This window comes from Apium graveolens, chromosome 5 (assembly GCF_009905375.1).
Source record: "Apium graveolens cultivar Ventura chromosome 5, ASM990537v1, whole genome shotgun sequence".
In the NCBI taxonomy this organism is placed as follows: Eukaryota; Viridiplantae; Streptophyta; class Magnoliopsida; order Apiales; family Apiaceae; genus Apium; species Apium graveolens.
The window spans coordinates 305989273-306061361 of NC_133651.1; the positions used below are offsets into that span (position 1 = coordinate 305989273).

At 33.8% G+C, this 72089-nt stretch overlaps 4 protein-coding genes across 4 annotated transcripts; 2 read left to right on the plus strand and 2 right to left on the minus strand.

Moving 5' to 3' along the window:
- The first annotated feature begins 26800 nt into the window (after positions 1–26800).
- Positions 26801–30796, plus strand: LOC141659327 (serine/threonine-protein phosphatase PP1 isozyme 2-like). Its single transcript, XM_074466134.1, has 4 exons — positions 26801–27263; positions 29078–29637; positions 29722–29943; positions 30393–30796. Exons 1-4 carry the CDS (start codon positions 27089–27091, stop codon positions 30396–30398), a joined length of 963 nt encoding a protein of 320 aa, XP_074322235.1. The 5' UTR covers positions 26801–27088; the 3' UTR covers positions 30399–30796.
- A 1180-nt stretch (positions 30797–31976) lies between these two features.
- LOC141659326 (cryptochrome-1-like) lies at positions 31977–36197 on the minus strand. The gene is made up of 4 exons (XM_074466133.1): positions 35463–36197; positions 33896–34117; positions 32989–33695; positions 31977–32874 (listed from the first exon to the last, which is right to left on the minus strand). The coding sequence occupies exons 1-4, from the start codon at positions 35776–35778 to the stop codon at positions 32227–32229; spliced, it is 1893 nt and encodes a 630-aa protein (XP_074322234.1). The 5' UTR covers positions 35779–36197; the 3' UTR covers positions 31977–32226.
- A 15457-nt stretch (positions 36198–51654) lies between these two features.
- LOC141659329 (transcription factor MYB15-like) lies at positions 51655–54303 on the plus strand. Its single transcript, XM_074466136.1, has 3 exons — positions 51655–51884; positions 52472–52601; positions 53564–54303. The coding sequence occupies exons 1-3, from the start codon at positions 51752–51754 to the stop codon at positions 54021–54023; spliced, it is 723 nt and encodes a 240-aa protein (XP_074322237.1). The 5' UTR covers positions 51655–51751; the 3' UTR covers positions 54024–54303.
- Positions 54304–54479: 176 nt separating this feature from the next.
- Positions 54480–58218, minus strand: LOC141659328 (malate dehydrogenase, cytoplasmic). Its single transcript, XM_074466135.1, has 7 exons — positions 58061–58218; positions 56596–56754; positions 56295–56470; positions 55412–55677; positions 55174–55309; positions 54947–55058; positions 54480–54846 (listed from the first exon to the last, which is right to left on the minus strand). The coding sequence occupies exons 1-7, from the start codon at positions 58101–58103 to the stop codon at positions 54752–54754; spliced, it is 987 nt and encodes a 328-aa protein (XP_074322236.1). The 5' UTR covers positions 58104–58218; the 3' UTR covers positions 54480–54751.
- Between the last annotated feature and the right edge of the window lie 13871 nt (positions 58219–72089).

The following is a 72089-nucleotide window of genomic DNA, read 5'->3' on the forward strand; positions in this document are numbered from 1 at the left end:
CCTCCCGCGCGCGCATGCGCTACACGCGCCTGCACCTGCCGCCGCCTGACAGTTCTCGATCGCCGTGCTGTTCTGTTTCTTTGTCTTTAATTCAACAAACAACAGCAGACAAGCAGCAGATGCATAATATATATACTTACAATTTATATATATATATATGATTATTTAATTACGAATTTAATTGCAACAACTTCAAAAATTCATAATAAAAAATCTATACATCATAAAATTATAAAAAAAATACCCAGACGATCTACAACACTTGTAGAACCCAAATCAACATTCAAAATTATTCTGAGAAACGATTTCTCATCAGACATAATTAATCCATAATATAACTTGTAAAAATCATAATTAATTCATACAAACACATAAAATTCTGAAATTTTTACCACAGATCTATATGCATACAACCTATGCTCTGATACCAATGATGGATTTTAATCGCAGCGGAGGCATGGTAAAACACTTTTACACATATAAAATCCAAATAAAAGCATATAAATCGTGATTAAAATATATGAATCGATTACTAACCTTTAATAGCGATCCAAAAGCAACGATCGGAGATCCTTAGCAGCTGCTCCCTAAACGTGAAGCACTCCACCGGTTTCCACCAAGAAAACGACGTTAAGGAGGAGGAGGAGGTGGAGAGAATTAGGTTTTTATAAAAACTTTTTGGGTTTTTTGGGTTAGAATAAAAATAGGGTTTATAATAGTATATTTATAGACAAAATTTTCAGCTGAAATTTTCCCATAAAATATTATTATTATTAACCCATTTATTCTTCTCATTAATAATTAAAACACCTTTTAATTATTAATCTTTTTTCTAAATTCTTTAGAAATAATTCTCTCTCTTGATTTAATTTCCAAAAAATTAAATTCTTAATTAATAATATTAAGAACTTTCCTTAATTAATTTATAATCAATTAAATCTCATTTAATCAATTATTAAATTTGCCAATTAATTATTTATTTCATAAATAAATAATTATTAGCCATTATTAATTAATTCCTCCACCATTAAATCATTCCCTTTTATGGTGTGACCCTGTAGGTTCAATATTAAGCCGGTAGTAGAAATAAATAATAATAAAACTATTTTATCATTATTTATATAAATTCTCTAATTTATTAAATATGATTAATTAATTAATCATATTTATTCTACATCGTGAGGGATACTTCTCAACATATCGCGACTATCCGGATAATACGAATTCACTGCTTAGAATACCAAGAACCTATTCAGTGAATAGTTACCGTACAATAAACTCCTTCTACCCTACAATGTCCTGATTAAATACAAGGCATGGATCTTGTGTCAAGCCTATCTAATTTAATCACTTGCTTACCATTTACTATGCTTAGTTCTATGCAAATTAGAAACTCCTTTCTAATTTCATTCACTCTGGCCAGAGATTCCTGAACTAGCATAAGTGGATCAGCCTTGAACATTCGCTTCCTTCACTGGAAGGGGTAGATCCTTTATTGATCATACACTATCTTCGTGTACAAATTCCTATACCCAGTAGAGCCCTAATAATTGTCCCTGGAGACTAAGAACTAAACCAAAGCATAGTTCAGTGTACACAAGATGACTATGATGACCTCAAGTCTAAGGATACTTGTACAACTATCACTATGTGAACAACTGCTGACACGTGAGTGAACTCCATCAGTTGTTCAGCTGTGCGAGTCATGTTCAGTGAACTTATTCTATAATAAGCACCTACATACTAGCTATAGTGTCACCACATAAATGTCTATGAGAACAGACATCCTTCATAATGGAGCAAGCATAGTATGTACCGATCTTTACGGATTATTAATTACCAGTTAGTAATTCTATGATCAGGAACTATTTAAGTTTAGAGTTATCATCTTTTAGGTCTCACTATTATGATCTCATCATAATCCATAAAAAGCTTTACTCTAAACTATGGTATATCTTATTTAAACACTTAAATAGATAGAGCCCGTAATAAAAACAAAATAAGTCTTTTATTAATATCAATGAAATCAAAACAGATTACATAAAAAGTTATTCCTAAATCCTAATACATGATTGGACTTAGGACATATTCCTGTCAAGAATAAGGTAGGAGAGGTGAGTGGTACCCAAGCTAGCCAAGCCACAGTTTCTCAAAAGACTGTGGTGGTTGAAAAGGATTCAAACTCATCCCTAGTTGCACCCTCCCAAAAGGGTGTAGCTATTGAAAATAGCCCCCAACCAGGGACACAGAACAAAAGAGGGAGGGACACTGAAGCCACACACTCACCTGTAAAAGCCTTCACAAGAAGAAATAAGGTCAAAACCCGAGTTTCAACACTGGGTGCACACACTGCACAGATACAATCACTTGTATCTATGCCTTCAAAAATTCAGCTTGATGTGACTCCAACAAATGTGGAGTCACAGCCTCGTTCTCTCAAAATTGACACACACCAACCACCAAATTCTCCATCACCATCTCTGGATGTGGACATGATTTTTACATCAATTCCTGATTCTCCCTCTTTACAACTCAGGGAGGAGCCCCACTCAAGTACTGGTGATCATCATCTTTTAGATGATTTGTTGGATCATCAGCCAATTCTTTCAAACTTAGTTGAAGAATCTGTGTCACTTAATTTAAAATCAATCCACACAGATTCAACAATTATGTCACTTTCAATTTCTACTTCTTTTCCTTCTTCAACGGATATCCCTCATCCGTTGACAAGTGGTTGCTCTTCAACGGATAAGCTTAACAGCAGTTATCCGTTGATACCATCAGTTTCAACTTCAACGGATATTCTTTATCCGTTGATGGTCTCTACACAAACAACTGAATTAACTCCAAGTGTCGAAGACATGGTTACTGTACAATCACTTCTAGGGCTGAGGGAAGGGAGTGAAAACTTGAATGAGAGGCTGGGTTGCTCCCAGGCAAAAGGAGAGCTTGAAAGTATAAATATGCATGCTATTTCTTCCAGTATGGCAAAAGAAAGTGAGAGGAGTACCACCTTAGTAGGTGAAGGTGAGGGTGTGAGGAGTGTGAGCCAGGGGGAGCCCCTGATGCAAGAAAAGAGAGAAATTGAGAGAAAAGTAGGTACAGGAGATATAAGGGTGGATCCAACCATTGCTAGTGAGTCAATGATTGTGGATGATGCTGACAAGGGAAGACAATTTCAGCAACATTACAGAGCTGAAATTGATAACATTTCCTTGGATACTGACACTTTTACTCATCCTGTATCAGCCTATCAACTGTTGGCTACTCAGGGCAATGAGGAGGCAGAAAAGACTTTAAACCTAGTACATACTTCACAATCTCTACAAAGGGATAAAGCTTCTGTCAATATGATGCCTTCTACAGCTGGAGAGCCATCTGAAGAATTTGGAGTAAATTCTAATGATGATGACTTTGGTTCTTTTGATGGAAGCATGAGCTTAGGGGGAGATGAAGGCACAAGCTCTATTCCAGAGTTACCTGAATGGGCATTGACAAAGGAGTCTACACCAGGGCATTTCAATGTATCCTTGGTCAAACAAGTCATGGCTATCCAAAGGCAATTCAGGAAACTTCCAATGCTGGTACCAAGGCCATTCTCCAAGCACACTTAGATTCTCTACATCTCATGAAGCTACAACAATTAAGACAGAATCTAAGTATGGATGAACTCAAAAAGGATATAGTTGACTTAAAGTCCTACACTACTGAGAAACTGGATGCAGTTATGCCCTTTGGTACTATGCAGGAATTATTACCGAGACTGAGAAGAGAATCAGATACTGAAAAGAAGACGGCCAAATTGGAGCAAAGAGTTCAAATTATTGAGAACTCTATGGTGACCATTCTTCAAAATCAACAGTCTCATACAAGTCTTCTAATGCAACTGGCTAAAGCACAGGGCTTGACCCCTCTCCTTAATGATAACAAAAAGGGGGAGAATAAAAGGGAATGAGAGCCATCTACACAAATTTAAATATCTAAAGTGCTAGTTCCTGCCATCACTACTTCTCCAACACTTCAAATCAAAGGAAAGCTTGATGGAACTGACCTAATCCAGATAGCAGCAGCTGAGATGAAGATGAAAGAGCAATAGAGGAAAATTGATGAAAGGTTACAACAAGTGTTTGGCTCTACAACTACAAAATCTGTATCTGTGAAACATAGCACAAAAGTTGAGCTAATCATTATTGAGCAAAAGCCAGTAAGGAGGAATAAGGTTGGAGAAACTTCTTCAAGGAACCTGAAGCCCATGGTACTTAAGCCAACCACCAGATTCAACAAGGACTCTACAAAGAACCCTCTAAATTTTACTCAACTAAAAGAAGTGGATTTTCCTCTTCCAAAGCCTGATGAAGACAAAGTTTTGGGTGGTAATATCATAAAGCACAAAGAGACCAAGGATGCAGTGGAAAGAATGAATATGGCTATTATCTATAGAGAGGGAAAGAGAATCTGTGTGATTCAAGGACATCCCAAATTCTCAATAGTCAAGAAGGAAGAGATCATGAGGTTAAAGGAAGAAGCTAAAAAGTTGGAAGCTGACAAAAGAGCACATGCAAAGGCTAAAAAATAGCTAAAGTCAAATCAACTTGAAGAAGTGAAGAGAGAGATTGTAGACAAGAGTGAAGACAAGACTGAAAACATAAATGTGGATATTGGGAATATGCTTGGTGAAAGTGTGGAGGAAAGAAGGGAGGAAAGAAAGGAATGGCAGAAGGGGAACAGAAGGAAGGCCAAGGCAAAAAGGAAGAGTGAAGATAACACTGAAGAAATTCAATCAAAATCTAAACCACTACCTTCCATTCCTGAACCTTTTGTTGTTGATCCTAGTATCAATATCCATGGTGAACCAATCATCCCTAAAGAGGAACCTATTGATTGGGACACCATCAAATTGCCTACCTTCTTAACCACTCCTCCACCACCAAAAAAACAAAAAGGACAAATCAGAAAATCCATACTTCCCCTAACCTCAAAGAAATTCACTCAGAAACAAAAGCCTAAGCCTAAACCACAAATCTCAAAGGATGATTATGTTCACATTTGTGACATAAAAGAACATACAGATATTGAACTCTACTTGGATGAGCTGGAGGAAATAAGGGGAATAGATGCCTACAGACAGCTACCAGAAAGGCTAGTGTTCAAGTATAAAGGAAGTGTGGAAAGGACTTGGCCTCTTCACAGAATTCTAAATGAGGGCTATTCTACCTTGATTAGAGTCTACTCAGCTATAAAAAGGGACACTGGTTTTACCAGGACTGCCAAGACTGAGATTCTCAACAAGATTGCCAACATAAGGAAGACTTGGGGGGAGTCAAATTCCTTTCCTAGAACAATACTCTTCCCAGAGCGTGGAATTACAATTCATAAATCACCTCATTGGTTGATGGAGTTCAGAGACAATAAAAGAGTCAGAAGATTTTTCAGACTTGAAGACCAGCTTAAGATTGCCAGTAATGAAACTCTTAAGGACATGCAATCTAAGTTGGATATCAGTGATGAAGATGAGGCTGAATTCTACAGACAACTCCAACTCCAAGTAGAGAAAATGACAGGAAGCTAGGAAAGAAAATAAGGGAACAAAGAAAAAGAAGATGATTTGCTCAGGCTAGAGGAGCACCCTTGGAAACTCTGTAAATCTTCAACTCTATCTCAGTACAAACACTTTTGCAGCACTTTTAAATTTCTATTTAGTTTCAACTCATATATTTGTTAAGTGTTTTGCAAGTTAACCCTGAATTTATGCCTACAATTCTAGTAGACATAAATAGGGGGAGATTGTTAGGAATATATGTGTATTAGTTTGATGATAAGTTAAACAAAACACTTAAGTAGAAAACTAGTGTTTGTAGCCTCAACGGATAAGACCACTTTGGCTATATGTTGATGGAGTAGCTTTACTTAGAAATAAGTTTAGTATTGTAGCACATTTCAGTCTTTGTAATTGAGTTATAATTCTTAGAAGTTGTAGGAAATTATAAGTCATGTTGACTACTAGTGGATATGCAAATAGGAGGGCTAATTGTAAATATTTCATGCCTTGTAATTTTGTATAAATGAAGTAGTATCAACTGGTAAATTAAAGGCTTCAACGGATGAGAAATAAAGCTTCCACGGATGTCTCTAAAGCTTCAACGGATGTCTCTAAAGCTTCAACGGATAATATCCCTCAACGGATAAGAGCATTAACGGGTAAAGCCATCAACGGATGAAAGCTTCAATGGAGGCTCAGCTCCATAGCAGTTGATAGTGACAATTCATAAGCTGACAGAGGCACATGGGTTGACAGAGACAATTGGAATATGGTAGCCTCTTGGAGGAATCAAGAAAAATCAGCATTTCCATTCTGGTGCAAACAAGGAAGTATTCAAAGATTCACAGATTATCTTAGATTACATTGGATAGAGAAATGAAGAAGAAATATGTGAAGGACTATTTTATAATTTGTATTTTATCTTTGTCTTCACTTGTAAAACTTGGTGATATATAAACCAAGTTGCAGCTAGTAATTAGGTGTGAATTTTCAAGAGCTGTTTAGAAAAATTCAGAGAAAAAATCATCTAGTTTGTACTAGGAAGTAGTTGTGAACAATTCTTTGTATCACAGATTTTCTGAAATACACATCTCTGGTGGAACAACAAATCCACCATAAAAGTTTTAAAAGCTTCCGTGTTCTTTATATTTGTGTTTTGAATATACATTTGCCTGCACTTGCTTAAAGCAATTCGCACACATCTGTTCATTATACACTTCGCCTTTGAAACTGCTCAAAACTTTAAAAAGTTTTGAGATTTACATTCAACCCCCTTCTGTAAATCTCATTGTTAGTTCCTTGGGAATAACACATCCCTTGCAACTTGAAAGTGATGAAAAGTTATCACAAACTGAGAGTAGACCTTAAAGAAACAAAAATTGGGTCTACAGCAGATAAGGAAAATGCACAACAGTCATTGAATTCTATTTTATCTGAAACAACTCATTCTACTTCTGCTAAATCAGTTAACAAGAAGAAAGTACCCAACACTTCTTGGGTTGCTAAACACACTTAAAACTCATTATGTGCAGGGAAAAGTGAAGAAAGTCATATGGATCATAGACAGTGGGTGTTCCAGATATATGACATGTGATAAGGCCCTGCTATCATAATTTGAGGAGAAGGCAGGCCCTTTGGTGACCTTTGGAGACAACATCAATGGATTCACAATGAGATATGGCTAGATTGTTTCTGGAAATATTGTCATTGATGATATAGCACCGGTAGCTGGTCTTGAAGTGAATCTTCTCAGTGTTAGCCATTTTGAAGACAAAGGCTTTGAAGTTTTATCCAACAAAGAAGAATGCACTTTTATCAGTAAGAAAACTGGTGAAGTTGCTCTAAAAGGAGCAAGGAAAGGAAACTTGTTTGTTGCAGACTTAGACTCAATAAATAAAGATGGTATTTGTTGCTTCTACACCAAGGCATCAGAAGAACAAAGCAAGTTATGGCATAAGAAGTTGTCTCACTTGAATTTTAAGGCAATTAACACCTTGGTAAAAAAGTTGTTAGTTAGAGACATACCTAATCTGGAGTTTGCTCAAGTTGTAGTCTGTGAAGCTTGTCAGAAAGGAAAAATGAAAAGATCAAGTCTCAATTCAAAAACTGTGAATTCTATAAGTGCACCATTGCAACTCATTTACATGGACTTGTTTGGACCAGTAAATGTCTTATCAATTTCAAGAAACAAATGTGAACTTGTGATGGTGGATGATTTCTCAAGATACACTTGGGTAGAATTCATGCACTCTAAAGATGAGACTCCACACATCATAATTGATCACATCAAGAAGATAGAGAAACATATTGACGATCATAATTGTGTAAAGAGATTGAGGAGTGATAATGGAACAGAATTCAGGAATGCAATATTGAGTGAATTCTGTAAAAGCAAATGCATTGTTCAAGAATTATCAGCTGTTAGAACTGTTGGGTTTCGAGCACATAAACGCAACGGAAACTGTAATTAAAAACGTAAAAAACAGAATTTTCGAAACTCACCGCAGGATCCATGCGAAAAACATATATTTAATTCGTAGATCAGATTGTTTACCTTAAGAAGCTTTACCAATTGGTTGACTAATGGATATCCAAAGCTCGTTCAATCACCATGCATCCCGCTCTCGCGATCTACGCTCTATCGGTATCCACACGAATGCTTAAACGCAATGATTAAATGTGTGCTAGCACAAACTCGTTTCTTCTTGCTCTCTCCATCTTCTCCCTTGGTGGCTAGGGTTTTAGTAAAAGTCTTGCATATAAAATCAGCCACACAAGAGATATTATATAGAGAGTATAATAAGAATTATAACTCTTAACTAATTATGAGTTATTATTAATTCGAAATTCCTATTTGTATAATAATTAAGTCACACTTAATTATTTAATAAATGAATTTCATAATTAATATTAGTAAATTCGAATGTCAATATTTATCTAATTAATTAAGTCATACTTAATTAATAATATAAATAATTCGAATTACTTTAATATAATTTAAATCCAACTTAAATTAAATAATCCTTCAAGCATTCTTAGTGTGTGACCCTCTAGGTTATTATTACGTTGGCAACGAATTTTAAATCTAATTTAAAATCGTAAACAATGAGTGGCATCTAGTAATGCATCATTGCTACCCAAGTAATAATAATTGAATCGGTGATCGATTAAACCTTTCATGAATAATGTACAATGTAATATAATCCATTTAACCAAATATTATATATTAAACTAGAGGCATGTAATGTGTCATCCTCATCAATGTTTAATCCGGGTTTCCTTGATCAATGAGTAGACTATCATATCAAATCAACATTTGAGCGTGGCCACGAATTTCCTAGTCTAGCTCACACAAGCGGCCAATAATATCACTCTTAAAATAGGAGGGTTAAATCCCATCTAGATCATTCATATTTCTCATATGATTCATAATATACCCAATGTCCACTTTTATCATTACCCGGTCAAGGATAACTTTTAATGAAATCAATGTATATTAATTCTCGTATAGAAATATAATGACTTAGGTCTAAGGACCATTACATCATTATCACTGTGAGAATTACTTATGACACAACAGACATGTAGAATCTCACATTGGGTCTGTCCAGCACCATGTACATATACATCTGCCTGTGTTTTTGACTTTAGTATCATCATACCTATGATCAATGAGATGTGATCATCAGTCAACAAACACACCGGTCTTAATGCATTATTAATGTCCCTTAATAATAATACTCGACTAGGGACCTTTAGGAATATTGATACTATTCTCATAATCTCATTTCTAAGTCACGTATTTAGAGATATAGAATTGCTTATCATATTCCAAGGATATTTATTAATCTAACATTTAAATCGCAGTAAATTAAGAATTAATAAATTATAAAGAGAATAATTGATAGAACATAAACATTAATAATCCTAATGTCTTAAAATAAAACATCATAGTGTTGTCTCTAGGGCACAAACACTAACAAGAACACCTCAACAAAATGGAGTAGTTGAAAGAAAGAACAGAACATTAGTTGAAATTGCTAGAACAATGCTGCAAGATGCCGAGTTGCCAACAAGTTTCTGGGAGGAAGCTGTTAACACTGCATGTTATACTCAAAATATATATCTTATTAACAAGGCCCATGGCAAATCACCTTACTCAATCATGTCCAGGAGAAAGCCTATTGTAAAACATCTTCATGTGTTTAGAAGCAAGTGTTACATTTTAAAAGACAACTCTGAATATGTGGGAAAATTTGACTCAAAGGTTTTTGAAGCAATTTTTCTGGGATATTCATTGGAGAGGACTTCCTACAAGGTCTATGTGATTGATCAAAAGAAAATTATGGAAAGCACATATGTGACTTTTGATGATGACAAGTGTCCAGGTTTGGAATGTCTTGATGAAAATGAAGCTGAAGCCCTTGCATTTGAAAACATCAATATTGATAGTGATTCTGATGGTAAAGATGAAGTCAATGCACAACAGATGTTGAATGAAGAGGCTACTGAACAGGAAAATCATGGGAATGGAAGCTCATCTCAAACACTTGAATTTGATAGCACAAACTCAGGGGGAGAAAGAGAAGAAGGATCTACAAGTCATACCAATAATGAAGAAAATGATGAAGGCACAAGTCAACAAACTCATACAAGGAAGTGGGATAGAAGTCACACTAGAGAAGCAATTATTGTTGATGCTACTGCTGGTGTGAGGACTAGAAGTGCAACTGCTAATGAGTGCCTACATGCATGCTTTCTGTCTCAAATAGAGCCCAAGAAAACTGAAGAAGCTCTAATGGATCCTGATTGGATATCTGCAATGCAAGAAGAGCTCAATCAGTTTGAAAGAAATAAAGTTTGGGAGTTAGTTCATGCACCAAAGAATAGAAGCATTATTGGAACAAAATGGGTGTTCAGGAACAAGATGGATGAAAATGGTATAGTTACCAGAAACAAGGCAAGGTTGGTTGAAAAAAGCTACTCACAAGAAGAAGGAATTGATTATGATGAAACTTTTGCTCCAGTTGCAAGACTTGAATCAATAAGAATTTTTCTAACATTTGCTGCATATTCAAATTTTAAAGTATATCAAATGGATGTCAAGAGTGCCTTCCTAAATGGTGAATTAGAAGAAGAGGTTTATGTGCAATAGGCACATGGCTTTAAAGATCCAGAATTTCCATATTTTGTGTACAAGTTACTCAAGGCTCTATATGGACTAAAGCAGGAACCTAGAGCTTGGTATGATACATTGTCGGAATTCCTACTTAAACATGGTTTTACTAGAGGTACTATAGACAAGACTCTCTTCTACAAGAAACATGGTGAAGATATGATCCTAGTTCAGATCTATATGGATGATATCATCTTTGGTTCTACAAATGAAAAGTTTTGCTAAAGATTGTCCAAGCTTATGCAGAGTGAATATTAAATGAGTATGATGGGGGAATTAAGTTACTTTCTTGGACTTCAAGTCAGTCAAAGAAGTGATGGAATCTTCATCAGCCAAACTAAGTATGTTAAAGATTTATTAAAAAAGTTTGGCATGGTTCATTGTTCACCTGCATCTACACCTATGTCTACTTCAAGAAAGTTGGATGAAGATAGAAAGGGCAAAAGTGTAGATATTTCAAGCTATAATGGGATGATTAAATCATTGCTTTACTTAACTGCAAGTAGACCATACATCATATTTACAACATGTCTATGTGTAAGATTTCAAGTCAATCCAAAAGAATCACATTTGATGGCTGTAAAGAGGATTTTCAGATACTTGAAGGGCACTCTAAACTTAGGATTATGGTATCCTAAGGGAACTGGATTTGAAGATGTTGGCTACACAGATGCTAATTTTGCTGGATGCAGCGTTGACAGAACGAGTACTAGTGGAAGTTGTCAATTTCTTGGACAAAGACTTGTATCCTGGTATAGCAAGAAACAACAATCTGTATCAACTTCTACAGCAGAGGCTGAATACATAGCTGTAGGAAGTTGTTGTGCTCAAGTGCTTTGGATTAGAAATCAGCTAATGGATTATGGCCTAGTGTTATACAAAATCCCTATCATGTGTGACAATACTAGTGCTATATCTATAGTAGCTAACCCAGTTAATCATTCTTGAACAAAGCACATTGATGTAAGGTACCATTTTATTAGAGAACATGCTACAAATGGTACCATTGAGCTCATTTTCGTTCCAACAGAAAAACAATTAGCTGACATTTTTACTAAACCTTTGGATGAAGCAACTTTCACTAGACTTGTTGGTGACATTGGAATGATTAATTCTTCATCATAAGGCAAGAACTCAGCTAATGTGTTGTAGCAGATTAATTTCTAGTAAATCAAAATTAATTTGATTTAATTAGAAATTAACTAAAATATGAATTATAAATATATCAGAGATCTCTGCATATTTATTTTTCAAAAACACAAATTTAACTTGGAATTTTTCATATTCTAAGTAAACTTCTAAAATGCTAATTTCATCTTTAATATGTAAAATTAACACAAGGCATACTTAACTGTTCAAAAGTATATAGAGAACTGAGTTCTCGATAAGTCTAATTGACTTATCGACAAGTCATTTTAAGACTTCTCGAATGAGTTCTCAATAAGTCAATTTACTAACTTCTCGAGTGACTCCTCGATAAGCTTTATTATGACTTATCGATAAGTCATTGTAGAGTTCTCTACAGGTGTTAACTTATAGAGTTCTCTACAACAATTATTTTTAGACTTATCAATAACTCAAAACTGAAATAATTTAATCTGATAAATTATTTTGGTAAAATACTTTTGGCAAAATTATTGTGATTTTATTTTAAATTTATTCAAATAAAAATTGAAATCAAATTCAGTCCATTTTGGACAAACTGGGTATTTATTTGACATCTCGATAAGCTTGTTTTTTTTTAGTTCTCTATAAGAATAAATAAAATGACTTATCGATATGTCTTTCTTTTCTTAAAATGACTTCTCGATAGACTAATTCCAAACGTCTATTTTTGACTTCTCGACAAGTCATTAGCTTTTACTATAAATACCTAGACTTCTCGATACATATACTTACTTACATTTTCCGAGAACTCAAGTGACCTAGCTTTTCAATCCAAAACCGATTTCTCTCTCATTTTTACTCCTTTCTCACTAATTTTTCTTACCCATTCACTATCACTAATCAACAATGGCACTCAATATTGTTAGAGCTACTATTCCAGAGAAAGGAACTAATTACCTAGCTTTTACTGATGCTAACCCAGCTCCTGATAGTTTCAAGGGTTTTGTGAAACTTTTATCTGAATCTTACCTTGTAGGAGCTTTGACTACTAACCCAGTTTTGTATCTGGATGTTCTGCATGAGTTCCGGACAACTGCAGTAGTAAGGACTGATATGTGGTAACTTGCACAATTGGAGGGCAACAAATAGAGTTCAATGAGCAAGATGTGAATAGAGCTTTGGGGCTGCCAACTGTAAACTTGGTGGAGGTGCCAACTCCTGATGAACTGACTGAGTTTATGAACTTATCAACTATGGTGGAATAATCAACTTGTCAAGCTTGAATAGGACTAACTTAAGGAAGGAATGGTCCTTTTTGTTTGATTCTGTGGTGAGGGCCTTCACATGTAGGAAGATAGGGTATGACAACATTTCAAGTATGGTTCAGAAGCTGGTGTACTCAATAGCCCACAACAGATACTTGAATGTTGGTCTATTGATCCTGGAAGAACTTGCAACCAGGTTGACCATGCCCCTATCTGCTAGAGGTAAGGAAATATTATTTCCTAGATTCAATATGTATACTTTAAATCATAAAGTAACAGATATACACTTGTTAAATGGTATAGATAGCACTAAAATTGGCAACTGTAAGCAAGTGTCCAAAATAATATTTGGTTCACTTACTACAAAGAATAAGGTAAATGTGAGTCTGAAAATCACTCCATATATGATGGAGAGATTTAAGACTTACCCTTACCCAATGCCAGACATGAGATCTAATGCACATCCTAACACAACTATGGTCTCTGAACCTGTGGAAGTACAATCACAGGAACACCCACAGGGACCTTCCCAAGATGAAACCATTTCTTCAATATCTTTAGTAGCTAAGAAACCAACCACCTCATCTTCTCCAAATGATGAGGTGAGTAAAAAGAAGAGGAAGGAGGTAACTTTAACAATTATGAATGAGAGTGGTGAGGATCAAATAGAAGCTGAATCACCCTTGGTCAAAAGATCAAAGAAGAGTAAGAAATCTGAGCCGACCACTCAAACCACCTTTATGTCATCCCAAAAGGATGCAGTTGTAAATATGGGGATCAAACAGACTCTAGATACATCCTCTCAACAGGGTGTGTCTATTGAAAAGAGCATTCACCCCAATACATCATGTATAGAGTCTGCACAGCCTGCACTTGATCAAATCCAAGTGTATGGTAGGAGAAATAAGGATGGCATACACAGTGAGGGCACATCTTTTGAAGCTCCCTCATCCATTCAGGGGGAGCTTCCAACACTCACTTCTGAAAAACAACTTCTAATCTCACAAATTTCATCTCTACCTACATCACTTGAATCCAATTCTCAAGTGCAAGCTAAATCAAGTGACTTGGTTCAAGAAACCTTGCTCACCACCCAGATACTACAATCATATGGTGAGAGGCTACTAGCTAGGGTAGACCTTGATGACACCATCAAAACCATGGGGGATTCATCAGTTTTTATTGAAGACCCCATAGAGACACTAAATGCACCTTCATGTGCAAATCAGTCTTCACAGACTGTTAGGTTTGAGGGTAGTACTCCTGAGGGGGAGCTATCTAAATTCTCTTCAATTCAATTGGAGGTTCCTCATGTATGAACAACTCCCCTCAAAACCCTAGCAGAAATTGCTTTAGCAGTTGATGTTAGGGGTATAATTGCCAATGACCCTGCTATGGGAGAGGCAAGTCTATCACATTCATGTGACAGTGCTTTGTAAGAAGAACAAGGGTTTGAGACTGGTGCACATGACAGTACCCAGTCAAATCCCCTCAAATTCAATTGGAGGTTCCCACTACACGTGAGGAACAACAACTTGTCAAAATCATAGAGCAGTCTGTGAGTAAAACTGTGACTTCAGTCACAAGTGGTTCTGATTCACAACCCTCCACATCTCAATCATATTTAATCTCTCAATGGCTCTAAGACACTGAAAATTAACCCTCAACAATTGAAGATCTCAGAGTTGATCAACTTGGAGACCTTGCACAAATCTCACAACAGCTACTCGCATCCAACATGTCAAATCAGGACTACCAAGCTATCATGCTCATCTACCAGGCTGGTGTTGAAGATAATCAAGCAAAAATTATTGATGAAGTTGGTCAGGATGCTAACTGTGATGCTTGGTTGGACAAGGAATTCATAATTAAAATGGATGTTGTGTTAGCTAAGTTCAGGGAGGAATACATCACAATTCTGGGAAGCAATGTCAGATCCCTGACTCCCCAAGAGGTGTATGATGCCATCAATGAGGTCTATAAATCTCAAATTAAGGCTTTCCACAACTTTGGAAAAGCACTTCAAATCACATTGAATGGCCATCAAGACAAGATTATGAAAATGGTCAGGGAAAAGATGGATCAAATCATCCCCTCTCAAACTGAGATCAAAAACCAGTTCAAAACCTTCTCAGAACAAATGTCAAGGTATGATCTCAGTGGGATTGATAAGAGTGTGCATCAGTTGAAATACTCCTTTGTAGCCTTGCACAATGTTGTTCAAGATCATATCACTAAATCCAATGACACAAGGTGGAAGTTGGATCAAATGCACACTGCAAGATACACTCTTTCACCTTTGGTCATGGATGAAATTCAGAAATATGTGCAAGCTACATTTGGATCATCTACTGTTGTCTCTACTCAAAGCTCCTCTCCACAAGACCTTCAAGAACTCAAGACACAGGTAGCTTCTCTGGAAACCTCCAATACATCTCTCAATGCTCAAGTTCAGGCTTTGACTTCTCTAGTCAAAAGTCAACAGACAGACATGAAGACCCTGGTGGACTCTCACAAGCATCTCCAAATGCAAAACTCTGTTGCTTTGGGAGCCATCATGGGGAAGCTCAACATCCCTCTTCCATCACTTCCTGAACAGATAAGGCCTGAAATTCCTACTCCCGTTCTCATGCCTACCAACAAGACTAAGGGGAAGATAGAGGCTAGGCTAGCAAGATCAAGATCATCTACTCAACATGTCCAGGATGCTTAACAGAGCTTAAGTCAAGAAGTAGATATTAATATGGAGAGGCTTATTAGGGCTGCTGAAGGACCAAGTCTGAGCAGGGAATTTGATGAATTGCTCAAGGATCTAAGGGCTTCTCTCAGCAATAAACTCTTCACCTACAAAAAGGCCTTGGACATGACAATAAATTCATTAAGGGTGATTTTGGTGACTAAAGACAATTTTCAGGAGGAGAGGATAGTGGTCAATATAAATTACTATGGGGTAGATAGGTGTATGCAGGTGTCTCTCAATTATCTTATCTCAAGGAGGGCATCTGAGTTAGATATTCTGATAAATAAAGTCAGAGTTGTGATTCATGAAGATACTATGTTGCTAGCTGAACTGAAAAATGCTCAAATGGCTGCTTTTCCAGAAGCATACCTACATTCAAGCAAGGGAGTGGCATACATTTGTCCTACCACCAAACACTTCAAACACTTCCAAATGCCTAAACAATGTGTCATGGCCAACAAGAAGCTAATCATGACTCTGGAAACTGCTTTAAAGGTAAAGAAGAATAAGTCTTTTGAAGATGAAGAGATGATTAAGCTATTGAGGAGATATATAAGGGATGTTGAAGCCAACTTGCCCAAAACTCAAATCAACAAGGATAACTTGGATGATGATGAGCAGAAGAAAGATGATCAAAAACGTTCTGGCTCAAATCCAAGTCAATCCAGTAAGGCAACTGGAAGTAAGGGTGGAGAGAGAAAGGAGGATGAGAAGAAGGATGGTGAAAGTAAGAGGAGAGGTGAAATAAGGAGCAAACAAAGACTTGATGGCTCAGAACCACACCAAACCCTAAAAATCCAAACACAACTAGCTCAACCTTTAGCTCAATCTTCAAAGTCAAAAATCTCAATCATCAAACCACCTCTAACCTCTAAGCCAAAGTTTCTTTACAAACAAACTGCAAACACCTTTCTTAAAACACCAATCACCTCAAACCAAACCTATCTCAAGAAAATCATTACCTTACCTTTAGACAAGCCTTCACTCAAAATCAATTATAAGTCTGTTGGGAGGAAACCTAGAAAATTCAAGCCTACAGAAAAAGTAGAAGTCACTGAAAGGGCTCTCTGGAATTGTTTCAAGCCAATGACTTTCTACCCTTGAATTGGTGCATCTCGGGTGAAAATTATTTTCAAAAAGTAGCTGAGGAAATAGTTAGAGTCTGGGTTGTATCTTTAAAGGAAGTCAGAATTTATTATGCAGATGAGTCCTTCACTTTTCTTGGTTGTGCTTAAATGGATTCTCTCTCTCTCCCGCAGAAATCAAGAGAGTGATAAGCTTGTTAAAAGACAAGGATACTGCTACAAGAGCGTGGAGATCAGTTTTGGATGAGTGGTTGATTAAAAGGGAAGAAAGAAGAACAAGGAATGAGGCTGAATATGAGGAAAGAAAAAGAAAGTATGATGAAGAGATTGAAATGTTCATGAAAAGATCGGAAGAACTCAAGGCCAAAGGAATGAGCAGAATTTCTAAAGATGGAAAGTTTCTAAACATCAAAGCTGGCAAATTCTCAAGATTTAGAATTGATTTACTAAATGGTGGTTATCCAAAGGCAGACAGAATCAAACTAGTAGAAGCTCTAAGTGGGACACCTATTGTAGAAGAACTTGAAATTCTTGATTTCTTAAAGGATCTCATTAGGGAAGAAACAGAAGCAAAAACACTTTTTACCTGATGCTTGTAACCATTTAGACTCTGTAAATCATCTAATGTACAATTTATGTAATTGTGTTAGTTTTTATATTAGTCTTATTTTCCATTTTAACTTGGGGTTAGTCTTGTCAATAGGCATGAATTTGTGTTAAGCAATATTCTCGCAAATTGGGGGAGTTTGTTGTGCAAGACATGCATGTACTTTAACAAGACTAAGTCAAATTGACAACCCTAAGTAAATTATATTGTAATCTTAGTTTGCATTTTGTACTTCTAACATTAAAGTCTGTAAAAATGTCAAAAGAGCAGACTGACGTTTTTTTCTTTAAACAGTATTAAGCCTAAGAATTATATCTGGAAGAAGATCAAGAAGATCATGCCTTAGAAGAATTATGAAGAAGCTTGGAGTTGAATAAATCTGTTTTGGGAAAAATGTTCTAAGTCAAGATCTCTACGAATCACAGATTTAGTGTTATAGAGAAGTCATTTGAGAACTCCAGAATAACTTATAGAGAACTCGGAAAAGCTACTAGAGAACTCAGAGATATCGACAAGACAAATTGAAGACATGAAGATTGGAGATATCGACAAGTCAATTCTTCACTAGAGAACTCAGAGTTATCGACAAGTTAACATTCATTAGAGAACTCTGAGTTATCGATCAGTCAAAATTCACTAGAGAACTCAGAGATATCGATAAGTCAAAATTCACTGGAGAACTCTGAGTTATCGACAAGTCAATAAGTCACTAGCGAACTCAGAGATATCGATAAGAGAAAGTGAAGATATGAAGATAAGAGATCTTGACAAGCCAAATTCTCTTATAGAGAACTCAAAGACCTCTACAAGTCAAATCAAAAATAGAGTAATTAGAGATCTCGATAAGCCAATATACTTATCAAGATGTCAAGTTCTCTATATGCCTAACTGGAGATCTCGATGTAAAATCTCAAAGTACAAATTGCAGACCAGTTCAATATCCAAGATCAACAATCAACAAACAATGCAACCAGTTGGATTGACAATTCTATAAAAAGCAGCTTGAAGAGTGTGCAAGATCAAGGGTGAAGATTAACTGGCAAAGGAAGATCAAAGTTAACATAGTATGCAAAGATATGCTAAGCCAAAAATGGAAGATATACTTTTCCTAAAATGGAAATATTTAGTGACAGTTTACTAAAGTGAATAACATCTCTTATTATACACTGTCTAAACCAGCAGTTAACTAAAATATTAATTTAACACTGGTCCTTTGTTAGAAGTAACAATAAGATTAGGAATTCTTGTATTCTCTCAAGATTGAAGTTAAGCTCTTTAACAACAAAGAGCCTATAAATTTTGTAGCAAAACATTCTTAATTTTAATATAAAATTAAGTGAGTTTTGAAAGATTTGTATTATTCATAGCTGCATGTTTAATTTCTGTTATAACACATCTTACTACAAGATTTGATTTACTTTGTTCAAAACCAAAATAGTTCAAGAAAAACATAAAAACCCTAAAACACATTCACCCCTCTGTGTGTAATTCATTACCTAACATATGTTACATGAGATATGTATTTGAGAATATGTTACATATGACAATGTTGATATAGGTCATACATAAATTATTTTTTAGTATACGGATTAATATAGCGCTATTTTAATCGTTGACGACTTTTATTCTTGAATGATTTCAACATTTCTCCATATACTAATTCAATAATAACATTTATTTATTTTTTAAAATTATTTTTATAAAATCGACTCAATTGTCAAAACTATTTGTTTAAATTTATAAATACTTTTAGAATTTTATGAAGTAATTCTCTGACATTTATCGTGATTGATATGATTATAATTCTATAAATATTATAGAATGAATCCAATCAATAAATATAATTTAGTGTATTTATATGTATTAATTAACTTAAATTAAATATATGTTGTCAGTAATAAATTGAGATACAATATATCTATTGAACTAATATATATATTTCATCGTAAAAGTATAATACTTGATTTTAATTTGATTAACCTTGCTACATATCGTGTGCATTTAACAACATATTATATATGTGTTAATTAAAAAAAAATATTATATAATAATATGATACAAAGTAGCAAACGTAAATAAAAAAATATAATTATAAGTTATTAGTAAGTCTCAATAATTGAAATATCAAATATTTATTCGTTTAAAGACACACAAGTATACCTAATATGTGTATGATTAACAACACATATAGAGCTCTTACAAAGCAATTGTAAGACCTAGGTTCGATTCCATAAAAAAATATTTTTCCAATAAATAACACATACAAGGGTAAAATAGTCATTTCAATGAGAATAAAAAATCTCATGAATTTTATCACCATGTTCTCCTATTAATATATAGAAGAGAAGTGTGTTTAAGTGATAAAATAAAAGTAGCACTTCAATACTAGTTTGATAACTAGTTTCAAATTTAAATAAAATCATATAATTTTTTATCTAATTCAATATAATTTTAATATTTTGTGATTTACAATACAATGATTGTTTTACTTTCTCCTTCATGTGCGATATTAGATGATTTGACAAGGATACATATATGCATCTTTGGTTTCAAATATATAACAAATGCATATATGCATATAATCTAAGGGATCGTTTGGTTCAGAAAATTTGGGTATCAGGTATGAGTTTTGTTCATTTCAAACCCATACCTGATGTTTGGTTCATGATTTGTATTTCCTGAAACTCATACCTGAAACCCACTTGGAATCAGATTTGATACCTTAAGGGAGAGGTGGGTATGGAGAAGGGGTATGATGTATCAGATTTACTTTAATTATTCATCTTTATTTCTATGTTTAAATATAATTTATGTACACGTATTTTAAATTTGATATATTATTTAATTTTAAATAAAATTATAATAATATTTCTCTAATGCCAATTTGTAAGATTTAATTTATTAAAAATATTAAATTATTATTTAATTGGTTAAATTATATTTTACTAATCATATACTTTTTTACTAAATTTTTATTTATAAATTGTGTAGGAATTTAATTTCAATGTACAATGTATACTTGCACATAATATTAGAATTAAAATTGAAATATCGATTATATTTTAAATAAAACAGATTCATTCCAGCACTGAACCAAACACATAATATCAAGAATCATTCCTCATCCCCATACCAGTCTAACCCGATTCCTGATTTCAAACCCATACCGACTTCTGAACCAAATGACACCTAAGTATGATACCCCTTTATAATTGAGTTTTTTGATATTTGGTGCTATATTATAAGCAGTGGAATCAATGATAATATTACATTGGATATGCTATTAAATTTAGAATTATCTAAAATCCACCCCTTTATAGTTGAGTTTTTTTGACATTTACTGCTATAATAAAGTAATCAATAGAACAAATGATAGTATTACATAGGATTTGTTATTAGGTTTGGTTTATCCAAAATCCATCTAATTAGACTGGCTATTAGGTTTGGGTTTACCCAAAATCCATCTATTGTTATTCCATCATATCCCCTAGGACCTAGGTGTTATAACCAACTTTCTTATACCGTACCTAATAGAAATTATTTCTTTTAAATGTAAATTTAATTAATTAGTAATTAAAAAAAATTGCAAAAACATTTTATTAAACAAGTTTTATTTTTCAAATTTTGAAATTATTTTTAATTAATTATATATGTATATATTTGTGTTATCCTTATTAAAAATAGGAGTTATTTTATTTTTAAAATAAAATTATCAACATATTTTAATTTGTTGTATATTTATTATATAAATAACATATATTAAATATATTCAACATGTGAATTATATGAGATTGTAAGTTGATTTCTTGATTTCATTGAACCTGACAAAATCAAACATAATCTGATTACGTTTATTTCGTTTCTAAGTTATAACCGAACATGAAAAATAATTCAGATCATTTCTTCCCTACTCCCAATCTATTATGTATATAATGCAACAACATGTGGTTTGATGAGCAATTTAATTAATATGATGATTATACCCCTATATTAATATTCATTAATATCTATATAACATTTTGTTCACTCTCATTTATTTATTAAAAAAATATTAATTATTTTCTAATTAAAATATGCATACATACATTAATACATACATATATTAATATATGCATACATACATATAATAAATATATACACATGTATATAAAATACATACGTACGTACATACATGCATGCATGCAAACATACACGCACATACATACACACATATACACATATACACACAAAGATACATACTTCTATATTCTTATTCGTCATTAATTTAACATCGTCCTTTAACACAATAAAATGGCCAAATATTATATTAAAGTATATGAAATAAAAATTAAGTAAACTATTTATACACATATATACGATTTATACTTCACTATTAATAATTATGAGACATATATCGTATACTCCACACTGTCCCATATGTTGTTAACATCGTTAGGGGAGTTTGTTGAACAAATTAATAAATATGATAATTATACCCCTACATTAATATATATATATATATATTATATTTAATTCATATCCTCATTTATTTATTAAAAATTATCAATTGTTGTATAATTGTTAGTTAATGAATAACACAGAGAGGGGGGTGAATGTGTTTTAGTATTTTTCTACTTTTCTTGATTTGTGTATGGTGGTTAACAAAGTAAATTAAACCTTGTAGTTAAATGTGTTAAAACTGAATTTGAACAAATAACAGTAGAGAACACAGATCTTTCAAAACTCACTTAATTTTATATTAAAATTAAGAATGTTTTGCTATAAAATTTCTAGGCTATTTGTTGATAAAGAGCTTAGCTTCTTCCTTGAGAGAATACATGATTTTTCTTATCTAAATTGTTACTGCTAACAAAGCATCCAGTGTTTACTTTATTAGGCAGTAAACACTGGTTATTACACAGCATGCAACAACATGTACTAAACCCTATTTTTGAAAATCAGATCTTTCTATTTCTGACTTAGTGTATAATTGTTAATCTTGCACGCTTGTGACTTTACTCTGTCAGTTAATCTTGGTCTTTAATCTTGTACTCTCCAAGCTGCTTTTTGTAGACTTGTCAATCCAACTGATTGGATTGTTTGTTGATTGTTAATCTTGGATATTGAACTGATCCGCACTTTGTACTTTGAGTTTTACCTCGAGATCTCCAGTTTGGTATATAAAGAACTTGACATCTCGATAAGTATAATGGCTTATCGAGATCTCTCATTACTCTATAGTTGCTTTGACTTGTAGAGGTCTTTGGGTTCTCTATAAGAGTTAGCTTGTCGAGATCTCTCATCTTCATGTCTTCACTTTGGCTTATCGATATCTCTGAGTTCTCTAGTGATATTTGACTTGTCAATATCTCAGAGTTCTCTAGTGATATTTTGACTTAATGATATCTCAGAGTTCTCTAGTGATATTAGACTTGTCGAAATCTCTGAGTTCTCTAGTGAAGAAATGACTTGTCGATATCTCCAATCTTCATATCTTCAATTTGACTTGTCGATATCTCTGAGTTCTCTGGTAGCTTTCCTGACTTCTCTATAAGTCATTATGCAGTTCTCGAATGACTTCTCTATAACACTAAATCAGTGACTTGTAGAGATCTTGACTTAAAACATTTTTCTCAAAACAGATTTATTCAACTCCAAGCTTTTTCATATTTCTTCTGAGTCATGATCTTCTTGATCTTCTTCCAGATAGAATTCTTAGGCTTGATATTGTTTACAGAAAAAGACTCCAATCTGCTCTTTGACATTTTTACAGACTTTAAATGTTACAATACAAAATGTAAATTAAGATTATAATTCAACTTACTTAGGGTTGTCAATTTGACTTAGTCTTGTTATAGTACAGGCATGTCTTGCACAATAATAATTAATATGTGCATACATATATACATACATATAATAAATATATACATATATAAAAATTAATATAATACAAGGACATACACACACATACATATTCGTGTATTCTTTTTTGTCATCAATCTAACCTCGTTCTCAAACATTATGAAATAGAAAAATATTATATTAAATTCAATGAAATAAAAAATAAATTAATTTATTTATACAGATATGTACGATTTATACTTCACTATTAATTATTCTCTGATATATATATCATATGCTTTCACCGTCTCATTAGTTGTTAACATTTTTGTTAAACATAGAGATTAAAAAAATGAATAATGTTAAAAAAATTAAGAAAATGAATGTAAATTTTAGAGTCATTATAAAGATAATATGCTATTTTAGGAAACGTTAACAATCTGTTCAAACATCCCAAAATAAAAAGTTATTGGGACGGAGAGTATCACTTGTCATTCAGTGAGCAAACTTACGGTAATGACGTCGAATATCTATATAGAAGAACTCATCAATCATAATTCTAACACATAAACACATTAAATAATTAATAAACAAATTAATAATTATTTTATATTTAGAGTGATTGATATACATTAGACACACATAATCACTTGTATTTATTTTACTTTCTAAGAATTAATATATTACAAATATCATTTACTTATGAAGTGGCAAAAAATGTATACTAACATTATTTATTACTTCCTGCGAATGCACCATTGCAAACATACCTCAATCAATCGTGCTCATATGCATGAACAAATAAATTATTTATACATTAGGTAACAGCATAAATATATCACCAACAATTACAGCGAAAATAATGTTAATTAGCACAATTTAGAGTATATTTGTACATTGCACTGGACATAGAGTTATAATACAACAACATAGGGGTTCAATGAACAAATTAAATCATAAATACTCAAATTATTATCCATAAAAATATTCATTTCAACCATTAGTACACATTCATTATTAAATATTTAATGCTTATATTAATTCTAACTCATTACTATATAACAAATTAATTATTAATACTTTCATTAATATTTAAAGAATATTCTCCAAACAGTAGTACTTATATAAAATTTATTTCACATTTATTCCCACAATTAACACATCATTAATATGCAAATTTATATCCAAGTGATTATTATATATTTGATCAAAAATACATATATTTAGTGCAAATCTTTAATATTACATTAATATTTATTTCATCTCATCATTCATTTATTAAAATATATTCATTGTTGCATAATTAATATGAATTTTTGTTTATAACTCATATTATATAGTGATTAATACACGCATGCATACATACTTATACATACATATATACATACAAAAATACATACATGTATACATGCATGCATACATGCATGCATATATATAAAAAAACATTTTAGGTAATGATATTTTTTATGGTATCAAATAAAATCGTATTTATCTTTAACCTTAGTTTAAATTCTGAACACGAGTTCATACATTATTAATTATCAAATTAATAATATAAACAAGTGAATTATAAACGAAAAGTATAAATAAATATTAATATTTATAAATTTAAATTTTACTTAGACATAAAAATATGTAATTTGAATTCCTTCTCATTGCCAATCCGAGTAGATTTTTATTTGAATAGTAGGCCTATATAATAATAATAATACACAGTAACTATATGTGAGAAACATGATTATAAATCATGATATTTTTTAGTGATATCCCTATATAACTAAAATAGTAATAATAAAAAAAGTTGTCCAAATTGTTGAATTAGGGGTGGAGGTGACCAAAATGTTAAGCAAACACATCAAATTAATCAAATGTCGTATCAACTAAATACATTACACCAAATAGCATATCTCTGTGTCACACAAATTCAGTTATCGAAACAACTCTCATATGCAAACATCAACAATACACTAAACATAATCCTGCATAATTTCAAAACATTAGAGGTAATAAAGTATACATGAAATGCAGAATGCTACGTTAGGATGGGGTACACATGTATATAAGATATGGCAATGAAGCTTATATCCATTCCAATAAATTTGTGTAATATCATTTGAGTACTTAAATCATCTAACAATGCTACGAGTATTGGAGAATGTTAAAAAAAAATAACATCAACTGAACACCGTGGAAAATTAAATGTGTTAATTGAGGTCTAAATTGACTTAGTTCATTCAATGACTCGTGAAAAGAGTTAATAAGAGTAAGCCTAAATATGGAAAAGAAAGACAAGATAGAATGGACCACCTGGACAGAGGTCGTTAAAGGTGGCTACGACGCAAAAAGTAAAGTTATGAGGTTGAGCGGAGATATGAGTACATATTTCTACATATATTAACATAAATTAAATACGCTATTGTGGTTGGAGTTTTACATGAGTATTTATGACTAACAACCCGATAACATGTATATTGGGTTAAAGTATACCAAAAAAGTGAAAACATTGGCTATTCTCTTATTTTATAAATAAGTGGAAATATATTTAAATGATTATAGAGTTTATTATTACAAAAATATAATTTTTTGTCATAAATTTCAATGATTTTCGTCACACCATTTCTATGATAATTTATCACACGATTTGATGACATATACCGTATGTCACATTAATACTGATATTTAGATCCACAAAATATTAAAATATCAACTGAAAAAAGTATGTATTAAGCATGAATGTGTGTGTATGTGTATATATATAATAGTTTAGCTTATAGTAATCATAAAACATGTGATCATGCTGGTTTATATTGGTGTTTAGATGCGTCCTCACATGCCGCAACGTGAACGAATGATATGGATTATAACGAATAATTATGGTAAGATTCTATATCAAATGGAACCACGAGGTGCTTAACATGTATAGAGCTGTGTATTTATTAATATTGAACAAGAAAATGGGAGATTTGTTAAGGTCAAAAATAAAAATTCAAGAAGTTTAAATTCAAGTAACAGTTATAACTTAAAAATATATGTGAATAAACTACTATATTCTGCAGTATTTCAAACGATCACATATATTTTCGTAACAATAATTCATATAAAACACCTAGGAGACAATAAGAAATACATGAATAAAAAATATATTACAAATATTATTTTAGTTTAATTTCAAATGTCGGAGAACATATTTTACACTGATGTCATCATATCCTAAAAACTACTCATTATATAAACAAACAAATACATAATTAATTATTAATCTGAAAATAATATAAATATACAGTCAATAATTGTAATTAAAATAACATATTCGTGTAATTTAAAATATAATCGTGCCTTACGCGAGTTAAAAGAGCTAGTTTAGTACAAACCAGCCAAACGCCCATAAAATAACGATAAAATGCTTTTCTTTGAACATGGATAATGTATATAACCAGACCAAGACCCGTGTTGACTTCAGATTTTTATGTATACCAACTCGCTTCCTAATGGAACCCCTCTTTTCCCCTTTTCATTTGAACGGCCATAGATAAACAAAGATAGACTCGAATGTTGTAAAACAGTGTAAAACAACTAGCAGTACTAATTAATTTCTCATTTTTCAAACACACCCAAGTTGCTCTCTTTTTCAAATAATGCTAATAGCCCAAGAACAAGGCCAACTATATTTTTATCAATTTCAAGATTTCAACCACCTTTACTTGCTTTTTAATTGATTTTCTTGAAACCCCTTTTAGTTAATTTTGAAGATGGAGCCTTTGGGTCTTGATGGTATAATTAATCGATTGCTTGAAGTTAGAGGCAAGCCAGGGAAGCAAGTGCAGCTTTCTGAGTCTGAAATTAGACAGCTTTGTCTTCAATCTAAAGATGTGTTTATGCAACAGCCTAATTTGTTGGAACTTGAAGCACCCATCAAGATTTGTGGTAGACTTTTTGTGATTTTTTTGTGTTTTTGTGAAATGGGTTGCTTGATTTTGGTTCTTGATTGTTGTTTTGATGTGGGTTTTGTATTTGGGGTTTTGAAATTTGATGTGGGGTTTTGATGATTTAATTAGTTGAATGGTTTTCGAGTACTTTCTTAACTGTTTGCTGTGTGTTTTATGCTCATTATTTGATTTTTGTTGTTGCTGGTAGTGATTATGTTTGGTAGAGGACTATAAGTACTAATTTGAGCTGATGTGGGACGAGTTTGCGGCTCGAACATCATTTGTGATATATCATTGTTCTTGTTGAAGACACTTCAATATGTATTTCGTTGTTAAACAATACGATGATGGGGGATGGTAGTATACATATGCTTTAAAGTGTCGAAATGGATTTTGAACAATTTACACAGGTTCTTGTTTCTGTTTCTTCTTGTTTTATGGTTGTTTTAGTTCCTTGTATAGTCAAGCACTATGTTATGAAGCTCTTTGGTTTCAGTTTACTGTATTTTTTTGGTTAATGGATTGTTGTATAGTCAACCTGTTCTAAAACTTCGTTCGGACCAGGTTCTTTGAAGATTTAGAATTACAGTATTTCATTTTAATATCTTCTTTGGAATGTTGTGTTACACTGTTACTTGTGTCCAATTGCTAAACATGGTAGATAATTTACAATTTGATGTTGAAGTTGAAGAATCCATTGCCTAAAGTGTATTAAAGAGTTCAATTTTTGATAGATAAATATTTCAGCCGTTATGTGTAGATGCGTCACTTATAACTTTTTACAGCATTGCCTTTTGTTCTTTTCTTGTCCTAAATCCCGGTAAGAGTTTTAAGTAGCCCAATTGTGTTGATAACTTTAACAAACTTTAGTAATGGAGTTGGGAGTTTCTCTAACCAGATTGGTACATGTTACATGATAAACTCGTGTCCATTCTTCCGTGTTAAGTAGTGTGAAATTGGAAATGTGGTGCCGAATTTTCATTTATTCTTGCTATAAGTGGCATAGTAATAATGCTTACTTTGTTGCCGAAGGATGTCAATAAAGAAACCAATATCTATTGCGTGTGACAAAAATGTTTCTTTATTAAATGATAGAAATGTCCTACATTTCGTGGGAATGGATAAACATGCAACTTATTACATTTCTTCTAATAGCTCTATATTAGCAGGGTATTGAATAATAAGTCTGTATGCTATCAGTTTCTGTTTTATTGTTATAAAGTTTTGAGCAACCTAATGCCAGTGGTTCAGTTTTTCACTAGTGTTTTTCCATTTGCAAGAGTGCTTTAGTGCTGCCTCAAATATACGTTAACTTATAAGCCCCTACTAGAAGCATTGAATGATGTACTCTTTTAGAAGCATTATCTCGTAGCTCGTATGACCTTTTCTTGTTTGTTTTGATCCTAGGATATATCCCTCTAGGCCATGTATAATTAGGGAGGTCTTATTTTGTAATTTGTCATTTATGAAGGAACCCTGATTTATGTTTAATATGATATCAATATCATGTTTTATCTGAGTAACTAACTATTTGCAGTCAAGTCAGTCACTGGGCTGTACATCTATTTGCTGATGGCTAAGTGCACTAGATGGAAACATGAAACATCTTTCATTATATTATATTTGGGTTATGTACGTATATTATGTGTATATGTGTGCCTAACACTAGGTAAAACTGACATGTATCCTTGAATAATGTTACTAGCAGTAATATATGTCTGGTTTACGGTGGACATGGTATGGAAATATATCATCTTCACCAGAATCGTGAAATGTTTATAATAATAAAAAATTGTACTCTCATTTTGTCAGGAGATATTCATGGTCAGTATTCTGATTTACTAAGGCTCTTTGAGTATGGCGGTTTACCTCCTAATTCCAATTACTTATTTTTGGGGGATTATGTTGATCGCGGGAAGCAAAGTCTGGAAACAATATGCCTTCTCCTTGCATTTAAGATAAAGTATCCAGAGAACTTTTTCTTGTTGAGGGGCAACCATGAATGCGCCTCTGTTAACCGTATTTATGGATTCTATGATGAGTGTAAGCGTAGGTTTAATGTGAGGCTCTGGAAAATATTCACGGATTGTTTCAACTGCTTACCTGTGGCAGCCCTCATTGATGAAAAAATACTATGTATGCATGGGGGTCTTTCTCCGGACTTGACTCATTTGGATCAAATCAGGAACTTAAAGAGGCCAACTGATGTTCCAGAAAGTGGTCTTCTCTGTGATCTACTCTGGTCAGACCCTAGTAAAGATGTTAAAGGATGGGGAATGAATGATAGGGGAGTTTCCTTTACTTTTGGAGCTGATAAGGTGACAGAATATCTTCAGAAGCTGGATCTTGACCTTATATGCCGTGCTCACCAGGTCTATGTTTGTCTCTTCTCCTTACATAAATATGTTACTGTAAATCATAATCTCGGTTTCTCTAACATTATCTCTTGTTTGCAGGTTGTGGAAGATGGATATGAGTTTTTTGCTGATAGACAACTTGTAACAATATTTTCAGCTCCTAATTACTGTGGAGAATTTGATAACGCTGGTGCTATGATGAGTGTAGATGAGACATTAATGTGCTCATTCCAAATATTAAAGCCTGCAGAAAAGAAGCCAAAATTTGGGTTTGGAAGTTCTACAACAACTAAGCAAGGAAGCCCTTTCATTAAAAACAAGGTATTCCTCTCCAATATGTAAATAGTTTAGTTTAAGAGATTGTGACAACCTGTAATTCTCGCCTTGGTAGAAATTAGGACCTATCATGCAAGTAAATTTTGAGTCTTTATAGCCCTTTAGGAGTATGGAGACCTTTAACCATTAATTATGATGCTTTGTGGCAAATATGTTCTTTATACAAGTGACTGGTGGCGCTTCTGCTCTTCTACTATAATCTGCTACATGTGCACATGCATCGTATTCAGGCATTTGCTTTGATTACCTTTATTAGTGCTTATGTTATGGTTATTATTTACGCTGTTATGTTACCTAACTTTGTGTTACGTGATTTCAAATCCAAAGCTCAAAATGAATGGAGGATCTCTTTCAATGATATTGAAATTGTATAAATATATTTACTGGGGTTAGGTTATGCTTACACTGATTTATACTTTTTTGTGGGTGCAAAGGTGTGATGAAACTGCTGATATGTATCGAAGGCTCCTGAAGGATACTGTCGGGCATATGTGGTGCATAGAGCAAAAGCCTGTTGTCTAAGAAGCCAGAGCTTTCTTGGTACAAGATGAGCAAATCATTGGAAGCACTCCTTGGCAAATAGAAGATGTAGCACAGACCTCTTAATGCTAGATAAAACAGGAGGGTCTAAATTAACATTTTGTTTTGCAATGTAAAAAGCAAATTGCTTTAGCGAGGGATCAAAGTTCCTCTACCCTGACAAGAAAATTGTTGTGTTTCTTTTGTTCTTTTTTAAGGTGGAAATGCTCTGAGGAAATCAAAGCATCTCTAGGAACCAAAGTCTTGAGCTGTTGACGGTGCTTTGCAATTTTATGAGATGCGCGTGATTATTGTTTTCTGTGTCGTAATGTTATATCTTATCTCTACTCTGCCCTTGATATCTCCCTTTTAGAAGTAAAAATGCCTCAGACAATTCATAGATTTGTATGGAAGAACTTGCAAGTTGGCATATCTAGGTAGCCATTTTTGTCCGGGTGAATATGGTCTTGATTCATGGAAGACAATTTTGGTTTCCTGAGATAAGGAAGAGCTTCAGCATTTTTAAAACAGTAAGTAACTGGAGGATCGTGCCTTTTGTTATGATTATGTGGAGGTGATTACAAATTATTCTCCCAATTTATTGATATGTTCCTTGTTACACATCTTAATAACGAGTTCATTCTGATCGATGGGGATGAATTGGGTGCTATCCGGTTTTATGTATTTTTTTGTAAGGAAACATTGCAGTCTGTTTTTAACACCCCAAATGTAGATGCCTAAAATAAATTATAATGTTATAGGAAGTTAGGAACTCTGGTTCCTTCCAAGCTCAGAGTTCAGGATTTTCAAACCCTTATGGCTTCTATTTCCAGAAGAATTTGGACAACCAAATTCTTATATATTTCTATGTAGACTTCAGCCCTTAAAGTCTGTATTTTCTTACTGCTGTAAATGTGCTTTGTAATCTTAGGCTCTTATCCCAAATATTTTCATGTTTCTTTGGGGAAGGTGAGGCTGATTCTTGTCATTTTAAGGTAGCATGGCATAACTGTTTGCCAAAAAAGGGAGGCTTTGGTCTTGAAGTTTTGGTTGATTGTCACAATGGTGCAATGTTCTTTTAGCCACAACATTCAAATCTTCAATCTTCATGCATCATGCTTATACTTTTAGGACGCTCATTAGTTAGTTAGGGACTTCAAGGAAACGGCAAGAGAAAGCCTCTTCATTGCAGAAAAAGAAGCTAGGAATGACTTGTCTTAATCATACAATTACTGTTAATTACTAGCTAAATGTAGCATGCAAAGAAAATGAAATGAGGGTTGACGTTAATTACAACCATTTGTTGTAATACACCAGAGGCTTGAGCAGTTGGAAATGGTCTTGTTTTCTCTGGCATTTGTTCTAAGCCAAAATATTTGGTAGATAGGCAGATGTAATGCTAATGATAACTGTTAAATTAATGAGATTGAACTGTACTGTGACTTCAGTCCATAACTAATGCAATTGCAACAGAATGCACAGATATCAAGTTTCACTGATAGATCAAGATAACCTGCAATATAGATCAGATTGCACAACGAAGAAAGAGTAACCATACCGTGCACACACATAACCTGCTAAGTCTAAAGAATAAACCCTCACAAGGTGCGCAATATTTTAGATCAGTTTAATCCTGCGCATTACAGGACTAGAATAGATCTTTAGTGAAGCCTCTACTGTGCAAGTTCCAGAAATACGAATTTGGAGGAAATATGAGCTCTAGCTATTAAAAACGGTGGACTACTTATGCTACTGGTTGCTTGAACTATTCTCTGCATCTACTTCGACATGGCTTTGTTGCTTCAGATCGGAAGATACTGAACACGATTGTGGGACCGAAAGGGAAGTCATGCTGCAAGTTGTTTGTTTCTTTGCTGAAGAGGATACAGCTGTGGAGCATAAGTCATCATCGATCTTTGATGTCTCACCTTCACTGTTACTGATTTGCATGTTCCTTTGAAGCTGTCCTTCTTCAAGAGGTAGTAATCTCTTTCGACTGGGGAAGCCATTCTTGAAATCTTGCATTGAAGGTACCTGTTGGTCGTGGGAAGAAGCCGCAGAGCAAGGAGCCTTCTCCTTTAAAACAACCTTTGGAATCACTAAATTGTCAATGCAATCGGAGTTATCACCAACTTCATCATTCCCATCAGATTTCTCTGCTCTTGCAACAGCTTCTCTTTCCCGCATGATCAGTAAAGCCTCAGTTAAGCGATCTCTTGCTAAATCAATGTCAACAATAGGGACCGGATAGTTTAACCCCAAATCCACTCCTGCAGATCTCAGTACACTACGAGGTGCATCCCAAGGATGATGGATCCACTCGGAGGGCATTCTTGCTAGCTCAGGAAGCCATTGCCTCACATATTCACCCTCTGGATCAAATTTAAATCCCTGAACCTGAATCATAATTGGAGAAAAATTAAGATCTGTGGTCTCAACAGAAAGCGCCATAAAATCAGCCATTTAGTAAAGGAAAGGAAATCATTATACAGAAAGGAAATCAAAACGTACCTGTGGGCTATCTAGACGCTCAAGCTCGTGTCCATCAGGTAAGCTACCTGATATGTATTGCCAGCCAAGAATATCAGTTTCCAAATCTGAGTCCAGAAGGGTATCCCAGAAATACTTCATTCCCCATTGCCATGGTAGAAGCAAAAACTTTACAAAGAACCCGGAAACAATAACTCTGATCCTATTGTGCATCCACCCAGTTGCCCAAAGCTCTCTCATACCTGCATCAACTAAGGGATAACCAGTACGACCCTGTCTCCAAGCCTTAAAATGGGCTTGATCGGCTTGCCAAGGGAAATACTTCAGGTTGCTCAGCAGTGATCTTTCATGTGTAAATGGATAGTTAAAACAAATGTAACGAGAATATTCTCTGAATCCAATAGCCCGAAGAAATAGTACCACACTTTCTTGTCCAACAGAATTTCCTTCATTTGACCACAACATCTGCTTCATCCGCATGCAGTGGAATACTCTCCTCACACTCATTTCCCCAAAATGAAGATATGGCGAAAAGAGTGATGTTGTGTTCCCTGCAACAGTTGCCCTCTCCTTTGAGTAGTCGATCAGATTTTCTTCAACGAAGGCAGATAGAGCCTTATCGGCATTGCTCCAACCGGGAGACCATCCTCGTCCTAATAAAGCATTGCTGGACTTTTCCATTTCGTTTTCAAGCCCCAGATCGTCAATCGAACAATTTTCAACTATTCCTGTCATTTGCACATTGGAAACACACTGAAATTGTTTAGTTATATACTGAGCTTTGTTTTCTACTTCTGATGCTAAAATATATTACGTTAGGAATGCATAATTATTATCACAAACAAATTATGTCCAAGCATTTGAGTCTCGAAAATTTAATTAGTACAAGAAAGCATGCAAGTTTGACACAATTACACTATGAGAGTACCTTCCACAGGAACTAAGCGCCACGGAGGAAGATGTGAATCAGGTTCTTTTTGCATGTTTAAGCACCTCTCCCAGTATGAATCAAAGGTTGTAAAGGCATGTCCTTCATTATCGTATATTTCCCATGGTTCATACAATAAATCTCCATTATAGCTTTGCACTGATATACCAAGCTCCCCAAGCTTTTGTTTGATGGTGTGATCTCGAACAAGTGAAACAGGATCTGGATAGCAATTGAAGCCAAAGAAGGCTTAGTGACAATGTGATTTGTTGGGATGAGGATGTGTACTTTACTCACTGATGTGGTAGTAAGCAAGTGAGCTTCTATAATATAGTATTATGTATTTATGTGCATGTCAAAACTGGTGCATTAATAACTAAAGAAGGCTTTCTAGTTGCAGTAAAAAATATGCATACAAAAGAATATGATATTTTGGCAATTTTCCAATGTGAAACTAATTACTTGAGACTCGACAATGCACATGGAGGATATAAAAACAACTTAAGGCCCAGTGATACACATTGTAGATTTGGCTTGTGTGATTAGCCAGGAGAACATGCAACTGCAGTCTGCAGCACTTATTGGCTCCATATCTCATACATTCAGATACAAATCCCATGTCCTTATAGAAATCTAGAATGTCTTCTGCATGATCAAATATCATATGAAAGCCTATTTTTACACCGTTACTCCCTCGCCTAGCGTGTTCCTGTGCAACAATTTATCAGCTAACCTCAACTACCAACTACAAAGTTTTTCTGGATGAACATGTTTAGAAAATTCAACATTACCTCTACCACTCACCGTATGAAAGGGAAAAATTTTTCTCTTATCTATGAGATTAGTATGGTCATGTTGCCAGGCTTCAAACAATGGTTCCAGGTCTTTTTCTTTCAAAGTTCAACCTACTAATTAAACTTGAAGGTACATAACTATGAAGTTTAGCATTCTATCAATTTAGAAAATTTGTGGAGTTAGTGAAACGTTATGTCTCACCAGATACATACTAACCAGTAGTTGTGGTCATAATTTCCAGTATCCCAGAACACAAAATTCATACACCAATGACTCAGCTGAAACTTTTCAATACAGATGGTATAATTTGTAACACTGAAGCCGTAAGAAAAAATATTATAGAAGTTCCTATCCCATTATTATATATTTCACTCGAATAACATTTTTTTCCTGCTGGAGTATTTCATTGCACTGTTATCGCGCTATAGTCAGTTTAATAGCAAGAAGGGAAGTACATACTTCTATGGCTTAACCAAAAGCTTTTGTTCATGAATTGTTTGAAATTTATGAATAAAAATCGGGGTGAAGCTTTTTGTAAAGACCTCCTTTGATCACTGGGTATTTTGAACAAATATGTCCTTAATATAGAACACAGCTTAACATGATCATAAATTCTTCTATATGTTTTGCAGAATCCTATATGAAGATGTAATCACCCTCTCCCTGGCAGATGCTAGAACAAACATAATAAATCTTAAGTAGCATGAAACAAGTTATTGTGTTCCAGATCATGTACCAAAAGGAAACAAGACATGAGAAGAAAAAACCATACCATAAAGATGGTTATAGGCTATTTTTGTTGCCCCAACAGCACTAATGCATTCCAGAAGGGCTTTCAAAGTGCTTCGAGCTTTGATCAGTATAAGTTTAGCCCCAAGTGACTCCATAGATTGCTGCAGATGTATGAGAGACTTCTTAAGCCACCACCTTGAAACCCTTCCTGGGTAAAACTGCCCTTCTTCTTGTGGACACCATATAAAAACAGGCAGTACAGAACCATCTCTAGCAGCTGCAGCTAAGGCAGGATTGTCATCAATCCGAAGATCCCTCCGAAACCAAACAATGGTCTTACAATCGGTTTCCATCATGATTTCAAAATCCTTTACTTCAGCTTCTATGTAAACTTCAAGAAGTTGATCAAGACCATAAATTTTTTATAGAAAAAGTCTATACAAGTATACGAGATAATCGAGCAACAAACTGCGCCACAACACCTCGCGCTGAAAACAAGTTTGTCAATTGCCACAATGAAAAAGTTGCACACTTACCAAATTCTCATTTCATGCAGCAAATCTTTAAGATACCCCAGAAGTGAACAATAACATAAAATCTAGAAATGAAGGAGAGCAACAAACACTATCTAGCAACTATAATAATGGAAATAGAGAATATGTAGCAATTTGTAGCAGACAGTAGGATTGCATGACATGTGACAAAGTTGCAGAAATCTGAAAAGAGAAAATACCAAGATCAGCACACATTGAGTGAAAAATAATATCCACAGAAGTAGAGGACCACCACTAGCAAGTAGACAAGAAAAAAACAAATAAAGATAATAGGCATATGTCCCATGTATATTTCATTACCATAGAAAGTGACAGCAAAAATAGGTGAATAATCCTCATGAGTCATGGGTTGATGCCAAGACAGCCCCCACTTCATCACCATCTTCTACAGTCTTCTGTTAGCATCTATCTCACCCCCTCTTTATTTACACACTCGTTTACTCCGTCCCAAACATTTCTTTATATTTTCGGTGTCTTTTTATATTCATGTAGACTAGAAATGACTAACGTGTGCAATGACTGAAATCAAAAGAGGTCAAGAGTTCGAATGCTGTTATAATATCTCCTTAAAACAAAAACCATGCCCCTCAAATAGTTGTAGAATTTGATGTCGGTAACGAAGTACACATGTCCATAGAGCAAAAGAAATTGTGAGAAGAAAAGTAGCAAAAACTTATCACATCACGTGGGTTCATCTGAATATCACGCGGGCTTGTTGGATTCTTGTGAAACAGGGTACACTCAATGAGTCGAATAGGTAATGCTTCAGGTCCCTCTGTCCCGTCAAATGCGCATCAAACTATATTCGTCCCACTGTCATCTTGTGTCGGTAAAATTATCTGCGTTATAGAATAGGGGTTAGAATTCATTCCGATTCGGTAAGTGGGAAAATAAATATTTTTTGTTGACAGGAATTGATTAAACCCTTTGATTAGATTTTCTTTTCTTTTATCTATTTACTATGTTATAATATTGTACTAGCCTATAACTCGTGCGATGCACGGATTGCTTTTAACATTCGATAATTTTTAATAATATATTTTATAATATAATTTTTAATAGTTAAAAAATAAATTAAATAATATAATAAGTTATAACAATATATGTTTATAATAATTTGAGACTTGACTAAAAATAAATAATATAATATAATATGTCGTCCACGGTACTCGAGCTAGAAATTGTTAAAATAAACAATATAAAAGTTTAAATATACTAAGCTCTTGACGGGGTTCGAACCCTGAATCCATGAGAGCATTTAAAATATTAATATAATAATATTTTATTATTGCATCCAACAGTTCTCATCTTTCTGACTTTAGATCTGACGGTTGATATTTGTCGTACCAAATAACTGTACCGAATAACCGACTACCAAATAGAGGGTGTTTTGCTTATAATAGTATAGTATAGATATGTTGTAATATACTAGCTATAACAATATTATATCGAACCTCTGTAAAAGTAAATATAGCAGAAAGGGAGAAAGAGAGCAGACTAGAGAGATGAAAGCTGTTTGGGTGTGTTTTTATTCATCACAAACAAAGCTATTTATAGCCAAAATAAGAGACAAGCAAATTAAATGCAATGTGAAGATTTCCAAGTCTAAGTCTAGCCTTACTATTTAATCTTTGACAATAACAATCAATTTACAACACTCCCCTTTGATTGTTATTTTGGAATGGACCATAGACTGCCTCGTTAAAACCTTGTCAAAGAAAAACCCAATGGGATAAAAACTTTGGCGAAGGAAAAAGAGTACAATCTCCCCTTGAAAAAACTAATCATTCTCCAAAATTTTGTTGTAACAAATCATTGAATCGACGCATTCCAATATTATGTTGTAACTTCCCAAATGTTGAATTCGGTAATGATTTCGTGAATAAATCAGTAAAGTTGTCACATGATCGAATTTGTTGTATATCAATTTCACCATTCTTTTGAAGCTCATGAGTGTAGAAGAATTTTGGTGAAATATGTTTCGTCCTGTCTCCTTTGATATATCCTTCATTGAGTTGATCAATGCATGCGGTGTTATCTTCAAACATAATGGTAGGACTTCTAGTGATGTCTGATAATCCACATCATTCCTGAATATTCCCGATGATAGATCGCAACCAAACACATTCTCTACTGGCTTCATGAATTGCAATGAGGTTTGAGTGATTTGTTGAGGTTGCCACTGTAGTTTGCTTCGTAGATTTCCAGGAAATGGCTGTACCGCAATATGTAAACACATATCCAGTTTGTGATTTACCAAAATGAGGATCTGACGAATATCCAGCGTCTCACCAATTAACTGAGATGACGAGTTTTTCGGGAAGAATAATCCAAAGTCTGTTGTTCCACGAAGATAACGGAATATATGTTTGATCCCATTCCAATGTCTGTCCATCGAAGCAGAGCTAAATCTAGCCAATAAATTTACAGCAAATGTAATATCTGGCCTTGTATTATTTGCAAGATACATAAGCGCACCAATCGCGCCTAGATATGGGATTTCAGGACCAAGAACATCTTCATCATCTTCTCGTGGTCGAAATGGATCTTTATCAGGCTCTAAAGATCTAACCACCATTGGAGTAGTCAATGGATGAGATTTTTCCATGTAAAATATGTTCAAAACCTTTTCTGTATATGTGGTTTGGTGGAGGAAAATTCTTGTTGACAAGTGCTCGACATGTATCCCAAGACAATATTTTGTCTTTCCAAGATCTTTCATTTCAAACTCTGTCTTTAGGTATATGACAGCATCATTAACCTCTGTAGATGTTCCTACAAGATTTAAATCATCCACATATACAACAATAATCACAAAACCAGATTGTGATTTTTTGATAAAAACACATGGAGAAATTTGGTTACTAATATACCCATTCTTTTGCAAATAATGACTTAGTATGTTATACCATATACGACCAGATTGTTTCAGTCCATATAATGATCGTTGAAGTTTAATGGAGTATATATGACGAGGTTTCTTGAACTCATCCATTTTTAACCCTTCTGGGATTTTCATAAAAATTTCACTATCGAGTGAACCATATAGGTATGCAGTAACGACGTCCATAAGACGAGTTTCCAAATTTTCTTTAGATGTCATACCTAATATAAAACGAAAAGTAATTTCATCCACACTGGCGAGTATGTCTCTTGATAATCAATGTCAGGCCTTTGAGAAAACCCTTGTGCTACAAGTCGGGCTTTATATCTCATAATTTCATTCTTTTCATTTTGTTTTCTTATGAATACCCATTTATTCCCAACAGGGTTTACACCAATTGGTGTTTGGACAACAGGCCCAAATACTTCTCTTTTACGCAATGAATTTAATTTTGTTTGGATTGCGTCTTTCCATTTTGGCCAGTCTTTTCTTTGACGGCATTCATCCATACTTTGTGGTTCAGGATCAGAATTTATGTCTACATCCAATGCTGCGGAATACACAAATACATCATCAATTATGACTTTACTTCGATCCCATAATTTCATATCATACATATAACTTATTGAAATTTCATGATTGTTTAATCCCGTATCTTCCGGGGATGGAATCTCTTCAGGAGATAATACCACTTCAAGGGTATTTGCTTCCTATGGAGCATGTGCCACTTCAGGGATAATTTTCTTTATTTTTCTTTTTCGTGGTGCAACATCTTTTGCACCGACCGGTCTACCACGCTTTAGGTCTACCACGCTTTAGGCGTGGCTTTGATTCTGTAACCAATTCTTTAGTATCTGATTTTTGAATTGGTATATCTATTCTAGCTGGAGTATTTACTGCAGGTATATGAAATTTAGTTATATTTCTAGAATCGTTAAATGCGTCAAGCATTTGGTTTGCAATATTTTGCATATGGATAATTCTTTTAACTTCAAGTTCGCATTGACCGGTACATGGATCTAGAAAATATAGTCATGTTGCATTCCATGATAGGTCAGGATTAACTTTATTCGAATGTTTATCTCCCCCTAAGGGAGGAAACATAGACTCGTCAAAATGATAATCTGCATATCTTGCGGTAAAAAAATATCTCCAGTTAGAGGTTCCAGATATCTAATTATATATGTGGAATCAAAACCAACGTAGATACATATTCTTCTTTGAGCTCCCATCTTCGATCTTTGTGGTGGAGCAATCAGTACATATACCGCACTTCCGAAAATTTTGAAGTGAGAAATATTAGGAACTTGACCAAGTACCAGTTGTAGCGGAGAATGTTGGTTGTAGGAAGTTGGCCTAATCCTAATAATATTAGCAGCGTGAAGTATTGCGTGACCCCAAATAGATGTAGGTAATTTTGCTTTCAATAACAGAGGTCTTGCAATAAGTTGGAGTCTTTTGATAAAGGACTCGGCTAACCCATTTTGTGTATGTACATGAGGAACTGGGTGTTCAACTGAGATTCCTATAGACATGCAATAGTTGATAAAAGTTGCAGGTGTGAATTCGCCGGTATTATCTAAACGAATTGACTTGATGCAATGATCTGGGAATTGAGCTCGTAATTTAATTATTTGGGCAAGTAATTTTGCAAAAGCATCATTACGAGTTGAGAGAATACAAACATGAGACCATCTAGTTGAGACATCGATTAATACCATGAAATACCTAAATGGGCCAGATGATGGATGTATAGGTCCACATATGTCGCCTTGGATCCTTTCTAGAAAAGTTGGGCTTTCAAGCTGAACTTTAGTAGGGGATGGTCGAGTAATCAGTTTCCCTAAAGAACATGCTGAACATGGTAGGTCATTGTTGGAAAGAACTTTAAAATCATTAAGAGGATGACCAGTAGAATTCTCTATAATACGACGCATCATAGAGACGCCAGGATGACCTAATCTTTCATGCCAAAATGTAAAAGCTTTTGGATCTATGAGTTTGGAAGCAATGATATTATGTGACTCAATAGTTCTAATTTTCATCATATATAATCCCGAGGAAAGTGAGTGAAACTTTTCTAAGATTTTCTTGTTGCTAGGATTAGCGGAAGTAATAAGAAGATATTCTCTATTAGCCTCAGATGTAGTTTTGATGTGAAAATTATTGAGTCGGATATCTTTAAAACTAAGAAGATTTCTAGTAGACTTGCTAGAATATAATGCATTTGGAATGTGTATGTGGGTACCATTAGGTAAGATGAAACTAGCTTTTCCAAAACCTTCGATTATATTAGATACGCCGGAAATCGTTCCGACCTGAGCTTCAGTTTTGGTTATTTGGGTAAAATATTTTCGATTCTGTAAAATTGTATGAGTTGTACCATAATCAGTAATGCATATATCTTCAGAATCCATTATGTATATAATTAAGAAACATAATTTATTTGATAAGAACATAACACACTACATAGTTCAAACAAAATAAAGCACACAATACACGCTACTATAGTAATTATATGAAACTAATCTTCAGCCTCTCATATGGGAGTTTCGTTAGGTTATTCGGACCATTAATGCTTATTCCTCCAGTTGTGATTTTCGGGAAATCGTCTATGTTATTGTTGGCGAAATTTATTTCTACCATTTTCTCTTTTAATTTTTGAGAAGATTGGTATAGCTTAACAAGATGATTTGGGGCATGACAATTACGTGTCCAGTGCCCATCCATGCCGCACCCATAGCAAATATTTTCAGTTTTTCCTCCTCGTGGTGCCTTTCTTTTACTCTGTGATTCAGATTGCCACTTCCGATGACCAGAGTTGTTATATGGACGAAAATGTCCGTGGCTCCGACCTCGTCCACGGTACCGACCTTGGCCCCGTCTACCTCTATACCCTTTTCCACGTACATTCTGCTGGAATGATATGTTATTTACTTCAGGTAATGGGGCAGATCCTGTTGGACGGGATTGATGATTCTTAATCACCAATTCATGATTCTGTTCAATGACGAGCAGAGTTGATAGAAGATCCCCGAACTTAGTAAATTTGCGCACCCTGTACATCTCTGCTAAGTTGATATTGTTGGGGTGAAAAGTTGATAATGTTTTATCGATTTTTCTTTTCTCCGTAACTTTTTCACCAAACATAATAAGCCTAGAACTTATTTTGAACAAAGCAGAGCTATATGCTCGGACACTCTTAAAATCCTGAAGTCTTAAATTAGCCCAATCATTTTCAGCTGCAGGTAGATAAACTAGATTCTGGTGATCGAACCTATCCTTTATATTTTCGCATAAAATAAAGGGATCCTCGACTTCTAAGTACTCAAAATTTAAATCTTCATGCATGTGGTGTCGGAGAAAAATTATAGAGGTAAAGTTTTCTTCAGCCGTAGATTTATTTTTTGCCTTTATTGTATCGCTTAATTTCTTTGAACCCAAATGTAACTTTACATCTTGTACCCATGATAAATAATTATCGTCATAAATGTCCAAGGCAACGAACGACAAGCTTGTAATATTTGTCATACTGAATCTGAATTAACACTAAAATTATTAAGTTTTAATTCATCAATGTGAATATTACATCAAATCCTAGTTAATAGGGTGCGTTAACAAGTACACAATAATCAATGTATATATCATTATTATCATTGATAATATAAACAAATCTATATATAAAATGACAAATGGATTTTCACCCGCCATACGGACGTCTGCGTATGCAGGTTATCTCCGACCAATAATAAATTAAAGTGGACAATCCTGCATAAGTTAGTTTTGGGCAAAGTTATTATCCGATAATTATGCAATTTATAAATTAAGGTTCCCACTATATTTCGGTATTACCCAAAATTAAATGGTACCGTAAAATAATTTTAATAGGCGGTGTTCCGGCCATATATATTTAAATTGTTAGTAGAGGGTGTAACCACATCTACTTCGGCCACACACACACACATATATATATATATAAAAAAAAATTATATGTACAGGGTGTGACCACGTCTACTTATATGTATATTTAAATTAAAATTATACCTTCTCAGTTTCGGCAGGGCTTCGTGCTGATAACGTGTTATAAAATACTAGCGATAACAATATTATATCGAACCTCTGTAAAAGTAAATATAGCAGAAAGGGAGAAAGAGAGCAGACTAGAGAGATGAAAGCTACTTGGGTGTGTTTTTATTCATCACAAACAAAACTATTTATAGCCAAAACAAGAGACAAGCAAATTAAATGTAATGTGAAGATTTCCAAGTCTAAATCTAGCCTTACTATTTAATCTTTGACAATAACAATCAATTTACAACAGTATAAGATTTTTTTATATTTTCTGTATTTAGTCTGCGTGACAGGTGACCGATTTTTAAAGTACGTTACCGGATATCTTATTCATCCCCATAAATTAGCTAACTCTCTTTTTGCTATTTATATTGTTTTTATGGTGTTTTATTTTTTGCTTTGATTTTTTTTCTTGTGTATACTCGTCAAAAACTTAATTAATTTTAATGTTATTTCTTCAGATAAGATGAGGCATGAATCTTGTTTCAAGATTTCTTTTTCAAACATTAAAGTGTTATTGTCTATTTTTCCCTGGAGATATCTTACATATTTTGGATATTAAAATGTTATTGTCTATTCTTACGGAGATATTTTACATATTTTTCGGTTAGACGGTAAACTTTCTTGAATGAAAGAAATTTCTTTGACGGAGTATATATCAGTACGAGTATGTACACCCAAAAGTAAAACTACTTATCCAATGGTAAGTTTTTTAAACTTAACTAGCTTTATAACTCGTACAATTCATGAGTATACTCTACATTGTTCTAATTAAAATTGTTTTTGTTGTAATTGTTTACGATGTATTTATGTTATTAGCTAATCTATGAATAATTTATTTGTTTATGCATATGAGCACGAGTGCTTGAGGTATGTTTGTAATGGTGCATTCGCATGAATAATAAATTATGTTAGCATACAGTTTTTATCACTTCATAATTAAATGATATTTGTAATATGTTAATGCTTAGAAAGTAAAATAAATAAAAGTGATTATGTGTTCCTAATGTCTATCGATCACTCTAAATATAAAATTATTATTATTATTTTATTTATTTAATGTGTTTATGTGCTAGAAATGTGATTGATGAGTCATATTATATAGGCAATTAACGTAAGTACTGTAAGTTTACTCACTGAATAACATATGATAATTTTCGTCCCTATAACTTTCTATTTTGGGATGTTCCAACAGATTATTAACACTTTCTAAAAATATCATATTTATCTTTATAATGGCTCCATAATTTACCCCATTTTCTTAATTTTTCTTCAACATAATTCATTTTTTTAATCTTCGTGTCTAACAACGATGTTAACAACTTACGAGACGGTGGGAGTACAAAATATATGTCATAAAATGATTAATAGTGAAGTATAAATCATACATATATGTATAAATAGTTTATTTTAGATTTATTTCATTAAATTTAATATAATATTTCGTCATTTCATTATGTTGGAGTACGAGTTTAGATTGATGACAAATAAGAATATACGAGTATGTATGTGTGTGTATGCCTCTGTCGTAATATATATATATGTATATATTATTGTATGTATGTATGTATGTGCATATTAATTATAAAATAATTAATAATTTTTAATAAATGATGACGAGGTTAATTAAATATTATATATATATATTATTGTAGGGTATAATTATCATATGAATTAATTTGATCAACAAACTCCCCTGACGATATTAACAATCTATTGAACGGTGTGAGTACATGATATATGTCACATAATTATTAGTAGCGAAATATAACCACTAAATTTGGATTTTAAGAATTATAAATAAAAATTACAATCAAATCAGCCCGCCGAATTTTGGTTCCAATCCAAGATCTTATATTTGATTCGAGCACCAGATTTATTAGAACATATACTAATTCCAAAGGCATAAAAGCTTTAATATTAAAAAAATAATTAAATCAAAATATACTTAAATTTTGTGCTAAAATGAATTTTGTGCTAAAAATAAATTTTGAAGCTAAAAGGATATGAGCAATATTAAATAGAAGGCTTACTTTATGAAAAATTGAAAATTAATACATAAAAACTACTACTTCCTCCGTCCCAACCATTTGTTTATAATTGGCTTGGGTACAGAGATTAAGAAAAATGATAAAATATTGGTAGTAAGTTAAAAAATTGAGTAAAATGATAGAATGATTAATATTTTATATATAAAGTGGGTATATTGAAAGTAAGTAGTGGAAGAGTTTACTTTTATATTATAAAAATTTTACTAGTTTTGGAAAATTTTGAAAAGTAAAAAATTGGAAAGAATATCCCAAAAAAAAATATAAAGAATCTCTTCTATATATAATAGGAGAATAAGGGGATAATATTAGTGAGATTAAAAAGTCTCATTGAAAAGACTAAATTACCCCTATTTTTAATATTTATATAAAAGATGTGATTTGTGGGAATCGAACACCAGATATCGAACACCAGATATTTTAATCACCTATACAACCTCACACCACTACACCATATTGTCACATGTGTTTTTTATCATATACATAATATGTAACGGTGCTAAATGAATACTTTATTTAAATTTTAAGCTAGTTACTTGAATTCCGCAAAAAAAAATAGTTACTTGAATATTTGTACAATTAATTTTAAAGAATTGAATTCTAGATATAAAGTTAGGTATGGTACATAAATAGATTATTATCTTATTTATGAATCATTTTTTAGTTTAAAAATATATCTCATATATTTTTAACATATTTTTTATTATAAAAAGTAATTAAAATGTACATATATAATATTTAAAAAAATATTGAAAATAGAATCGCTTATATATAAATAATCTATATTGGTATTTCATATTTAGATAAGTTCAAATTATAATGAGCCAATGCATTTTTTTTAAATTTAAAATTAGAACTTGACCCATTATTCAAAAAATACTGGAAATTCGACTACATGACCCGACCGAAAAATATCGTCTCATTCTACGGTTAGTAAATTTAAATTACAAACTCCGCGAGAATATCTTACCAATAATGTGAATTTTTTTAACATCTTATGTTACTCCCTCCGTCCCGCTGGAAAGTTTACGTACACTATTTACACGCATTTCGAGACTTCTATAAAGTATAGTTTAATAATGTTTTTTTTAATTTTTTTGAATAAAAGTTTAAACATAAAAATTTTATTCATAAACAAAAATTAAAAATATTATGAAATTATATTTTAAACGAGCATTGAAAAGCGTGGTGAGAAGTAATGTAAACAATACAGTGGGACTAATGGAGTAATATAAATGAATGTGTTTGAGGTCTTTATATAAATGTCAATTGATTATTTGTATTAAAATTAATAACTTGACTCGTAATGCATTACTGTTTTTGATATGAGATCTCACGAGATTTGTTGACACTACGATGGTATATTAAAACGATTAATTTTTAATTTTCACTTTTTAAAACTACGATGATATATTAAATTGATTTAATATAATATTATTTTCTCGAAGACATTATACAAATATTTTGAATTATTCAAATAAATTATATATATATATATACTATATTGTAGCATGATTCAATGCATTTTATGCCATTTAAAGAAAAAATTATATATATTGTTCAATAATTTGAAAAAATTAACCAGTTCAACTTATATTTATAAAACTTTATCGAATTGAAAAATATTTAATTTTAGGAGAATAGTATAAATGTTATCAAATTATTATATGAAGAAATATTAGAGTCGTAATGAAACAAATTTAAAAATAGTTTAAATAACGATATAATTACAATTTTTCTTTCGAATTCTTCAAAAAAAATCATAAATATCAATAATAAGTCTTTACAATATATAATTTATTTTTAAGTTACAACCATGATTGATACTCAGTTGTGTAAAAAATAGATATGAATTGTTTGTTAGTGATAATGTGAATACCATATATAAATTATTGCAATTAATTTATTACATATTTTTAATATTGAATAATTATAAATGCATGTCATTTAAATAATCAATTGTATCACTAGATGTTAATAATGATTATATATGTACATAAATAATATATTTAGCATATAAATAAATTAAATCATCGTAATTTGCTAAAAAAATGTAACATACGATAATTTACATGCTGACAGACGCACATATAACTTAATCTTACTTTGTTAACAATATTGTAAATAAAAAATCAACATTTTTCCATACATACATGCGTTAAATTTCAAAAACTAACATTTTTACATTAAATCAACTTTTATATTAATAGTAATGTGAATTTTACATTATTGTATATTATGATTGCAAGACATTCCGAATTCAGTTATGCATTTTTTATCTTATAAAATTGTAAAATTGGGTAAGTTAATTTTAAATTAGTAGTTAATTCAGTAATAAAATAGTTCAGTACATATAGTTTATTTAAAATAAAATTCAAAATTTTTTGTTAACTCTGTATTCAACATATATAGTAATTTTTAGTTTTAAACCTACTAACAATATTTTACATATTAAGTTTAGTCGTTTCGTTTTAAGCTTACACCGACTAATCTGCCTATATTCATTTATTAAATTAGCTCATTAAGCAAATTAATGAGCCAATAAGTGCGCACGGATTATTACGAGTAGTTTATTAAGCAGGAGCCCCGGGACAAGTGCATATATAATTTTAGTCATGGCAGAAACTAAAATTTTAAAATGAAACATTCACAAAAACGTAACCGACCTTAAAATCAAGATCTTACGTACGAGTGAGTCCACTTTTAGTTTTGGGCCTAGGCCCATATAAGCACACAAACCATATATTTCTCTATCCAAATATAAAATTTAACTACTTTTTATAATTAAGTATTATATAACTATCAAGTAATTAACCGTACCTACTATATAAAGAATATATAAAAAATGAAGATATTGTTTTCTCAACTTGTGTGTGTGCACAGAGTGTCCGAGTTACAAACTGATATACAATAATACATAAAAGTACATTAGACAATAACTTAATCCATAAAATTCTTTACATGATACTTAAGTTTTAATGTTTTGGTCAAAAACTCACACTCGTTGCTCATCCAAAATTTAACCGCAACATTTTTTTCTTGATTACAATTAACACTGACACATAAATATGTATGCATATATACAATTAATTTAAATATTATTAAATTGCCCTAGGAGCTATAAAATATTAATATATAGATCCATACTTCACATGCACCCTTGCATTACTTAAACTGAATTGAGAACCGTTAAACAAATAAATTAAGAATTAAAGTGATTTATATAATAAAATGGCAAGTCAATGATGTCCATGATAATGAGATATAATGATTTCAAACTAAATCTTGTTATTCAATTTTAAACGTGTTTTCTGTATAGTCATTGTTCTGCATAAAATATGTAGTCCATATCCAACCCAAAATTTGACTGAAACATGAAAGTCAAAGTCGTCTTATTGTATGTATGTAGTTTACTTGCATTTTTTTTTCTTTTTCTAGTAATACAGGGAAGCAAGTTTGAATTATGGACACATTTAGTGTTGGAGTTTTGACTTGATTTTATTTATAAAAAAAATGATATATCACTACATTTTTTAAAGAAGAGATGTTAGTATTGCAAAATAATTAGTGTCTTCGTGCTATTGGATCTCATATGTAAATATGAATCCTCTTATATTAATATGAATTTCATAAATAAAAAAATGACATGTATTTTGTTTTAGGTGTGTAACTTTGTTCCTTTCTAATATTATTTACATATTTAAAAATAATTACAAAAATTAGTTTTTAAATATTTTCTTTTCAACAAAAATTTGGAATCTGAAGTGGAAGGAATAATCAACCGTATTCATATTGGTTATTACAAAAGTTTGTGTGATATCGTAGAAAAGTCAGATTCTTCGTATTGATAAAAAAACCATTACAACTAATATTTCACCGATCCAAATTTGGATTTAATATGAAATAATATTTTTCTTATTAATATATTTGAATTTATTAGAATTAAAATTAATTTGTGAATAACTAATAAATGTTAATGATATTTTATATCTTAACTAATGAAATGAATGTATTTTTCATTAATTAAGCATTTAATTTTTAATTATTTTACGTATATTAAAATTTTTTGTCTTTGATTTAAATAATCTATCAAATATAATATAAATAGTTAATAATGGTCAGAGTCTGTCAGTTAAATGCGGTTTATCTTGGTTCACGTTATTTGCAGGTTATAGCATGAACCCGTGGATTTAACCAGTGCGCACCTGAAGGTGGAGGCCGCGGGTTCACTAAGATAAAAAAAATAGCTGAAAATGGTTATACATTATATTTAAAAATAAGAGTTTAATATAATATATATATATATATTATAATATATAAAATATAATTTGAATCCAAATTGGGATTACCTTGAGTTCGGCATAAATTTGGCTTAGACTTTGAATATGATTCAATTTTGAACTTTTAGATAAAACAGTTGAAGATGGCCCCATAATCTGTTTAGTAATATTTTGATATCTTATACTCCTATATAGAAAGGTTGAGTGAGATTTGAAGATGCATGTAAATTGTAAAAGCAGGAAGGTTTCTCTTCTGAGAACCTGGTTTTCAGGTCAAAAAGAAGATTAATGCTAGATAAAAAAAATTATCAAATGTTTATCGAATAACGTGGCATGACGGATAATATAAAATAATTATAATTAGTACTATTGGTATGAATACAGTTTAATTAACATTTCATAATTATTTTGACCATCAATTTTATACCCAGTATTCCTAAAAACAATGTTCTCATGCTGCTAATTTGCTAAGACAATAGTAAGTAACAAACACAAACACACCTATACACCTCGTAAACTGAATTATGTAGCCTGCAACTCCTAAATAGGATGATAATATTATCCGACCCAACAGATATTCGACGGATATTTGATTTATTTTAATCTGTTTGGATTTATTCGAACCTATTTTTTTAGATTTGAATCCGGATTAGAATCTTATTTTTAAATCCGAAACAATTTGGATCTAGATTTGGATCTTAGGTATACCGCACCGATACCCGACCCGAAATCTGAAATCCGTTCCAAACCCCATCTGAATCCGAAACCCAAAAAAAAAAGCCGATAACATATTTTTATCTTACATAATGTTATAACAGTAATACATAATTTATATATGTCAAATATTTAAATCTAATGTTTATAACCGGGACGTTGGATAATTATCGATAATTAAATTTATTATATTTGACGCTAATTTTTAATTATCTAAATACGTAGAGTACTATTTTTTTAGTTAAAGAAACGCATAGCATGAGTGAGTCAGACTTTTAACCTACATTTAAGAAAATAAGATTTCAACCACTGCATCGACCCTTATTGATAATATAAAGTATTATTTTTGTATTCTTAACATTCAAAAAAAGTTGTTACCTAACATATTTGTATAATAATATTTTTTCTTAATTTTTAATTAATTACTTTTAAAGTATCAGAATTAAACCTGAAACCGACCCAAAACCAGAATTGGATCTTTATTTTTAATATATGGACACAAACTCGATTCGAAACAAAACATAACGGATCGGATTTGAATCTTACGAAACCGACCGGTCGCCATCCCGACTCCTAAACGGAATTATGTACTCTCAACTCTCTTAAAACTGCTTTATGCAGGCACTGAACTCTTTTTCCCCTCTCACTCTCTTCTGGGACGAAAGAAACTAGACAGCTCAAGTGGACTAGATGAGATCTCTGACCACAAAACTAAGTTTATCTTAACTTATTATATAAAGACTATGTATTTTATTAACTGTGTGAAACTAGAAATCCAAAACTTCTGACTTTGACCGTTACTAAGTTTATCCGAATCGTTGTCCCTGCAATTAACCACATTCTGTTTTAAGAACTCAAATAGGTATCGAAAACTTGATCAAAAAGTTATGATTGAATTTATTTTTACATGATTTTGCCAAAGAGCCTCGTTGTAAAAAAATTTTGAATTTGATCTGGGCTGTTACACTGCCGCTTCACAAATAAAATTTGTATATTACAGCTTCAGAAATTATTGTACCCATAGAGTTTAATGTATGCGAAATGAAGTTGAACAAGAGAATACTTGTTTTTACAAGTTTAACAATGTCACACATAATTGCTAAAACTGATATATTTTACAACATCATGTTTTATAAATTTTGAAAAGTCATCGGTCCGATATTTACTATACAGATTAATTTCAAAAGTCGGTCATTTTTTTGTCATTTATTTGGTTAGTTCCGTATTATACAGTCGTAAAAGACCTTGTTTCTTGTAGTGTAGGGCTTGCAACTTGTCTTTCAACATGATGTATATATTCATTTTACTTACTCAAACATGATGTATATAGTATAAGTACTAAACATTTTAACTTATATATTACTCCATAGAGGTGAGCATGCAATGTTAGTGGATGTTTGTCATTTTGTTTACCAAATTGCTAACAAACACAGTTGATTAGGACTCCTGCATTTAGTACTCTCCAAATTCTGCTAACCAATAAGCTTGATCTCTGTTAAAACTAAGTACCTAATATATAATAAATAATATTACTTGTAATCATGAGATCAGATTCTCTTTCCTGGCAATTTCGCAAGTCTTTGTTGTAGTTGAGATGCCTTTTGGTTGGATTATTCACTTCACAGCTCCTGTATGACTTGCATTGTTAAGTATATATAAGTAGTACTAAAATCCTTCTCTTCTCATTTGTATCTTTCTCTATCTGTCAACTGAGAGAATACGAGAAAGGAGAGCTAGTGAAAATAACAAGGAGTGACTGTCACAATACAAGAGAAGAGATGGTGAGAGCTCCTTGTTGTGACAAGATGGGACTGAAAAAAGGGCCATGGACGAGTGAAGAAGATCAACGTCTCATCTCTTACGTCCTGCAAAATGGCCATCCTAACTGGAGGGCTCTTCCTAAACTATCTGGTTGGTTTTCGAATATTATTCCCTCTACTTCTTCCGTAATTTAAATGAAATCGTAAGAAATTTAAATACCCACACGCATGCCTGTACAATATAGTGAGTGTTTGTTTACCTATAGATCTAAGATCATAATATGGTCTGCTTGAAACCATGCATGTTAAGTAAATTCTAAGAGAGATATCAGATACTGAAACAACTCTAATATTTACAGAAGTTACTAACTTACGACGCTATTTTCCGTCGTATGTTAACATACGACAATATTATCCGTCCTAAGTTGATTTCTATTTTATTGAGAATGTGTGCCCTTACTTACTAACTTCCGACAAAATTGTATTTTGTGACGACAATTGAACTTCCGACGAAATTTTATTTTGTGACGAAAAATGAACTTAGTTCTCGAGCAAAAATGACTGAATATTTTCGTCGTAAATGCCTCAATTACGACGATTTCAGTTCAAAATAACCGTCGTAAATGACCTGATTTGTTGTAGTGAACTCTAATATTTACAGAATCACAGACGCAAATAATTAGTTACTGATATTATAAGTTTGATGCACTAATTATTATTTTATATGTGCATTTTCAGGTCTTCTGAGATGCGGAAAGAGTTGCAGACTCAGATGGACGAATTACTTGAGGCCTGATATCAAGAGAGGAAATTTCAGCAAAGAAGAGGAGGACACTATCATTCAGCTACATGAAACTATCGGAAACAGGTGCTTGCTTATACACAGATATAAAATAACAATGCTGCTTGTATCTTGCAATTTCACAGAAACTTTTTTAATTAAACTCTACACTAAAACTAATATTTCGATATGTATTTTATCTCAATATCCATATTTTTCATTTACAAATTTATATTATTGGTTATATATAACACATATCGTCAATTAAATTAATATCATGACGATCGTAGAAACTAGAAGTTTCGGTCATGCCACCTGTCTAAATTCACACAAATTTAAGTGTAAAATTTTGGGGAAAAAATAATTTAGTTCAGTGACTTCTGTCTCTCCAAAATATATCTCTTGTTCGGCTCTTGATCATGACTATTTATTTAAAATTCCTAAATCGTGCACAATCATATCATATTAAATATAATGTATATGATAAAAAATTACTATAATTTATATGATTACAATTTAGAAGCTAATAAAAAAATGTAGTTAAAAAGGCCCGTCACATTTTGTTACTAGGTTAAATTAATTTAACAGAACAAGACAATTACGGTGATTGTTGGGACTATTTATATATAAGCTTTAGTCTGGTATTCTCATGCATGCCAAGGTAAGCTTGTTAACGAAACGTAAGATAAACTATAGACTTGAATATATTAGGATTAGGTACAACTTAAATTAAAGATGTGCAACTGTTGCAACTTGCATGGACTCATGTTTTGAAACTTGACTATAGAGTAATATAATTATAGCGGTTAAGACTTAAGACTCAACTAATAGTATCGTAGAATAACTTAAGAGTCCAATTGTAAAATTATTGCTTTATAATACTGCTTTTTTTATACTTAGGGCAGTGTGTCATACTAACTATCTATATAATTTGCTTAAGTAACCTTTCCTGTGGTCAACTACAAATGAACTACTACTACTAAATATACTAAATAGCATGCACTTGTGTTAAAATTTATTGAATTTGTTTTTTCTGGAATAAAATTCAGATGGTCTGTCATGGCGGCTAAATTACCAGGAAGAACTGACAATGAAATAAAAAATGTATGGCATACACACATTAAGAAGAAGCTCAAAAACTATCAATCCACTCAAGACGCAAGAAAACAGAAAAACAGAAAATCGGAACCTCAAACTGGAGAGACGGATTCTTTTACCAGTAAAGAGAATGACAGTTCGTGGTACGGGTCAATTTCGCGGCAAAGTTCTTCTGGTGAACTCTCATCAGCCAGCACCAATCATGAGACCGTCATGCAAGAACTATTGATTTCATCAAAGGATATTTTGTCTGAGATCGGGGAAAGTTCTCGGACTGCAGATATACCAACTGATCAAGATTTGAAAGTGTGTTTCGATATTGATCAGGAAGTAAAATGTCTCAAAGGTGACGAGGACATGGATTTTTGGTATAATCTTTTCATGACAGCCGAAGAATTACCAGAATTCTGACAGGCTATTTGGTTGTATTCTATAATTCGGACAATGTCAAAGGGGGGAATTGATGCATGAACATTGTAAATAGTTGATTAAATCGACTATCGTATTTGTGCTAATACCGCAGCATGATTTAAATAAGCCTTTAAAAGTCCTAATGCAGTAGCACCATCCAGAGTCTAGATTAAGAACTGGACAATGTAAAAAGCAACAAACCAAGCGTTACACTAATCTATAGCTTCTCCTATAACAGAGTAAAAGATAGGTATTAGTAAACAGATATAAGAGATCATAACAGATAAACAATTTCGGAGTTCAGTTATTAAGTGACAACCCTAGATCTTATGTGGGTGTAGGCAGTGTAGCTACGCAACAAAGCAGTACCAACTTCGTCAGAAATTAGAATGATGTTTGTGGCGAAAATACATTCCAATCCCAACAGATCATCTTACGAAGACGAACATCTAAAAATGACCAAATGCATGAGTAAACATTATTTTTTACCGCAATGAGTAATGCAACATTCATTCACTATTATAAGGTTCGATTCACCTCTCCATGACAATAATCTAAAGTCCAGACTTCAAATATCCCGAATTTGAAAACAAACTATATATAGATCCAGCAACAATGGGATCCACATCAACAGTCTGCATCATTACAGCATTGCAATTACAAAACAGCTGCCTTATTGAATCATGTTCCCCAGTTTTCCACTAGAGATGCAGATGACAAGAAGAAACCTAAGAAAGGCAGGAGTATGCAAGGGTTTTTTCCTCGCTAAGCTCCTCAGCTGTCAAGTCCAGTTTCTTCCTTGAGAATTCATCAATGGAAAGCCCTACGAGGAGTAAATGGAAAAAAAACAGTTAGCACTATGAAAATCCGTATTACAAAATATCCATTCATTAGTGAAAAGGACAACCATGTCGTGTGCTTACCTTGAACGATCTTCCATTCTCCATTAGCGCATGTTACAGGGAAGGAATAGATAAGGCCGGCAGGTACATTGTATGAGCCATCAGAGTATACCCCCATAGAAACCCAAGTACCCTATAATCAGCGGGAAGGTGAGTTTTAATCCAAGTAACAGTTGATAAAAGAAACTAGACCTCAACTTGAAATAGTATCAAAGAATGTATAACAAAGATTAGACAGGAGTTACCACCTCTGGTGTTCCAAGGACCCAATCGCGGATGTGGTCACAGGCTGAACTAGCAGCAGATAAAGCACTAGAGAGTTTTCTAGCTTTGATAATTGCAGCACCACGCTGTTGGACAGTTTTAATAAATTCTCCGTTCAACCTATAAACAAAATCATTCAAGTTATGTCAGAGATATGAACTATTTAATACTATTTGATGCTATCAGAAATTCAGAAGAAGAAGACATAATCACATCTTTTACCATTCATCATCAGCAACAAGCTCCCTGACAGGCTTCCCACCAACAGTTGCGTGGTTAACATCAGGGTACTGTGTTGATGAGTGGTTTCCCCAAATGATAGCATTCTTAACATCGGATACTTGAACATTCAGTCTCTCCGAGATTTGACCAAGTGCCCTATTATGATCCAACCTTGTAAGACAAGTTATATTTTTCTCTGGGATTGATGGTGCAAATTCCTTTAGGATCAATGCATTGGTGTTGGCAGGGTTTGCAACTACCAAGACCTGGATCAAGCAACTAATAAAATAAGAATACAAGTAATGACACCCATTGGATATTAGTACATTTCTGGGAACACGTAAACTGCCAACACACTACTTTCTAATGACATTTAAACATATACATATACAACAATATCTAAACAGCAAACTCTTAACCTTCACATAAGCTTAGAAACAATGGTGTGACTTTCATTCTAGAAAATCTACTTGGTGGAACCTCATATCAAAAAATGTAGCGTGAGAATGTTACGCGATCATTTGCCAATTGCAACCATGTTAAACTTGGCTATCATTGGGGAAGAAAACTAAAATTAGCTGTCCCTTCACCTCTTATAAAAGCTACAATTTAACCCTCAAACTACAAATATTAGTATTTAATTTTTTCAACTTAAAACTCGCATGTCAGCTTTAGTATTGCCAAAAAGATAGGTCAACAAAAGATTTGGAAAATAACCCAAGAATACTTGGATGAGCACTTCTTGTGGTGAGTGATGAATATATGCTACATATGGTTTGTGATTTACTTGACTGAATAAACAGAGTGGGAATTTTTTTTACTTGGCTTTCCGCTTTAGCAGTAATCAAGGCAGATTATGACAAAGGGAACAATTTTCACTTACCTTGCAGTTTGCAGCAGCATGCTTCTCAAGAGCAGAAGCTTGACTCTTGTAAATGGACACATTCTTTGTCATTACATCCTTCCTTTCCATGCCTTCTTTTCTGGGGAAACCACCAACCATAACTGCATAGTTGACGCCAGTGCATGCTTCAACAACATCAGTTGTTGCAACAACACCTGATACAAAAATCACAATGTTGAAAGGATAATCAATATTCCAAACTTTCAAAATATATTTGATATGTGTATCTGCTGAATTGTGTATTGACTTCCAACTTTTTAGTAAAGTGTAATGAATTAACCTTTCAACAGGGGAAATGCAGCATCCACCAACTCCATCTTCACTCCATTCAATGCCTCTGCAGCTGGTGGAATATCAAGCATGTGAAGGATAACAGGTTGGTCAGGTCCCAACATCACTCCTCTTGCAATCATTGGTACAAGTGCATATCCGATTTGTCCTGCCAATTAAAAAAACACATCTTCCTTTACACAAACACACATAGAATTACAATGAAACTTTAATGAATGGTGTAGGAAGTAGGGACATCTCGTTCTTGTATTAACACCGTAACATTACACTTCGCATCCACTGGGTACATATAATCAAATAATCATATGAGCACGAGCATGTAATGAACATAGTATCCAGCGACATAAAATGATGGAAGAATCAATTACTAGCTACCATCAATTCCATCTTACATTTAGCATATTATCCTACTGTTTTAGTTCAAGATCCAAAACTCAATTAACATTTTCCCTCTTTCACTCCCTCGCTGACACCTCTGTAAAATATTATCAAATCCGCATCACCAAGTACTACAAGGTACTAATTCACTTCATAACAAAAACAACAGACACAAGTTAAAAATACAAATCAAATCATCTACTAGTTGAATACACTTTATTTACTAACCAAATCACTGAGATCAGATTTTATCAACTATCAACTAAATGATCATAATATTCATCAAAACACGATCAATCTCAACAAAAACTTCATATATCATAAACATAAAAAAATATCGATAAAAAAAAAATACTATACACGATCCTATCCGGACACGAAAAAATATTTTTAAAAAAACATCGAAAAGTATAACAACACACTGGTACAGTTAATAAACTAAAAAACAAACACATGTTTAAAATACAACCACTAATAAGCTATTATCATTAACCAGATCACCGTGACCTCATTTTTATCAATAAGTTTAACTACTAGATAACACTTCTATCGATCAATTTCAACAGAAACTGCATACATCGTAATTCATAAACACAAAAGAATCTAAAAACAAAAACAAACACTGTACATGATCCTATCGGAACATTTACCCAAAATTTTAACAACTAAGACAACATAACGAGTTCTAAATACGAATCATGGAATAACTGAATACGCTTTCATCATTAACGAAATCACCAAGACCGGATTTATCAATAAGTTTAACTACTAAATCACAACTTCTATTGATCAATCGATCTCAACAAAAACTGCCTATATCATAACTCGTAAACACGAAAAATCGATTAAAAACAGAAACAAACACTACACATGATCCTTAAACAGTAATCAACTAGCTGATTCACACTGTACTGTAAAAAATCTAATTCAGCAACATCAGAAGATAATAAAACAATCAAACAGGATAAAATGAATTAATTTCACTAAGAACGAGTAGTATATGTAACAGCAGATCGAATCAATCGAGATTTATAAATTATATTGAGAAATAAAGAGCAGATCTGAAAGTTAAGTACCTGCAGCACCGGTAACGAGGACTCGAGCTGGTTCTTTAGCCATTTGTTATGAAAGATTTGATGATCTGATTTTTAGAAATAAGAGAGAAAAGGGTTGATATTGTAAACGATAAGTCTGTGACTGCAGTTACAGTCACATATGATATAGCACCATCTATATATACGGAGGGCTGGAGAAATGAGCGAGCATAATTACCTTTTTCCCCTTAAAATAAGTAATTTTGTGAATAAAAATTTATGAAATGTAAAACGGTTTTTTTGGAGCATATGCTAAACACAAAAATTTATAAATTTACTTGTTTTGATAGGTTTATAATTCTTTATAACGGCGGACCTACTTGCATTCACAACAACCACGCCAATTAAAATACATCAAAATTATAAATTTTAGTGTTTAGCATGTGCATATGTGCACACACTGGACAAACCCAATATAAAATACGGTAGATCCCAAATATTATCACGATTTTTTTTCTCAAATATTTTATAAATGATAAATTTTCTCTTTCCTCCGAGTATCCCGGATGCATTCATATGTGTTTACGAATTAAATTTCGACACACACGTTATTTTGTAATTATTTTGATATAAGTATTGTAGTTTTTCGCTCCCAAGATTAAAATTAATATCTAACTCTTAATCGGCTATAAGAATGATAATACAAATGAAAATCGAGATTGATACAAGTGATATTTTACTTTACGAAAATGATTTTTTTGTTATAGCCAAAATTTGGTATGAAAATTATCTTGTCAAAGTCGGGTCAATAAAATTCAATTTGGACGGACGCCAAGAAAATAGGTTTTCACGGACAGCCAAGGATGGACGACCAAGGACGAACGGCCAAGGAAGGACGTCCAAGAAAATGGGTTTTTGCTGGAAAAGTTAGGGCGAGCCCAAACCTTGGAAAAGTTACGGCGCACCCAAACCTTGGACGAGTTAAAGCGAGCACAGACCTTGGACAAAGTTAGGGCAAGCCCCAACCTTGGACGAGTTAGGCTGAGCCCCAACCTTGGACGAGTTAGGGCGTGCCCAAACTTTGGATGAGTTAGGGCGAGCCCAGACCTTGGACAAAGTTAGGGCAAGCCCAAACCTTGGACGAGTTAGGGCGAGCCAAAACCTTGGAAAAGTTAGGGCGATCCAAAACCCTTGGACAGGTCAGGACAATCCCTTATCTTTGAATAAGTTAGGGCGATCCCTAAATGTTTGAATGACAGATTCCTTGGACGAATTTCTCGGACCTTGGATTTCCATGAAATGGGTTAAGGCGAGTCCTAACCGTCGAATAAGTTAGGGTGCGCCCTATAATGTAGAATGATAAAAGAAGATATCAAAGGCTGATGACACAGGGCGGCGCCAACATACAGAAATGTTTGGGCGCGCCCTTAGCTTCCACTTGGCACAGAAGGCAACTTTGACATGCTACTTGGACGGACTTTTTGGATGATTCAAGGAAGAAGGAGATTATTATTACTAACCTATTTGCTGCAGGTACCCTATTGAAGAACTCCTTCTTGTAATGCAACCACAGGAAGGCGGTGTCCGTGGTCAGAGACCTCCAGGGGTATGCCTGGACGGAAGGCCTCCTCCTGTAGTCAATGAGTATCCTCATTGGGGATGTGGGCTAAATTTTGGTATGTGCTTTGGGAGCTCTGTCTCTATAGTCAACGGGTGTCCTCGTTGGGAGACTTCGGAGTATCCTGCACTTTGCACCCAAAAGCTTGGGATTAGGGCTGAGCATTCGGTCGGTTCGGTCCAAAACCAGACCGAACCGAATAAACCGAAAAATCGAATAGTCATTTTTTCTTGGACCGAACTGGACCGAAGTTATATTTTGGACCAGACCGAACCAAAATAATTCGGTTCGGTCCGGTTTTGGACCGAATAGACCGAATTTTTTTTCAAAAAGAAAAATGTATTTAAAATTAAATCACAAATTATAAAATTTAAAATATAATTAAAGTAATGTGATATGTAGAATTCTAATACTCCATAAATATAATTACAAATTAAAAAATTTGATTATAATTTTTAAGATATATGTAAAATATATTTAATACAAAATTAAAATATTTATGATTTTGTCTATTCGGTCCGGACCGAAATATTTGTTAAAAGAACCGAGCCGAACCGAATTTTATATCGGTTTATTCGGTCCGGACCGAATAGACCGAATTTCTGAAAAATTTAGGACCCAACCGAACCGAATTAGCATGGTTCGATTCGGTTTTTCGGTTTCGGTTCGGTTTTGCTCAGCCCTACTTGGGATCTCTTGTCTTGCAATCTGGTAGGGGCTGCTTATCCGGGTGACAGGGATGCATCCAACATTTGGGGTGAACCACGGCTATACCCGCGTCCACGGACTAGAGAAACAGCTGGTAGTGAAGGGTTATCCTTGGCTAGGGAGATGCCTTATCCGTGAAATCTCGAAGCCGTGGATGAGCCTTGGGCCTTTGTGGTCGGGCCTCATCGGCGGACATTCCTAAATCTAGTAGAAGACGGTTTCCAGTAGGTTTCCTACTAGGCCTCTGTTAGGTCCCAATGTGTTTGTAGAAGGGGGGTTGAATACAAACAGTACCGAATAATCGAATTGAATGCGGAATAAAAAATGTGAAACAAAATTCAAGTTAAATAAAAATATTATTAAACTTGAAAGGTGTTACAACAACTGTATCGATTACAAGGAATTAATCTCAAATTAATTATCACAAATCTAGAATAAATTCGACATGAACTTTTTCTATTTTTGTAATAAAAAGATTCAAATGCTAAACGCAATTTGAGATTAAGTTCTAGGGATTTTGATCCGCTAGATTGTTACACAAGAACAAGATAAATAATTCTAGTGGTTTGGATTTAACTTTACAAACTAGAAATGTGATCTTGAATTAAGCAGATGAAAAATGGAATGTTTCAGAGGCGGCTGCTTTTGCTTTCTGTGTTCTTGTTTTGTGTTCTGTGTTGGATAATGTGAATGAATGCTTCTGCTTCTTTTAATCAATTCAGCCGAATGAAATGAACTGGAATGACAATCCCATAGCTGGTAGGACTTTCGGTGAGACTATCCTTTGAACTAGCAAGACAATCTCAACAGCTAGCAAGACTTTCGGTATGACAATCAAATGAACTAGCAAGACTATCAGAATGAACTAGCAAGACAATCCTCCTCCCAGTGTAACTTTCGGTGAGACTATTGAAAATGGCCTGGCATGACAATCGGTATGACAATCATGATTGTCATGCTAGTTCATTTTTTCAATTGTCTTGCTGATTTAATGCAGATTTTAATCCAATTAAAATTCTGAAAAACCTTAATATTAATTCAGAATTAATTAATCAATTAATTCAATTAATCAATAAATTAATCTTTGCAGATATAATTTATTTTCTTAATTAAATTATATGACTTAATTAATTAATAGATAATTAATACTAATCTTGAGCAGCAACCATTCTTCTGAAAATCTTCTGAAAATCACTGTCAATTATGAATCAATTCCACCACTTCAATGTTGACACTCGATGTACTGTCTGGTTCATGAGTGACTAACTTCCGTGACGTTTCTTCATGTATTGACGTTGACACTTTGATTTTCTTCAGATTAAATCCTTGTAATTAATGATACTCTGACGAGATCTCTGTCACTTGATTAAATCCACAATCTTGATTTATATCACTGAGGCATGATCAATTTCTTGAACTTCTTCCAGTGAATTAATTCCTCAAGTCTGTAGATGAACCTTGTTCCTGAATCTTTTGACAGATATTACTTTGCGAGATCTCTTTGACGGTAGATCCACTATTTACTTATTACATTCTTATTTGAGTTGAGTTGAATCCTCGAATATACAAATAGGCTATGACATATGACTTACAATCTCCCCTTATTTGTTTGTTAGACAAGAACACACAAATACCTAGAGGATAACTCAACTAACAAATAAGAAAAAGATATAAAAAGAAATGCAAAGTAAATAGTAGAAAAGTTCTGGACTAGATTTAACATTTTCCAGATTCCAAGTAGATGTTCCTCTAAACTGAACATATCTTCAAGTAGTTCCATCTTCATTTGTACAACCAAATTTCCTGTTGAGAAGCACATATCTCTCTTGCTTCTCCCCCTATGAGAATCAACTGATTAAAGAAGATCACCTTCGTTTACCACCTCTCCCGTACAATAGGATCCGCAGATAAAAACCAATGGTACTCCCCTTTTGAAAACAGCTTCTTCCCTTACTAGAAAATCACCTTGTGTTTACCACCTCTCCCGTACAATAGGATCCGTAGTTACAAACAACAACGGTGTGGTGTAGTGTACATGTAGGATCTTTTTCTTCCTCCCTGCTATTGATTAATGAAGGCACAGAGGAAGTTAGGGAGAACAAGTTGGAGATCCTAACCTCTGAGTATGAATATTTTAAATCAAATCCAGGAGAAGTAATTACTGAAGTGTTTGAGAGGTACAATGCGTTGATCAACAACTTGAACATAAATGGGAAATATTATTCAATCAGGGAGGTCAACAAAAAGTTCCTTTTAACACTGCCAACTCATCTTGAACATAGAATCACTGCCATTAGAGAAGCTAGAGATCTGAGTGAGATTTCTTTGACGGTAGATCCACTATTTACTTATTACATTCTTATTTGAGTTGAGTTGAATCCTCGAATATACAAATAGGCTATGACATATGACTTACAGCCTCGGAACAAGAGATCTAAGCTCTTTAGGTTTCTTGTTCCCCAAGAACTACGTTGGATTGATTCACTATAAATAGGGATACGTAGGCAAATTGTAAGGGGTGAGAAGCGAGAGCGCAAAGGAGCCACCATTAACCCTAAGCAATCCCAGCCACCAATAATCACCACCACCAAACACTGTTTATACTTCCCGACGAACACTGTTCATCAAATCCGACGATTACTGGTCACGTTTTCCGACAAGGAACCACCGCCACAGATCTTGTTTCCGGCTACGAACCTCAAACTTTGTTGCTACCAAATTCCTCCGTCAACAAATTGGCACTAAAAGGAGGGGCTATTCAAGATCTGCATCGAGGAGGAAAGATGTCTCAATATCATGATGAAAGTTCTTATGATGGAGAAAGTTATGAAGAAGGTTCTGATCGTGATTATGATCAACATGAACCTTATGTTCCTATTGCCATGAACCGCCCAACTCCAGACGTTGGGGGCCATCCACCGGTTCTGATAAGCAACATCGATCTGATTGAGCAGTTATACCATATGGGAGATACGCTAAACAGCTTTGATTCGAGATTAAGCACCGTGGAGCGGCGCAAAACCAGGAGAGGGCTCTATCGGAACCGCCCTGATCATACATCTGGCAAAGCCCCAATGATGGAGGGAGATGCTCCGGCCAGACGTGACCGAACTGAAGGCGGACATGTGTCAATCACCCCACATTATTTGAATTATTCAAATGACACGGCCCCGATCGTTGAGCTTATTGATGAAGATACTGATGGGAGAGAAGTTTCGCAGATAGATAATGGGGTGGCGATTCACCCGCATCGTTCTGGGTGAACTTTAGAAGAATGACATAAGGCTGAAACTCTGCAGTCAAGAGAGCAACGAGGTTTCGCTGCCTTGAAAGATCGCTTGGGAATTCGTTTGGGAGATGACGACTTGAGGATGTTTTTTTTAGAATGGCGGAGAGATACCGTCCGAGATGAAGTGACGCCCCGTGATTCAACGCGTGTACCCCTGAATTCCCCCGAGGATCAGGAGTGGCACCGTGACCATGAGAGAGCTCCTCCTCAGAGGTCAACCGAAAGATATGGCATAGAATATGGGAATGATCGCTGGAGAGGATTTCCGCGGCGTGGAAGAGGCGGAGGTCGCGGAAAGTACTTGGATGGGAATCGCCGCCATAATTATAATCCCTATAGGGATTCCCAAGACTGATATGGAAGAAACAACCAGGCAAGGGAAGTTGGCCGACGGGATACGTTGCCACATGATCGAGAAACCCCCAAAGAAGACCTCAATCGGGAGGTACCCGCAGCTCTAAGGGAAGGACGGATAAATGTCCAAGGTGCCAAACAGCATCCAGTAATCCCAGGCGGGAACCAAGCGGCTCCGCCTTCACCTCAGCCTAATCCTCCACCTAATGTGCAAACTATCCCAAAAATTGGGACCTTAAATGTGGATGATTTGAAAAGGTTACTTGGGCACTTGGAGGGAGGAAGAGTGACAGCACAACTGAGATTCCTTCGCCATTCTCCACAGCAGTAAGGGAAGCCCAACTACCGGCAGGATATCGCAACACGACCACTAACTTGCGATTCCATGGAAATTCAGATCCGGTAGAATTCCTAGGACGCTTTAATACAGAGATGGATGTGTATCAAGTTCCATACTTGTCCGGGTGCAGACTATTGGCTGCAACTTTCAGAAAAAAAATGCTCAGCAATGGTTTCAAAAGCTTGGTCCTGGGGTAGTCACCTCCTGGGACCAAATGAAAACTTTATCTCTGACGAAGTTCCAAGCCGCTGTGAGATATGCCCCGTTTATCATAACCTTGTCCAACGTCAGACATCGGGAGAATGAGAGCTTAACAACCTACTTCAAAATTCTAACGCTGAGTCTACCAGTGTGAGAGGTGCCTCGGACGAAGCTCTGAAAAATTTCTTAATAGATGGGTTAATGGTTGGCTCAGACTTCTGGAAGCATCTATAGGGGAAAGACCCATCCATTATGGCAGATGTCTTGGCCCAAGCGGAATCTTTTAAAGCCGTGGAGCCATCTTTGGCCGAAGTCCGTCTTGCCTCTCAGACATCACAGAAGAATAAAGCGAGGAAGAGAGACAAATCTCCAAACCCAAGATACTGCATATATATCCGTAGTCCAAACCGGGTGAATGCTGCTACTATTCGAAGAGAATAAAGTCCACCCTTGAGCTACGAGAATCGGCCAAGTAATTTTACTCATTTGGCCGCGTGTGTTGAACACATCTTCAAAGTAAATAAGAACAAAGGTCTTTTCAGGAAACTAAATGCTCTATCCTCGTGGCAGAGTAAAGATAAGAAGAAATACATCGAGTACCATGAATTGTTCGGACATAACACTCATGAATGTCACCAGCTGGAAGATGAAATCAAGAATCTGGCCAGAGAAGAGTATCTTGGCGAATGGGTGATTAAAGAAGTGAAAAGACATAGGAATGGCTCTGACGAAGTAAAAGAAGAAGACGGTCGTACCCCGCAGGGGTCCAACAATAAAGTTCTAGAAGAAAGTAAACTTGTCAGGGATGGAAGCATCCGAGAAATATTTGGAGGAGACCACAGTGTGGAGAGCAGCAATCGAGGACTTGATAGATATGCTAGGGAAGAAAAGTACAGACATCTTACCCACACCCACAGTCTGGAAACAAGTCCATCAAGGATATTTAAGGAGAATCTATGGACATCGCTTTCAGATAAGAAGATGCAAAAAGTTGGTACACCACCCACACAATGATGCCTTTGTCATATCAATTCAGATCAGAACGAAGAATGTCTACAGATTCTTCGTGGACAATGGAAGCTCGACCAACATCCTTTATTACAATGTTTATAAGAAGATGAGATTCCTTTGGAAGGTGATATAGTTTAGAAGGAAATCAATGGGGAAAGGCTTGAAGGAAAAGTTAAGATGCTGCAAAACTTAGAGCAAGCCCCTGATGAAGTAGAAGCCCCTCCTCAAGAGGGTGCGCCTTCACAGGAAGAAGACTTAGCGGAAGACCTTCGCGGAGTTAATCTCAACTTAGATCCATGCATCCCTTTGACTGTAGAGAAAATGAGTTCGGCTGAAGACATAGTATCTATCTCGGTGGATGACGATGATTCAAGTAAATATTGGAATTTTGGTAGAGGCTGAAATTAGGTATACACGCATTCAAAAGCTGTTATATGCCTTGATCCAGGCCTCTGGGAAGCTAAGGCTATATTTTTAATCTCACAAGATCGAGGTTCATACCGTTTATCTATTAAGGAAAATTTTGTGTAAATCAGAATCATCAAGAAGGATGTTAAAATGGGCAATAGAGTTAGGATAATTTGATTTGGACTATTCTACGCATACATCAGTCAAAGGTTAGGCTTTGGCTGATTTCTTGCTTGAGTTTGTGAGTTTGACTCCAGGATCGACGAAAGAGCTATTGTAAGTCATATGTCATAGCCTATTTGTATATTCGAGGATTCAACTCAACTCAAATAAGAATGTAATAAGTAAATAGTGGATCTACCGTCAAAGAGATCTCGCAAAGTAATATCTGTCAAAGGATTCAGAAACAAGGTTCATCTACAGACTTGAGGAATTAATTCACTGGAAGAAGTTCAAGAAATTGATCATGCCTCAGTGATATAAATCAAGATTGTGGATTTAATCAAGTGACAGAGATCTCGTCAGGGTATCAATTAATTACAAGGATTTAATCTGAAGAAAATCGGAGTATCAAAGTCAAGACATGAAGAAACGTCACGGAAGTTAGTCACTCATGAACCAGACAGTACATCGAGTGTCAACGTTGAAGTGGTGGAATTGATTCATAATTTTCAGTGATTTTCAGAAGATTTTCAGAAGAATGGTTGCTGCTCAGATTAGTATTAATTCTCTATTAATTAATTAAGTCATATAATTTAATTAAGAAAATAAATTATATCTGCAAAGATTAATTTATTGATTAATTAAATTAATTGATTAATTAATTCTGAATTAATATTAAGGTTTTTCAGAATTTTAATTGGATTAAAATCTGCATTAAATCAGCAAGACAATTGAAAATGAACTAGCATGACAATCAGGATTGTCATACCGATTGTCATGCCAGGCCATTTTCAATAGTCTCACCGAAAGTTACACTGGGAGGAGGATTGTCTTGCTAGTTCATTCTGATAGTCTTGCTAGTTCATTTGATTGTCATACCGAAAGTCTTGCTAGCTGTTGAGATTGTCTTGCTAGTTCAAAGGATAGTCTCACTGAAAGTCCTACCAGCTATGGGATTGTCATTCCAGTTCATTCAATTTTGTTGATTGATTAAAAAGACAGAAGCAGCCATTCAACAATTTTAATCCAGAACACAAGTCAAAACAAGAACACAGCAGAAAAGAAAAAGAAGCAAAATATTTCATCCTTCATCTGCAAACTTCAAGATCATAATTTCTAGCTTGTAAAGTTAAATCCAATCAACTAGAAATCATTCTCTTGTTCTTGTGTAACAATCTAGCGGATCAAAATCCCTAGAACTTAATCTCAAATCGCGTTTAGCATTTGATTCAAATTATTGCAAAAATAGAAAAAGTTCATGTCGAATTATTCTAAATTTGTGATAGTTAATTTGAGATTAATTCTTTGTAATCGATACAGTTGTTGTAACACCTTTCAAGTTTAATAATATTTTTATTTAACTTGAATTTTGTTTCACATTTTTTATTCCGCATTTATTCGATTATTCGGTGCTGTTTGTATTCAACCCCCCTTCTACAAACACATTGGGACCTAACAATTGGTATCAGAGCCTTCTGATTAACGAACAAATCAAGATCCTAGACTTTTGTGATTTTTCAACTCCTTGAATTTTTATTTATTCAAAAATTCATAATGACTTCACAAAAAGTTGGAACCGTTAAAATTCCACTATTTGATAAAGAAAATTATATCATGTGGAAGAAGAAGATGCTATTATTTTTAGAAGTTGCAAATCCCAAATATCTGAACTTGTTAAAGAAGGGTCTAAAAACTCCGATGGTTATTGAACCAGAGGTGATAGTAGATGATGTTGTGATTACCAAAGCTAGTACCTATCCAAAAGAGCCTGAAGATTTTACTCCTGCTGAGAAGGAAGAAGCCTCCTTGGATGCCAGCCTTCAATTAATATTAATTGATTCCCTTAATCCCTTGATGAACAGACATGTGATGAACTGTAAAAATTCCAAACACGTGTGGGAAACTATTGAGGTGATTAATGAAGGCACAGAGGAAGTTAGGGAGAACAAGTTAGAGATCCTAACCTCTGAGTATGAATATTTTAAATCAAATCCAGGAGAAGGAATTACTGAAGTGTTTGAGAGGTACAATGCGTTGATCAACAACCTGAACATAAATGGGAAATATTATTCAATCAGGGAGGTCAACAAAAAGTTCCTTTTAACACTGCCAACTCATCTTGAACATAGAATCACTGCCATTAGAGAAGCTAGAGATCTGAGTGAGATTTCTTTGGACAGGCTCTATGGAGTGTTAAAAACCTATGAGTTAGAGCAGATTCAACAGAAGGAAGTCTACGGGAAGGATAAAATGGTCAGCACATCTACTGCACTTGTAGCTGAAGGTCAACAACAACAGCAATCTCAACAATTGGAGAGAATGGTACAGTGTTCCAAGGCTGAGGAAAATATGTTAGTAGCAGAATATGATCCTCCTACTACAAATCAATCAAGTGATGATTTTTATTCCTTGGAAGAGCTGGAGCAATTGGAAGACGAGTCAATGGCCCAAATTGTCAAGAAATTCTCCCATGTCAGATTCAAGAGGAATCCCAAGCTTAAGTACAAGTCCAACTACAACAAATTCCAGAAAGGTGGATCTTCATCCTCTAACACCAGCAGTGGTGGATCCAAAATAGGGATGGTTGATCGGAGCACCATCAGATGCTATAACTGTAATGAGTTGGGACACTTTGCCACATAATGTAGGAAGCCAAAGCAAGTAAGAAAGAACTCTGAAAGGGCTTATCTGGAAAAGGGAAGAAGCTGGGATGATACTGACAGTGAAGATGAAGATGAAGGAAATCTTGCTCTTATGGCTATTGATGGAAAAGCTTCATCGTCAAGAATAGAGGTAAAACTTTCGGATGCTGAAATGGTTTATCATCTAAGAGGTAACTTAGATTGTGCACGTCGTGATAATGAACTGTTAAGTTTACAGATCACAGACCTTGAGAAAGAGGTCAATGAATTAAGACTTGTGCACATTAATCAAGACAAATTAAAAGAACAAGTATCTTTTCTAGAGAATAGAGTTGACTGTTATAGAAAACTCGAAACTATTGTCAAAGACAAGATCAACGGTCTTGAGACTAAGGTTAGAGCCTACTTCAATTCTTGTTCGAAGGCTAAAGAGTTCTACAGTAAGCAATCTGTTAATCAAACATTTGGAATAGGTTATGATTACAATGTTGCTATTGGAGAATTAGGCATAAACTCCCCTCCTCGTGTCTGTGCTAAAGGGAGGGAAGTACCACATGTGCTTAAGGGTGTTGATGAACCCCTCTATAAACCATCAATTGCTGAACCATTTGATGCGACCTCTTCTGTTATTCAGGAAGAAATACGTGCTGAAGATCATGCTAATGAGAAGGTTGTTTCCAAGTCAAGTGTGTCGAAAGTTCCAGTCAAAGTTGTGAAAGCAACTGAGACTAACTCAGACACACATGAGTTGGATAACAAAAATGCCATGTCTGCCATGCATAAATTGTAATATCCGGGATATATCATGTAATTATTTTTGCTATTATATAATTATTATGCGTGTTCAGTATCTATTCTGTGAGCTAATTGTTAAGTGTTATCTGTACTTGAATATTCAAAAATAATATTAATTGAGTATTTTAATTTTTATATGTCCAAAATAAAATATGAATAATTGTCATATCTTCCTAATTATTTTTATGTTGGTATATGGATTTATAAGAATCATATGAAATTTCTAAAATCTTTTCCGGGTAATTAAAATCTATTTTATAAAAACGGGAACCAACCGACGTCAACCGTTGTTACGTTTTTGGAACCCGAAACTCTTTTGAGAACTCCTTCCTAACCTAATTGTAATATTCCGAGCATATTCCATGTTTCGACTTTTTCGATCCGGCGTACGGTTTGTCCTGCGCGGGTCCCGACACAACATTTTCGATACAATATTCGTTTCGGTAAATCAATAAAACCCGTATTTTCGATAAACGGGAGCTTTTTATTAAACTATCACAATTATCACTTCATAATACGTGTAACCAGGCGCTGAGACCAAGACCGCAGTACAAATTGTACTGATTTGGATAATTATCCCGAAAACCGATACCGTTTGGATCAGTTTTTATAAATAAACGTACCGTTTTATATCCGGAATGATCCAACGGGATACAAATTTTCCGTAATTATAAATAGCCTTTTACCGTATTTTATTTCGTATCAAAATCATTTGTAGATAGTTAATTATATAATTTTCAGAGAAAAGCCCTAATTTCCTAAAACTGTTCTAAGAATCAAACAGCAAAACGAAGGCGTTACCGATCTCTGTTTTCAAAGCTTGAGTAACCAAAACGAAGGATTTGAAGTGTTCTATCAGATTCTGAGCTTTGTTTCACTGCAGAAATCAAGGTTATTTTTCTAAAAATTTATTTATTTTCGAATTTATTTTATTAAAAATATGAAATTTTGTTCGGATGATTGTTTGTATGATTTGATGATTGCATGTTGTAGAGCTTATTTTCCTGATGATTTTCATATGTCATACGTCTGATTTGGAGTTCAATAACATGTTTAAATTTGAGTTTGATTTTCGAATTTCAAAATTAGGGTTTATAACTCGTATGAATGTTCTTAATTGAAATTTGGGGGTTTCTTATTCTGTGATAGATTGATGTTGTGTTATAGTGGGTTGTATTCTCTGTGAAATTGGCAATCTAGTCGTATAAGTTTCATGAACCAACGAGGTCTGTAGAGAAGGGAGTTGTGTTTTGAAGTTTTCCGATGTTCGTCGGAAACTAGAAAACTTCACGGCCAAATTCCGGCCAACTCATGGATTGTTAGGATGAATTGATTGCATGGTTGTGTTCCTGATGTTGTGTAGATGTGATCTGGAGGTGTTGGTGGGGTGAGGACGCCGGGAACGTGTTCTCCGGCGAACCCGACTGTTTTCCGGCGAAGGGCTGAAAAATTACAGTTTAGTACCCCAACTTTTGAAAACAATGCAGTTAGGTCCCTGAAGTTTCCAGACTTTGCAAATTTAGGATTCCTGTTTATAAAATGTTTAAAAATCATATTTCCTATTTATTTTTATTATAAAAATTCATTTTTAAATTTTGAAAATTTTAAAAATTATTATTTTAATTCTGAAAATTATTTTTAATTCACAAATAAATCTAAATTAATTAGTTAATTAATTTCAGTTAATTTATAATTGATTAATTGGTCAATTAATTCGAAAATTAATTGATTAATTGATTTAATTAATTATTAATTGATTTTAATTAATTATTTAATTAGATTTAATTATTTAAAAATGATTTAAAAATTCTGAAAAATAGTTTCGAGCTTTAAAATATTATTCTAAATTATTTCCAAAGCTCGATAATTATTCTAAAATTATTTCGGAGCCAGAATGGGCCAACCGAACCCTGTTTATTAATCCGAAATTGATCCAACGACCCGTTTTAATTCCAAAAAATATTTTAAAAATCATTTTAAATACCAGAAAGCCTATTTATGACCCGAGACTTCTTTATAAATAATATATCATTGATTATGTGATGTATTATGTGCTATATGTGACTTGTTAATTGACTATCGGTCTATATATTCGGTGTTTACTTGATTATTGCATAACTTTCAATCCGTTAATCGGATTTGGGTAAAACGAAGGGTAGATAGAAGTATGTGTTGAATAGAATTTCATGAGTAAATTATTGATAGATGCTTATGATATGTGAGCAGAAGAGGCAAGACGTAGGAAAAGGAAACAGGTAGTTGAGGAGTAAAACGGTTGTGATTGGAAGCGAGTGCAGTGTAGTAAGCTAATACGAGGCAAGTGTTATGAACTTTCTCGAGATATTATAGTACTTGATAATCCTGTGATATTGCAAGTGCTTTGAAGCACAGAAACCTAAATCCTGATTTCAGTTATTGTTCTTGAGCCATGAATCATATTCTTTCTAATCCATTGATTATTGTATACCCAAACAAGAACCACAAATCTACGATACTACTCCACAAATACATACAAACTAAATACCAAACACTGAAATGAACTA

Excerpts from the sequence above, each read along its gene's own strand:
- LOC141659327 (XM_074466134.1), top strand. The coding sequence starts at position 27,089 with ATGGAGCCTTTGGGTCTTGATGGTATAATTAATCGATTGCTTGAAGTT. Across the intron at positions 27,264-29,077 it reads AGCACCCATCAAGATTTGTG|GAGATATTCATGGTCAGTAT; the intron begins GTAGACTTTTTG and ends TCATTTTGTCAG. Across the intron at positions 29,638-29,721 it reads TTATATGCCGTGCTCACCAG|GTTGTGGAAGATGGATATGA; the intron begins GTCTATGTTTGT and ends TCTTGTTTGCAG.
- LOC141659326 (XM_074466133.1), bottom strand. The coding sequence starts at position 35,778 with ATGATGGAAACCGATTGTAAGACCATTGTTTGGTTTCGGAGGGATCTT. Across the intron at positions 34,118-35,462 it reads AGCCTATAACCATCTTTATG|ATCCTGTTTCACTTGTTCGA; the intron begins GTATGGTTTTTT and ends ATTGCTATCCAG. Across the intron at positions 33,696-33,895 it reads GCGCTTAGTTCCTGTGGAAG|GAATAGTTGAAAATTGTTCG; the intron begins GTACTCTCATAG and ends TGCAAATGACAG.
- LOC141659329 (XM_074466136.1), top strand. The coding sequence starts at position 51,752 with ATGGTGAGAGCTCCTTGTTGTGACAAGATGGGACTGAAAAAAGGGCCA. Across the intron at positions 51,885-52,471 it reads GGCTCTTCCTAAACTATCTG|GTCTTCTGAGATGCGGAAAG; the intron begins GTTGGTTTTCGA and ends GTGCATTTTCAG. Across the intron at positions 52,602-53,563 it reads CATGAAACTATCGGAAACAG|ATGGTCTGTCATGGCGGCTA; the intron begins GTGCTTGCTTAT and ends AATAAAATTCAG.
- LOC141659328 (XM_074466135.1), bottom strand. The coding sequence starts at position 58,103 with ATGGCTAAAGAACCAGCTCGAGTCCTCGTTACCGGTGCTGCAG. Across the intron at positions 55,310-55,411 it reads CTTGTTGCTGATGATGAATG|GTTGAACGGAGAATTTATTA; the intron begins GTAAAAGATGTG and ends TTTTGTTTATAG. Across the intron at positions 54,847-54,946 it reads AGAATGGAAGATCGTTCAAG|GGCTTTCCATTGATGAATTC; the intron begins GTAAGCACACGA and ends TACTCCTCGTAG.